Source organism: Lynx rufus, unplaced genomic scaffold (genome assembly GCF_022079265.1).
Source record: "Lynx rufus isolate CCGP_SWC_20201006 ecotype Redwood Valley unplaced genomic scaffold, mLynRuf1.p SCAF_19, whole genome shotgun sequence".
Lineage (NCBI taxonomy): Eukaryota > Metazoa > Chordata > Mammalia > Carnivora > Felidae > Lynx > Lynx rufus.
In genome coordinates this window covers 15,935,785-16,007,873 of record NW_025814833.1, presented here as the reverse complement: position 1 = coordinate 16,007,873, position 72,089 = coordinate 15,935,785, and the positions used below count along the sequence as shown (strand labels likewise).

The 72,089-nt window shown below is 38.6% G+C and overlaps 1 pseudogene; it reads left to right on the top strand.

Moving 5' to 3' along the window:
• Positions 1-32,821: 32,821 nt before the first annotated feature.
• LOC124513764 (40S ribosomal protein S24-like) lies at positions 32,822-53,507 on the top strand (annotated as a pseudogene).
• Positions 53,508-72,089: the final 18,582 nt, after the last annotated feature.

Below are 72,089 nucleotides of genomic sequence, written 5' to 3'. Positions count from 1 at the left end.
TCCAGTGACACGCACATTTTAACACATCTCATTCAATCTGCCCAACAACCCCATGAAGGAAGTTTTATTATCACCATTTTACAAATGAGGAAAGCAAAGTTCAATAGGAATAAATAACCTTATTAAGATCACTCAGCCAGTAAATGGCAGCCCCAGAATTCAAAACCAAGTCAATTTGATCCCAGAGCACATACCCCTAGTCACTGTGCTTCCTCATCCAGTATGATGACGATATCTGAGTCTCTTCCGTATTTCATCACAGGGGCCTTTGAACTGGCCCATTCAGTCCCTAAAACTCTGCTCACTTGTTCACCCAGCCAGCCTTCAAGTCAGCTCTGAAAACGATGTATAACAACCTCCTTCCTTTGCTATATTATCCCATAACAAATGGTAAAATCTCAATCTGCAATGTTACACAAGGGGCTACCATAAAGGGTAAATATTTCTTAGGTGCTAATTTCCTATTCCTCTCATCTTTCTTCTTGTGCTCCTTTGCTGTTTAATGTTTTGAAAAATTAATAGTTTAATTTCCAGTGTTGATTTATTAAAACAACTCTGACAGGCACATCTTAACTGAATATCTTTGAGCTCATCATTTCCTGCCAAGCAGGTAATGGTATTGCTGGGGAGAGAAAAGGCCAGGGAGAAGAGAGCAGGGGAGAAGATCTTCCTTCTCTTTGCTCTGGAGGGAAAATTAGGGCCACAGTTTTGAGCCAGAAGTGTTACTGAGAAACAGAGAGCAAAACGTAAATCCTGTCTTTGCTTTTCATTTGACTCAGTGGCTTCTCCGGGTTTAACATCAATCATAGGGAAGCCTGAAATGCCAAGTCAAATGAAGAGAGTTTGATAAAATATGTACATTGTCTATATGTATTATAGATACTGTATGGGCAAATGTCAGCTGAAGATGAATCTTAACATAAATGTGTATAGCTTCTAATTATCAGTGATCGACAGCTATTAATCATAGTCATGACAAAGTTTTAAACAACATCTACAAAAACTATAAATAGACATGTAATATAAAGTTGTTCCTAACTTTTATAAACTCTCTATGACTTGCAATAACCAGATCAAATACAGCACGGATGAGTTACTGTTCCCAATAATGGTGAGCTTTCTCGTGCGAGTGCTCTATACACTGGATTAGCTCCTTCTCTAGGGCAGGGGTCCACATGTTTCCTTCTTAAAAGATCAAATAGTAAATGTTTAGCCTTTGTGGGTCACTCGGTCTCTGTAAACTAGGAAGCTCTGACACTGCATCAGGAAATCAGCCATAAGTCATATATATAAAGGAATAAGGTTGTGTTCCACGAAAACTGTATTTACGGACACATAAAGGAATAACCATGGTTGTGTCCCATGAAGACTGTATTTATGGACACTGCAATCTCTATTTTATATAATTTTCACGTGACAAAATATTATGCCTTTATTGCTTTTCCATCATTTAAAAAGGTAAAAACTATTCTTAGCTCACAGACTGTACAAAAATAGGCAGCAGACTGGACTTGGACTTTTGGCCATAGTTTCCAACTCCTAAACTGGGTATGGACCAAGCAAATCCCAAAAATAGACAGTATATATTTTAACTTTGCTATTTATCCTGTAGAGTCAGAAACAGATAACGATGGGACTTAGTGGGATACACTAATTATCAGGGTCACCTCATGTGTTATGTCTCATGATCCTGTAAGGCTCAGGTTTGCGGAAGCACAAACCCCTCCATAACTGCTCTAAATCTGAGTAGGTCCTAACTAGGACAGTCACTGATGAAAGGGGGGAAAAAACTTGCAACTGGCAGGAGATCCAAGTTAACAGATATCTTTTGGCTCCAGAGAAACACCATGAATAAATGTTTTTCAATCATTTCCTTTTTGTTTGATATATAATAGGAAATTGATAGAGAACAATCACCTTCACTTTCCTATTTCGTCGACAGCTGTTCATCTTGGCATCCTTAATTTAGCTTCCTAAAACATGGGCCTCATCCTTCTAGGACTAGTCACTCAATAGCTGGTCTACTCACTTCCTGTAATTGCTTAGCCATGAACATCAAAAAATAACACATCTCTCTCTCACTCATTCAATCAGTCACCCTGGAATTCTGGCTCACATTACTAAGATAGCAGTGGTATCCATACAACGATAATGATTTCCAAACAAAAGAATCCAATTTTCATTGCGGTCCTTCTAACATAGATTGAAGTTCCACGAGAGTACAAATCATATGTGCTTTGCCTATCACAGAGTCATAGCACAGTGCCTGGAATACTGGAAGTTCTCAATAAATCAGGTATTATCATATAGTGGTGAAGTGTGTGCACGTCCGAGTTAAACATGGATCTGAATCCCGGCTAAACTTGACCTCGCAAGTCACAGAGGCTCACTGAACCTGTTTTGTCATCCATAAAATGAGGATAATAACACTGAATTGAAACAGGTGTTATCTACAAAATAACAACATGGACCCTGGCAAATGGAAAACATTAAATACCAGCTGTGATTCCTCTTCCTCTTGCTCCTCTTCTGCTTGTTCTTCCTCATCACCATTATCAGTAATGTTTATCCTCTAATTGGTGTGTTCCAGCTTATTCCCTGAGTCTCAAGAACTTTGTTTCACTGTGGACTAGGGGATGTACTGATATGGAGACCCAGCCCTTCAGGCTGCCAAGGTTTTTCAATGGAGACTATCTTGAATGTTGTTTCCGGATAGGTTCAGCTAGAGAGTCAATAGTCAATCCTGGTTTGACCAGAACTGAGGGGGTTCCCAGGCCTTTCAGTGTTAAAACTAGAAAAGACAACCTGGGATGAATCTGTCATCATACCCTTAATTTCCCATTCCTTGTCATCTTAACATTAAGGTGCCACCCATAAAAAAAAAAATCTATTTGCATATAGGGGTGGGTGTATCAGAGACAAGGGAAGATGAGACTCAATGTCTCTGGCCAGGGGCCAGAACAGAATGCCAGACAAGAGTACCGGTTTTTCCTCCTGTGTCAAACTTGAAGCTTTTAGCACTTCATACAATGGTTAATCAACTGGCTCCCTCAAAGATGCTAATTGAAATTATTCACAGCTAAGGGAAGTTTGAAAACTCCTTTCATTATATAAACAAAGCCTGAGAAGGTAGTTCTCTCTATTTTATTACGAGCTCTTGTGCCACAGATCAAGGAACACCCAGGCCTTTTGCAGCTGGCACTCTATTCCTATGAAAATCCACATGTAAGCCTCAGGGCTGGCTGCCAGGGGGCCAGAATCCCTTCCTTAACAAGTCTCCCTCCATATAGCTGGAGAAACTGCCCAGGACTGCATTTCTGCTGCATACAGTGCCTCATGACTTGCTTTGGGATAGGGATGGCCTCAGAGAATGCTCTTTCAGTCTCTCTCTTTCAGTCTCTCACTGAAAGAGGGATTATCTCTTTTCCTTTTCCCCAGCAGAAATCCTCCAGAATTAACTGGAGACTGTAGGCTCCACCTGTCAGGAGGAGTGTGAAAACCTGTTGCAACCAAAATAACCCGGCACCTCAGGCACTAGTTTATAATAACAACATATTACATAATATATCATTAATATATGATAAAATACATTAACAAGTGCTGATATTGACTCAACGTTTACAATATTCCAGTAACATTGCTAATGATATTTCATTTAATCTTTTCAAGAAACCTGTGAAGTAAAGGGTATTATTATCCATGATTTACTGGGAAGAAAAGTCAGATTCTAAGAAGTAATCTGTCCAAAAATCACACATCTACTAAGAGACTGAGCCTAAATCCCTCCTCCAAATTTTACACCTATAGAACCTAGAAGGATAAACAAAAACAATGACGAATGCTCCCTTTTTTTCATTGAAGAAAATGAAATTGGAGAGAGATAGTTGCAAGATGATGGAGGGTGGGGAACATAATGTAATCACAAAAAGCCTTCAGAATGTGTTTTTTCACGTACCACTTAAAGGTCAAGAATGACATCTAGGCAATCAGTAGCCTACAAGACATTCCTTGAGACAGAAGTTTAACTAACAAGGTTATATTTTCAGTGGCAATTCAAATAATTTTGAAGAAGAATCAAAGATATGCCAGGATTGGAATGGATTCTGTAAATTTTTTTTAAGTTTTTTTTTTTTTTTTTTTGAGACGGAGAGAGAGGCAGAGAGAGAGAGAGAAAGAGAGAGAATCCCAAGCAGGCTCCGTGCTGCCAGCACAGAGACCAACATGGGGCTCTATCTCATGAACTGTGAGATCATGACCTAAGCAGAAATCAAGAGTTGATGCTTAATGGAATTGAGCCACCCAGATGCCCTGATTCTGTAAATCTTCTAATCCAACCTCGTAGTTTATGTTTGAATCTCTGTATGACATGAATTGTCATTTAGTCTAAATTTGAACAACTCTATAGGGAATATTAGAATATAGGGAGAGGGAATGCACTATCACATAAGATCATTTTTTATTATGTCTATAAGACAAATTATCTTTACACTTAAAGAAAATCTATGAGAGTTTTCAACCACTGAGCTGGATTTAACTGCTTCAGGACACACAGACCCACTCAAACTTCTCTACTATGCCCCTCCTTGCTCATATAAATTATATGACATTTACTATGTACCAAGAACTGTTTTAATTGCTTTGAATATTAAATTAATTCCCATAGCAAGCCTGTGAGGTAGATGCTGATTATTATGCCCAATTTTACAAATTAGGGAATTGAAGCAAAAAGAACTTGTAAAAGTGAACCAAGGAAACCTCATTGAAAATGGAATCCGGAGGACAAAAGGGAGAGCTCTCCTGCCCTACCGCTCCCTGTAGCCCTTTGCTGACCCAACAGGGAAAGATGTCCTTGCATTCTCAACAGGTAGGAGGCTACTTTACTATTCCAGCAGAAGGAAGTAAGATACTCTCCTCACCCTGAAAAGTCCAGAGAGAAAAGTCTCTCTCCAGGAGAGACTGCCACAACTTAGCCAACGAAAATGCATTGTACTTGGAACTCCCAGATTACTGCAGTGGCACTATTATAAACAAACAAACAAAGCCCCTCCCACCTCCCCCCTTCCCCCAGTTAAGATGGGTCCTCTCCTCTCCTTTGTTCTTTGGACTGGCCCATGGCTTCTGTGATAGCTTACTCTTCCTGAATTGCAATCCCTCTGCTGTCACGATATAAATCCATTTTACAGGTAAAAGTAACTAGCTATTTCACTTTTAAGGTGAACAGAGTTAAGTGGCTTGCTCAAGGTCATGCAGTTAATAAATTTAGAGCTGATTCGAGTCTGTACTCTTAACTATAGTGTTTTATGGACCCTCAAATCTTTTCTTTTCTAGAAGTAACATTCCTACTTCTTATAAATATTTTTACATGGAATACTTTTGATTCCTCTCACTGTATTGGCTTTCTTTCTTTGAACACATTTTCTGAACCAACAGCCCTGTTTATTCAGAACTAATTACTGCACTCTAGATGGAGTCACAGGAGAAAGGAGATGTCATCTCCATGGTGAATATCCTCCCTTTACCTTTTCCAATCTATCCCCTACCTGCTGTGTAACCTACAAGGTTGACCTCCATATACTATATTAACTGCACTTCTGTGCCCTATGGCTTCTAGTTGGTTTCGGCTTGTGGAAATCACTGGAAAGATAAAGGAGGAGTAACTTGAGGGAGAGAAGGGTATTTTATTCCCCTAGTACTCACCCCTGTTGGGTCACAGGCTGGCTGTAGTTGTGTTTCTCTAATCAAGGCCACTGTCCCCATCAGTAGATCCTCTGTCTAAGCTAACTTTGTGATGTTCCAGGAACAGCTCTCTACCCTTTGCTCCTTCAGGTCTAGGAAAGTTATTGGTTCTGAAGGGGAACAGAATGTACCACCTCAAAATGCACCTCCTTAGCATAAAGGTTATTTTAGGCTGATTATTTTTAAGAAACGGCAGACATAGGAAAAGCTCTGAAAACTGAATAGAACTTACCTTTTGGTATAAGAGACATTTACATTTATAGGTAAAATCTCAATTTTTAAGTGTCTACTTCTATGTAGCAGGAAGAGGGAGATGATTCTCAAACTCTAGAATCTCTTACCCAAGGAAAAGTCAAGGACTTAAATGTGCATAACAATCTTACCCTTGTTTACTGGGCTTATCCTGATAAACTCCCATGACATGCCTTTCACCTCTTCAAACTGCCAACATCTTCTTTTGTCTTTAAGTTACTCAGTTTTCCTGGGTCTTTCCCATGTACACAAGAGGTATATACTGGAAAGCTGAATAAAGGAAACCTCATTTAAAATGGAGACAGGAGGCAAGAAGGGAGAGTTCTCACACGCTACTATGTGACCAACACTTACCTTGGAGTCCCACCGGGAATAAACCTACTTTACTATTCCAGAAGGAGCAAAGAAGAACTTCTCCTTGCCCAGCAACAAGATTAGCCAATAAGAAAATACCACAATACAGCCAATCATAAAGTGCCACCACCCTGAACTCTCACTTTCCTCCAATGAATTTTCCTTGAAAGCACCCCTCTTGGCTTCCTCCTTTTGTCCATAAAGTAACATTCCTCTCCTTTGATCTCTAAACTTACCTATGGTTTGCCATAGCTTGCAAGTCAAAATTGCGATCCTTCTGTTATTCCAGAATAAATCCATTTTCCTGAGAAAATAACTAGCTGTTTTACTTTTAAGGTTAACAACATATTACAAAATTTGTGCTTGTTTTTCTCAAGTTAATCTTTTTATTGAGGGGTGGGAGGTGGCAGCCAATTACATATTTTTCTGTCCTGCAGTTCCCTACTATTGCTAACCTTGACGTAATCCACTATTTCTTGTTCTTATCTATATCTGTCCCTATGCCTAGGTAAATACCCCTTAATTAAACTGCTCAAATTTGTCTTCAAAGGATATCATCCGTTTCCTGCCAGGTATCTGAATGAATCAACCTCATTCCCTCCACATTTTATGCTTGATTTAATCCAACCTAAATTTGAATTCGCTTGCTGGGGCTATTGTACAGGAGACTGATCCAAGCCTCACATAAGAAATTAAACTATATACCTTGAGGGTTTTCTCCAACCCTGAAAAGCAATAACGCTATGGCTTAAAATCTGTTCTTAAATGTTCAACAGAGAACTCATTAATTCCCTAAGTCTGGTGTACATTGAAACTAAAATGAGTAAGCAGAAATCAATAAAACATAATATAGCTGAACCCTGTTATTACGTGGTTTTGGACATACATAGTTCAAATTAAGCTCTTTGAGATGTCAAAACATTATATATTAAAAGTCCTTTAAGAGAATTTGCCTTATGTTAACAGTAATATTATAAAAGGGTTTCATGAAAACATAAGTAAATCAACCTCCAAAAAAAACAAATGGTAAAAATTTACTTTGAAAACTATTTCTGGCCAGTCTGTATTTGTAGTTACAGGTTCTGAAACACTAGAATCTAATGATCTGTTACCAAAAGTGAAGTGTGGAGATGGTATTGATTTAGCTTTAGTTACTTAGAAACAGTATCGATCCTTAAGAGATACATTTCAACATTCTGCATTCAGGGCATAAAGTAGTTCCATCCAATTGATTAATAGACGCTGTATATCATTTTTGTTTTTAATGAGATCTTTTTCTCCTGGCCAAGAGAGTAGTACTCCAGTGAAAGATTAAAAGTGGATTTTAAAGCTGAAAAGTTAACATAAATGAGTTCCCATTCCATCTTGTAAAAAGGGAGGGAAAGAAACATGGCAAATTCATTTTCAGAAAATGAGTGACTGGTGAAAACTTGATAAGACGGTTTAATGCCCATGGAGAAATAGCTACCTCTGTGTTACCCAGACAATCATACCATTTTCCATGCACATTTTCAAATTCACAGATGAAGTGAGAGATTCAAACTGTGCTTCCCCAAATCTCTTTGAGGATACAACAGAAAACACAGAAAGCATTATGAGAATTTCAAGGTTTCTATATTAGACAAGGCTCAAATGGGGTTTAGGGTCCACTTTTTTCCAGTTAAGTAATTATGGCTACTTTCTAACACTGCTCACTAGCAAAGAGATTCTGGGTCATCAACTGAAACACAAGGAGTGGATATATTCCCCCAAACACTAAGAGAAATCATAGAGCCAGATAAAAAGGACAAAGGGGCACAAAAGATGAAAAAGCACTGACGTGGAAAGGAAATACCTGGTTTTCAAGCCCCAACTCATCATTGGCCTATGGTGTGACCTTGCACAGGTTTGCTTAAACTCTTGGCATTTCATCTATAAAAACAGTGATAAAAATTCCATTTCGCACAAATGTCCTGAGAAGTCAGTGAAATAATGTTTGTGAAAGAGACTAGGAAAATAATCATCACATAGAACTTGTCTCAGTAAATGACAGTTTCATTTCATAAAAAAGATTTGTTTTCACATCACATAATCTAGTTAGAGCAATAAACCACATGTCCTGGAAATAAATGGGGGACATTATGAAGCAATATGGACCGAGGTGTCACATGGAGTAATCTCAGGCCTCAAACTCTGTATTTTGATGAGAACCCACTCCATAGATAAGTCAGAGGCATATTTAATTCCTAAACTATCATCTCTGCATATTCTATGTACCTGTACTCAGAGAAAGACAACCGGTAATTCTATCGGTTTCAGTAAATCACAAAAGTAAATCTGTAAATCCCTGATTCAAGTATCAAGGATGTCTAAATTATCTGCTGCTCTTGGATTGATTATACCAATGGTGTCCTCCTGTGAGTACAGCTAATAAGAAATTTGCTCTTTTGTGTCTTCACTTAGCTCAGCCTGCTAATGAAGAATTTTCAGTGGCTATCCAGTGTATTCAGGTATTTGTTAGCATCCTTCCGATTTATAAAGTGGTTTACAGTTTTCCAAGTGATTTGACATGCATCTGAATTTCCTACTGAGTACTGCAGACAGGACTTACAGATTTGGCTGTTACTAGACTATTTAAATCTACAGAGAAACATTTGCACAAGCTGTCCCCGGTCCACAGAAGCGCATACACAAAATATAGCAAGAGTAAAAATACAGGTTTACTTCCAACACACATGTCTTGGGTCATTCAGAGCAGATAGCACATTCATTGAGCTTAATTCTAAACAGTCTAACTTAAGAATGGCCATAGAGCAGGAACAAAGGAGCATCTAAAATTACAGCAAGCCACAGAAGCATCTCTTGTTCCTGCAGACACCTGCAATTACTAGAAGTGATAACAGTAATTTGAATTCAGGACAAAAAATGCAATAAGCCTACTGTGCACAAGCAAACAAGCAAGTGAAGAATTAGGCTCTCTAAACACTCAAGAGAAGGTCAGGTTGGGGGAGGAGTATGTGTCTCCCCTCCCTACCTAACTGTACTACCGTTAGAAGAAATACACTGAACCAGGGGTGCCTGGGTGGCTCAGTCAGTTAAGCGTCCAACTTTGGCTCAGGTCATAATCTCACTGCTCGTGATTTCGAGCCCTGCATCAGGCTCTGTGCTGACAGCTCGCAGCCCGGAGCCTACAGCCTACTTTGGATTCTGTGTATCCCTTGCTCCCTGCCCCTCCCCCCACCTCTCAAAAATAAATAAACCCTAAAAAAAAGGAATATGCTGAACCAATCTTTATGGTCCTTTTTCTCTTCTACTTTTTGCTGCCAATAGAAAACATTCATATTCACAAACTTTTCTATGGCTTTCATTTCCTTTAAAATGTCTACATTTTATTCATATAGCTACCAAATTCCAAGGGATCAGAGATAGGACCATGCTTCCTTTGGATACAGTCAGCTCTGAACAGAACCTGGACAAAGGTAATGTGTATCTTCATGGTCTCCGTCAGCAATTGTCTCAGGAGCTCACAGTTTTCCTGCATCCACAGTAACCCAGATCTACTACTAGAGCATGGAAAACCCTTCCCTGTCCTTACCAAAACATCACTCAGGCTCCTACTTATCACTTTCCAAAGTCATAACCAAAAAACCTAAGTCATTTGTGCCAAATGATTGTCATAAGAGAGTGAATGTGACACATACCCTGTGGGTACAGGTATTTTTCACAAGGGTTTATTTCCGGTACAAATTGCACCTTGAGCACAACAAAAGACCTCTAATAATAAGGAATTAAGCTGCTTGTAGCAGGTCAGTGGGAAGAAGACTTTGGATCACATCTTCAATTCTGAACTCCCTGCCACTTGCCCTTTGTGTTATGGCCCTGACATTTTAGCACTGGCTTTCCCCTAAAAACTTTGGTTTTGCCCATTCCTCTGATACTAGCTGTTCCCAGGTGCCTTCTCCAGCATTGGCCCCTCAAAATTCACACTTCAACCCCAACACCTGGTCGTGTTGCCCTACCCTACCCACCACAAGGTGGAAATCAGACAGAAACAAAAAAATGAAGATAGAAGAAACAGTTCTCTTTCTGAGAAAAACAGTTTAGAGGGACGAAATAGAGGCATTCTCATTTAAAGACTTCATGTGAGCAGTTCCATTGGAACTAGCAATTTCAGAAGGCTTTATGTAGGAAGAAACATTTACTGTATCTTTAACGGCAATGGGGAGTTTGTGAATCAGGGAAGAGAAGGATATTTCAGACAATGAATATGAAAAAGCCTGGTGTGTTGAGGAAAAAGCAAGACATTTGATGATACTGGGAGATGCCTGACACTTAGTAAGAACTCAATAAATTTTTGTGTATTATTGTGGTAAAATATACATAACATAAATTTTATCATTTTAACCACGGTGAAGTGGAAAGTTAAGCAGCATGAAGGACATTCCCATTATTGTGCAATGACCAACATCAACAGATTCTTGTGAAAGAATGAATGAATATAATGAAACTCTACAGGACTTTGTAAGCCATGTTAAGGAGTATGACCTATATTCTATATGCAATCGGAAAACATTGATGGGGTTCAGGGCAAGCAGCCCCAGAATATGCTACTTTGGCATGTGAGTTATTTCAAGATAAAGACAATCCAAGACTCAAGCAGAGCTTTTTCCCTTCCCTTTAACAGCCTAAAAAAAGTTAGAGAGTGCTGTTACCAAAAACTAATTTTTTCTTTTTATTTCATCAGAAGGACTTTTCCAAAAGAAATGGCAAAACTTGGTTTACCAAACATTTGATCTTCCCATCTTCTCCTATGTTGTCTTCCTCCTCTCTCCCTCCCCTCCTTCAACCCTTGAAACCTAACCTCCTATCTCCTACCCCTTAAACCTCAGGACTTCATATGTGCCTCAACAGCCTGTCAGTGGGTTTCATATCTTTGAGGCCCACATACATACAAAACTAATTTTGTTTTTCTCTTAATCTGTCCTGTTACTTTGATTATTACACACCAGCCAAAGAACCAAAAGGGGTAGCAGGAAACATTAGCATCTCCAACAATATTTAAAGATCATGGGCCTAAAAGAAAAAGAAGGAATCAAAAGTTATTTGGGAGATAAAATTTATAATAATTCTCAACCTGATTATACATTAAGATATTTAAAAATCACAATCTTTGTTGTCTTATTTTTTTTAATTGCCACAGCCACCCCAACCTTTAGCAATCAATACCTCCAGCAGTCAGCATCCATCAACATCAAGGAAAGACCCTCTACTAGCAAAAAGATTACAATTCACTGAAAGCTCAGATGGTGGTTAATTTTTAGCAATTAGGCCTTTTTTAGTTGAGGTATGTACTTTTTTTTTTACATATAATGCTACTGCACACATAATAGACAACAATATAATATAACATAAAACTACCTTTTATATGCACTAGGAAACCAAAAAGTTCACTTGACTCACTTTCTTGGGAAATTCACCTTATTGCCGTGGTATGGAACCAATCCTACAAAATCTCGGAGGTATGCCCATATTATTAAACGCCAAGACTGAATGCTCATCTGATTTCTTCAGTGGTATGCAGTGATGGTATATTTACTAGAACTTTCTGCCTTCAAAGAGCAGTTCACAATTCTCTGGGGGTTCAATCTCAAATTGCTTCACAAGAGATTTAACAGCAAGGCTTCAGACAAACTTGCTGCTTGAAGCCTACTTCAATATGTGTATGCTGTAATCAATCAAATTGACTGACAAAGGTATTTGTAATCAGTTTACCTATAAAAACTTCAATAGTTCTTCGGTCTTGGATATTCCTGTTGTACTTCTGACTTGCTTCAAAAAAAAAAGGGCAGAATGTTTATTAATTAAGTAATTTCCCTTTCCAAGCACAAAACTTACAACTTTGATTTTGCCACAGGAGAGTTAGAGTCTCCTCTTAATAAGTAAATGTGAGGTCCATGGAAATTGATCAATGTGATATTAACAAAATGACTTCCAGAGAAAGACAAATATCATATGACTTCACTCATATGAGGACTTTAAGACACAGAACAGAGAAACACAAGGGAAGGGAAGCAAAAATAATATAAAAACCGGGGGACAAAACATAAGAGACTCTTAAATATGGAGAACAAACAGAGGGTTGCTGGAGGGGTTGTGGGAAGGGAATGGGCTAAATGGGTAAGGGGCATTAAGGAATCTACTCCTGAAATCATTGTAGCACTATATGCTAACTAAATTGAATGTAAATTAAAAAAATAAAAATAAGTGACTTCTACAAGTCTGAAATGAGTATACACTATGAGCTAAACTTCAAGCCAGATTTCAGAGCGCTGGTTCTCAACTGTGACTGCACATTGGAATCACCAGGAAAGTTTTATACATGACTAATCCCTGCATCCCACCCTTAGAAATTCTGAAACAATGTGTTAGGTGAGGGCACAGAGATTTTTATAACCCCCCAAGACCATTCTAACATAGCCAAGGTTTAAACCACTTTATAATAGAATTTTTAAAAATGATACATAGGTATGAGGTGCCTGGGTGGTTCAGTCAGTTGAGCGTCCAACTTCGGCTCAGGTCACGATCTCGTGGTTTGTGAGTTTGAGCCCTGCATAGGGCTCTGTGCTGACAGCTCAGAGCCTGGAGCCTGCTTCAGATTCTGTGTCTCCCTCTCTCTCTGCCCCTCCTCTGCTCATTCTCTCTCTCTCTCTCTCTCTCTCTCTCTCTCTGTCTCAAAAATAAATGTTCAAAAAAAATTTTTTTAATGATACATAGGTAACTGTGGAGAGCAATACAAAGTCGTTTATAAAAAAAATCTATTTGAAGATGAAAAGATACCAAAATCTAGAGTCCTGAAAAGCATTACTTAGATTTTTAAATAGGGCAGACAAATGATGGAAGCAGTTTTAGGAAAGGTAGTCTAATACTGCTACTCAAGATGAACTGAAAAGGAGAATGAATCAAAGTATAGAGAAAAGTGGGGAAACTACTAAAGGGGAAAAAAGCTAAATCATTATCCCATTATTTATACAATTACACAATGAATTTGAATCCTCTTGGGCATAGTATTGGAAACTGTAGCATATTCCCAATCTATGTTTCTAATCTTATCTCTTACCCTACCTCCTTAGGCAAGCTAGAGTCTACCCCAGTATTCCTCAAAAGGGAGCTGGAATGCTAATAGGTATTCTGTATAGAAAAAGGTCCCATGATCAAAAAAGTTCAGGAAAGCTGATTTTTAAAAAGTTTAATAAGGCTTTTTTTTTAACAGCAAGATTCCTCAGAAACTTTAACAACTCCTTCTTTTAGAGAACCAATGCTTTATAATACAAATTTTCTTTTTTTTTAATGTTTATTTATGAGAGAAAGAGACAGAAAGAGAGAGAGCATAAGCCAGGGAGAGGTAGAAAGAGAGGGAGACAGAGAATCTCAATGCAGGGCTTGAACTCATGAACCTTGAGATCATGACCTGAGCCTGAAATCAAGAGTCAGATGCTTAACTGACTGAGCCACCCAGGTGCCCCAGTACATCCAGATTTTCTGACTGGACCACATTTCTAGGATGTTTCTTTCCTCAGTATTACTCTCCAATTCTACTTTGTTTATAAATAAAAGCTAAAGAATAACAACCTTATGGTCCATGCTGCTTCATTTTCTTTTATTTCAATGGGCAACATAAACCTTCAGAGACCATGTGAAATAATAAGGGAGACCTGTATGCTCTTAAGATATTATGTATTTTCTGTTCTAATACCTATTAATGTATCATGAAATAGCAATGAAAACCATCTCCATATGACTCCTCCTAAAACACACACATCTCATTATCTGGTTTTCAAAGGACAAATTAAATCAGGCATTACTCGGAAACTGAAGTAAAACAGTGCCATGGAAATATACGTAATACTTTAAAACCAGACCCTATCTTGTCTTGTTTGAAGAGGTTACAACTGCCCAACAGTTAAAGGGATATATCCATTTGTAGCTCTAAATATTCCATGAGAAGCTAGGTCCTGTCAGCAATCTGGTTCTAAAACATGATTTTCAGAATTCTGTCATTTGCCTAGAAACTCTCTTTCTAATGGAGTTGGCACTCAAAGTTTTGCCCCAGGGACGATTTTGTTTTTTAAATGTTGAGGCAGAAATCACCAAATTGAGCCACATAACTGATGTCTCCCCTGGCAGCAGCTTCAGAGAGGTAAGGTAAGGTGAGTGTTGTCAAAGGCAAGATCTGATCTGCACTCTCTTGTAAGAGGCACAACGGGACAATATACTGCCTCTCCTTAAGTGAGTGAGTTCAAATGGAAAGATTTGCTAGAGACTCCAGGGGCTTGCTTGTGTTGGGATTCCTCAGAATATTCATGTGTATTACAAGACCAGCTACTCTTTTATCATTTCTGCCTAGAATCACCCATTCCTACGTAGATTTGTCTATCGATCTACACATAATCGTTAGGTGCCTAGTAAGTGCCAAGCACTAGGCATAGGAACCAGAAGACAGGGTTTTAGCCATGGTTCTGCCTCTATTTAGCTGTTTAACTTCAAACAAGCGCCTTTCCCATCTGAGGCCTCAGTTTCTCTGGCTCTCAAAGCAATTATCACTCCTACCCGATTTGTGACATGGGAGTGTTATAGGGAACAAGGGAGTTAATAGAGATGAAGGCCTTTTGGAAATGTACTACAAACTTTTGTGCACCAAGTTCAAATTAATCCTACCCATAGACTGTAAGTTGCAAGGATCAGCAACCCACTAAGAGTAGATTTATTTTTTTAAAAAGAATAGGAGATTTATTTTATGACTGTAGGAAATTCTCATAAAATCCTATTGCAAGAAGTATTAGACCTGATACGAACCAGAATGTCAAAAGACAGCCAGCTACTGTCTCCCTTTCTGTCCTCTCTGTACCAGGTCGTCTCTCATCTCCATTTCTCTGTATGTCTAACTTATTAGATTCCTGCTAACCAATTTCTCCATGTTCATGACTCAACACACTGACTTACTCTTTGTAATCCCAAATCCACAGTTGCTGGAGAATCTGATGTTCATCCAAAAATTGTCAGTCACAGCAAGGAGGTTTGGATTGGGTGAGAGTAAGGCAGAGTGTTCCTTCTCAGTAATCAAGTTCACTGAGATGATAATGGGGATGGTGAAGAAAATGGTTGGCACTTTAATGCAGAAGTGTGATGAGCATAAAATTACATAAATAACCTATCACCTCATTAGAGTCTCATTAAAAAGAGAATTACTCTTCCCAAAATCTCAAATGAGGTTGTCTACTTGTAATAAGCAGAGAGAAGACTCTGCATCTTAGGCAGAGGACAGGCATGGTCCCTTACCTGTATAGAACTAGTGCTCAAGGGAAGAGGTTAAACATTATCAATGCCTTGTATTTCCTTCATTTTCAAAATTCATGGTGGAAGAGGGAGAAAAAGAGCCTGTATGATCCATTTACCTTACCTGTTTCCATTTGCTAATGAAAAACCAATAAAGTTACTGATAGGGTAGAAAATGTTTTCTCTCCCATTTGAGAATCTTCTGACAGGTCTAAGAATTAAATTGACAGGAGATAAATTAACAGGAGAAAATAAAAATAAATTACATATGTACAGTGAATCCACCTAAACATGAGAGATTTTAAAGACAGGCAGAATGAGGTATATGTCATCCTAAACTAAGGAAACAGGGTAGGGGTCTGGGACTTCAAAGGGAAAGTAAAAGTAATTAATAGGAAGATGAAAAAGAGTAAATGTTTGGTAAACATATATTTGTTGGGCCACAGAGATACAGGGAGACATAGAGAGGAATTTTAGCCAACAGACTTATCTAAGGCTAAGTTACTCCCCATCTACTACCCCAAATTCATATTCATATCATCATGTAGTTATTTATGGTGATAGTGCTCTTTCTAGAGCTAGTCCTCCATGAAAATTCTTTTAAGCAGATAGGAGGAAGGTCAAAATTTCTTTCAGAGTCCTTTTGCCTTTGATTGTTTGCAGCTAGAAATAATCTGCATGCAAATCTTGGGGTGATTAGTTCTGAACCCCTACATTACTAACGATGATGCTTTCAGATGTTTGTAAAAATTAACTTAATTGGGAATTTATGCTTTTTAAACTCAGTGTGTTAAATGAATAAAACATTTTGACTTGATTCTTAATGTGACATGTTTAAGTCTTAAATGTTTATCTGTGAATAAGTAAGTGAGTAAATTTGCCAAAGAACCAGTCAGTTTGAAAATGGGTCAGCCTGCTCAGGCTGAGCTTTGCTAAGCACATATTACCACCTCCTTTCCTAGATCAACCAAGACAATCACCAGTTTCACCCCCTTGGTCAAAATCGGTATGATATGAGTGAATCTAAGATCCCAGTAAATCTTTCCAGCAGAGAGATTTGATGGTTCTACTAAACACAGGAATTTAGAGTGATATGTCTTCATAATTCAAAATCAATCATCTTATTGTATAGGTAATGGGTGGAAAGGTAAAAAGTGCACCCCAACCTTATAAATGATGTGCAACGGGCAAAGGGTGTGACTTCTCGGTCACTGATTAGCCTTGAGCAAGCTGCAGAAGGGCCACAGAGCAGCTCCGCAGTTTATATGGTGAGAAGACTCCTCACTTAGGTGAGCCCAACTTCTCTGTAATCAGAAAGTTTATCTATCCACTCCATGAACATGAAATTCAATAGATAAGGTATGGGACAAATTCTGAGAACAGACAAGAAATAGCCACATAGCTATAAGGTGGCATTTGAGTCATATTTTCATTTACTATGTATCTATTCACTGAATTGAGATTACCCAAGTTTTAAAAGATCAGCCCATGTGAAAAGATTACACAGGAGTCCAAGAGAGAAACAGCTTAATAATCTATTCCTATTTTCTTCTTTCCCCTATCTCACTTGCCAGGACACCCACGAAATATGAATCTCCCAAGAGATCAAGACTATAACAAAACGAGCCCTTCTTTTGAAAACTTCCCCCATTTACCTACCAATTTCCCTTTCTTTCATGTCATAGCTCCTTTCAAATCATAGAGGAATGAGTTGGGTGCCCTTGTTATGATGAAATAGAGTGCTTTCTCCCATGTGAAACACAGTTGTACATTCAAAAGACACTTATCGAACAGAGTGTATGTCATGCACTATAAGCTAGACATGGAAATCAGACTTTTTTTCCAGAAAAAAACCCTCACAGGTTGTGTATTTACATCCAGCATACAAGAGAAGAAACCCAAGATTCTTGGGAAGACAAATCCAGCCTCAGATAAGGATTCCAGTCTACTGTATGAATTGGGGGTGGGGGAAGATGGTGAGGAAAGCAATGACTCATGAAATGCAATTTTTTTAAAAAATGTGTTACTTTAGAGAGAGAGAGAATATGTGCAAGCAGGGGAGAGGAGCAGAGTGAGAGAGAAAGAGAATCTCAAGCAGACTCCACGCTCAGTGTGTAGGGCTCCATCCCATGACAGTGGGATCATGACTGAGCCAAGATCAAGAGTCAGACAATGAATTGAGCCACCCGAGAGCCCCGAAATGAATTCTAAAGGCAAAAAACATTAGCTAGACCAACAATAACCATTGTCACATACAAACATGTTTACATACCTGCAGAAAATGCTATGTAGGAAAGTAATTCTCAACTTGTTTGTATGTTTCAGAATGACCTAAGAATTTTATTAGCATGTAGATTCTCAGGTCCCAACCTGCTAAGTCGCTAACTTAGAAAATCTTTGGTAGGTCTAGGTAATGCATATATTTTTGTCACCACCCTCCCAAGCACTATGAATGGCTCTGATGCCTTCTGTTAAGCTACAGCTGCCAGTGACCCATTGTTAAAAACACATAATATAAACATATTGACCCATGAGCTCCTAGTGGCTCCATTAACAGAGGTAGACTTATTAAGTAAGTTAACTCCTGTGTAGAATTTCACTTAGGATGGAGGGAAGAAGATGACTGGACCTTGAGGTAATACTGCGGTAGAAGAAGAGCAACAGGGGGACCTTAGTCAATCCAGGGGTAGCCTGAGGCAATTGTGTACAGGATGAGGGCATTTATGATGATGCCAGATAAAAAAAAAGAGAGACATGAGAGCAAGTGGTAGATAGTAGAAATTCAGTTTGACTTCCTTTGCATCCAGCATGCCCCATAAGAGAAAAAATAAGTGTCCCAGGAATATGACCAGTCAACAAATCATCCTTGCCACCATCTCTGCTGCTATCTCTCTTGGTCACCTGCTAAGTACTGAGGGTAGCAATGTCACTAGACAAAAGATATGGAAGACAATCATGGCACCATCAGAATCATTTCCATGAATTTTCCCAGCAAAATGGTGCCACAGAAAGAGCCACTGACCAGGTCAGTGGACCTATGTTCTAGAACAAGCTCACCACTAATTTTACTTCACCTTTTTGAGGCTCATTTGTAGCTCCTTCAGCTAGAATCCATTTACTCAGTCTTAACAGGCAGGGCAACTGAGGAAGCCAAGGGCTGAAGCAAGGAAGAAGACGGCTAAGGAGACGGGAGCCAAATCATTTAAGAACAGAAGAGCTCTCTTTGCCACTCAGCCAGAGGACTGACTTCCGTTTCAAAATTAAAAATGGAAAAGAAAAAAAGGAAAAAAAGACACACAGGCAGATTATTTACTGCTGCATGTAACACAAGAAGTGCAGCCAAATTCATCAACGTCCGGCATTCAGAGAGAAGTACACAAAAACCATATCGCCAATAAAGCTTTGTACAGAAGCCTGCAAAAGCAAAAATGCAAACTAAAGAAAAACCAGAGAGGCAGAGCTGCCCCTGAGGGGGAAGTTCCAGGCCCAGATCTGTGCCCAAATGGAAGGAAAAGGTGCAGATTCTGGCCATATGGAGAGTCGCACTCTGGGCAAAAGCCTGAAATTGCTAATTAAATAATGTGTGTCCTTCAGCAACCCAGTTGCTCCTATTACTGAATCGCTGTAGTTCCTCCGGGCTGCTATGCCCTGCCCAAGTATTCATTGTCCTCCCACTCCCAGTCCCATTGCTTCCCAAGAAGCCCTCTGGCTTCAACACCTGCTCTTTCGTAGGTGACTGCAGATCAGAATCAGATGAACAGGGGCTCCTGGGTGGCTCAGTTGGTTAAGCATTGGACTTCTGCTCAGATCACGATCTCACTGTTCATGGGTTCAAGCCCTATGTCAGGCTCTGTGCTGACAGCTTGGAGCCTGGAGCCTGCCTGAGATTCTGTATCTCCCTCTCTCTCTATCTCTTTCTCTCTCTCTCTCTCAAAAATAAATAAAGACATTTTTAAATTTTTTTACAAAGAATCAGATAAATAGACATCTCTAACCAGTGAAAATGCACATGTTTTGAAAACACCTTCAAAAAATAATTCTAACAGGCAGAAATGTCATGCTCTGCAAGCATTTGGTAGAGGACAGGGTTGATGCAAGGCATGACTGCAAAGTAGAGGAAAGTTCTACTGTCTCAGTCTCCCCCTTCTGTACTTTCATCCTTGCCCACTCTCTACAATTAATCTTGCCTCTCAACAAGGAACCAATCTCTTCATTCTCTCCCCTCCTTTCATCAAAACTTGCTCCCATGAAAGAAACTGCATTGTCATTAATACCTCCATTAGGGTAGGAAACCATTTTCTTTTTGCAATGGGGAGTGAATTTAAAGCCCTCTTTCTCCTTGAGAAACTACAGAATTTGTCATCTCCTATTGAAGAAATTTCTGGATTTAGTGAGCAATTGGGGAAGGACGGGGGCATAATTTGAAACCTCCTCAGGAAGCCTGAGGTCAGAGACTCAATCTCAAACTAGGACTAATTCCGAGTACAGACCTGGAATGTCAAATTCATCTTGGTATTACTCATGGATGTTGGATTCAATAACATCACTAAACTCTAAATCACTTATCAAATTTTTTATTTCCATGTAATTTCTAAGCACAAATAGAACTGGTCTATGAAATAACGACCCTTAAAGCTGCTACTTACATGCAAAGCACTATGAAAGTGGTAGAACAGAGGAAATGTTTTTCCAGAGTGATCCTTGATTATATCAAGGCCTTCTCAAAAAAGAATTTCATGATATCCTTATGGACAATATGAAGAAATGCAGAATGTCTAGATAATAAAGTGGCATACAACCTTAACTGATTGATGCTGAATACTGTTTCAATGTCAACCTGGGAGGAGGTCTATAATAACATATAAGGCCCTTGTCCTTTACCTAATCCTGTACAACATGGTAATCAGTAACTTGAATGAAGATATAGACAGCCTGTTGGTCAAAATTCCAAGTGACAGTTACTTTGAAAGAATACCAAATACACGGGTTGACAAAATCAAAATATAAGAAGTTGTACGAGAATAGAAATAAAGTAGCACACCTGTATTCCTACAACCAAATGTATAGGCACAAAACAGATGCGACACTAAAAATGTCTTACAATTTTCTATTAGCAACAAATTCAATTGAGTCAATAATATGCTGTGGCTCCTCAAAACTGCCAATATCACCACTTAAGAGAAATGTAACTATCAATCATTACAAAGCCAATAAATAGGGTGCATTAGGCAACGGATCCAAAAAATAGAGTGGTTCTTCTTCATAAGATTCTGTGTTTAATTATGATTATTCTCATCTAGAGGCAGTATTGCAAGAGAATTCTACAGTGTGCAAGAGATTTTGATAAGTATGCAGAATTTTCTTGTCTAAAATGTAAATAGCAGGGTGCCTGGGTGGCTCAGTCGATTAGGCATCTGGCTTCGGCTCAGGTCAGGATCTCGCGGTCCGTGAGTTCAACCCCCGCATCAGGCTCTGTGCTGACAGCTCAGAGCCTGGAGCCTGTTTCAGATTCTGTGTCTCCCTCTCTCTTTGACCCTCCCTCGTTCATGCTCTGTCTCTCCCTGTCTCAAAAATAAATAAACATTACAAAAAATTAAAAAAAAATAAAGCCACTTTAACAAAAAAATAAATAAAAATAAAATGTAAATAGCATAAATCTACAATGAAAACCATTTATTAAACTAACAACAGAAACTAGGATTGGGAAGAATCAAGGAACCATGTCACAAGAAGCACAGTTGAAATGACTTAGAATATCTAACCTACAGGAAAAAAGGGGGCTCAGTAATAATAACTCTTTTGTATATGAAATTGTGGGTAACTTAATTGTGTAAGGCCTCATAACTAACTAAGAGAGAGACTTGCCAGGAACTCAATAGCTGGAAGCAGATTATTTGAGTGGTGGGTGGGAGGGAACGTAGCATTTGGAACATGCCAATTAGGGCTGTGAGGTCTTACTGCCAGCTTGTATTGTGTAACAAAATAGCAGGGCTATCATAAAGATTAAAGAAAATAATGAAAATGATGGCTCCATTCCATGTCTATATCATGATAGTTCAATAAATACTAGCTGCCAGTATTTTGAAGCAGCTGGTTTAGAGTCTAGATTCAGATTTTAACTGTTATCCAAGAAGCAGTGTGCAAGGTGGTTTAGCAATGTGGATTCTGAAACCAGACAGCCTGTGCTTAAACAGTGGTTTTATTATATTCTAGCTATGATCCCCGACAAGTCATAGGACAAGTCTGTGCTTTGATTTCTACACCTTTCAAGCAGTAATAATAATAGTACTTCCATCGAGCTGTTGTGATGAGTAAATAATTATGTAAATCATACTTCTCCAAGCGCATGTCACACAAGGAACATTACATAAGTACTTCCAGCAATTTTCACTGTGACTGACCTTTGTAACCTTGAACAAGTTACTTAGAATGGCTTCAAGTTCATTGTCTATATAGAAGGATTTTTGTGAGGATTTTTGTGAGGATTAAGGAAAGTACTACATATAAAGCTTCTAGTATTACACCTGCTGGGCATAAAACAAGTATGTGAAATCTTAACTATCATCATTATCAGTGATAAAAGGCACCAGGTGCACCAAGCTAATCAATCCTTCTACCGTTCTAATAAGCAGATAGTTAACATATGATATCACTTTTCCTGATATTATTTGTAAACAAGAAGAATCTCTGGGGGTGCCTGGGTGGCTCAGTGGGTTAGACATCCGACTTCAGCTTAGGTCATGATCTCACTGTTAGTGGGTTCGAGCCCCCCGTCAGGCTCTGTGCTGACAGCGCAGAGCCTAGAACCTGCTTCAGATTCTGTGTCTCCCTCTCTCTCTGCCCCTCCCCTGCTCGTGCTCTAAATAAACATTAAAAAAAAAAAAAAGAATCTCTGGAAGTAAGGCTCAGGCCTCACTAGTTATCAAAATTTTCCAAACTGATTCTAATATGCAGCCAAGCTTGAAGACCACTGTGTCAGGCACTGTCTTTCCCCAACCTCCATCAAATCACACAGAGAGGCAAGGCAAGAGAGATGACCAGCTCATCTTGTTCCAGAAGGAGAACGCTGGGGAACATAGGAAAAATGAAAACACCTGAACAACAAGCTTTTCAAGATGAATCTCTTTTCCTCTGATCTGAGAATCATTCCAGTCGAATTTTCAGAAATTTGGTAGACAGTACAGTCAAAGCAGCAGTCATGAACATAAGACAACTTTAGAAGTTCATGTCTGTGTTTAATTTTAAGCTGCATGAATTTTGCCTTCTACTTCATGTTGTACCTGTATTTCGACTTTAAGTTGCATTGGCCACAGAGTGAAACTGCCTTTCCAAGAAGAGGCATCATGTGCATCCCACAGAGCCTCAACAGTTTGGCGAGATACCACCTATTTGAGGCAGGCAGCTTTCCAAGATACGCCCCCACGGTCACTGCTTCCTGGTATTACTGCCCTTTTAAAATTCTCCTCCCCGAGGAACCACCTTTTAATGAACAGACAAGACTATGGTTGTGATCTTTGCCAGCCATGTTAGGAGCTGCCCTACGGAGAAGCGATGAGTCAAGGAACTAAGAGACACCTCCAGCCAATAGTCAGCAAGGAACTGAGGCCTGCTAACAGTCCTGTGATCTTGGCAGCAGATCTTCCCCCACACAGAGCCTGAGTAAAGGATCTAGTTAAGCTTTGAGCGGATTCTTGACCCACAGAAATAGTGACAAAATAAATGTGTGTTGTTTTAAGCCCCTAAGTTTTGGGATAATTTGTTAACAACAATAGATGACTAAGACAAAATTATACTTGCACCATATTTATATCTCAATTTAAGGCTGTTGTTGCTACTCTCACTAGAGCTACTACTAATTGCTATCATTTAAGGAGCCATTCAATTTTTAATGCATTTTGCTAAGCACTTAACACACAAGGTCTTCAAAAAAATGTTTTTTAATGTTTATTTATTTTTGAAAGAGAGAGAGAGCGTGAGTGGAGGTGGGACAGAGAGAGAGGGAGACACAGAATCCTAAGCAGGCTCTAGGCTCTGAGCTGTCAGCACAGAGCCCAATACGGGGCTCAAACTCATGAACTGTGAGATCATGACCTGAGCCAAAGTCAGATGCTTAACCAACTGAGCCAAGGCACCCCACACATGAGGTCTTTTTAAATCTTTCTGGAAATCATATAAGGTAGGTACTGTTACTATCACATACATTCCAACATTTCACAGCTCAAGAAACATAGGCACTAAAACTGAAAGCTTAGTAACTCGCACAAAATCCAAGAGCTAGGTAGTAGCAGAAGCATTATTTTGACTCAAGCAGTCTGGATCCAAAGCTTCTTATATGCATTGAGATAGACTAAGGTTTGAGTTTCAATCTAGTTCTGCCATTTACTCTTTCTGTGTCCTTGGGGAACTCCTCTCAATGCACTGAACCTCAGTTTCCTTACCTGTCCAACAGGGACACTTACATTGCCAAACTCACAGAGTTCTTACAAGGATCAAACAAAATTTGGTATCTAAAGCATCTGTGACTAAACCTCATTTGGTAATCTGTTGCCATTATTAAAGGCCCTGTACTAGTATATGTGGAGCCTGGGACAAGAGCACAAATTGAGACCCACATAGCAGATGTCTATATATTTTAAAAATAGAAATCACAATTTTAAAATAGTTAAATAAAATACGTTCTCTCCTCCTATCTTGAAAAATAGAATTTGTAACAACATTGTAGGGCAGGTTCAAATTTAGAATTCTCAGACTCCCTGGAGCTCTGCACCAGAATATAGGAGTATAGAGACCATTGGAGCCAAGTCCATGGCCTCCTGGCTCCTCTTGCCACTCCAGGATCTGTCCTACAGAATGAAGGGCCTCACTCACAAGCATGAAGACATCCCAGCCCACAAATCCACACTCTCATTATATTAGGGTTGCCATATGCAGCTATTAGAAATCCAGGCAGCATTTTATCCAGCAACACTAGACGATTCCCTTCCACACAGTTTCCCTCAAGCCAAGGGAAGCACACAGAGGTGGCACTAAGTCCTCTTATCATGGAAAAGAGTGGCCAAAGGAGGGCCAGTGTAGGGCACTTTAGAGCACAGAGTTCAGGGCAGTAGCACATCTTGACCAGGAATAAGACTGGACAGACCCCAAGTAATCAAATAAGCTTTACTTCTGGGTCAGCTTTCTAATCTCCATTTATGTCTTCTGCACTGCTTTAGCTCGCACAAGTGCACTCAGACAGCTTCTAACTTCCCAGTTCCCTACTTCCCAGTCTTAAGATTTAAGCCTTGCCCAGAAACACTAACATAAAGCCTGTCCGTAGAGTTATATTTATTTGTATAATCTATATAAGTCATAGCTGAAATCTTTCCTCCTCTCCCCACTCCCACTCACGAGTCCTCACCCTCTGAATTATTGCCCAACATTTCTAGACAGCAGTGAAGGGAGGGGAAAAACCAGACGTGTGTTTCTGTGTGCATCCAAAAAATAAAAAAAAAAGACTAGTAGTCCAGGTAAAGTCCTAAAACAAAATGATGGAATGGGCAAAGGCAGCCAAGCCATCATTAAATGCACCACATTAAGAAATGGGATTAATTTGGTTGAATAATCATCTTGTAAAGGCCTATGCATCAAAGACTCACCAAATGTAATAAAGCAAGGCACAAATAGAATGGACAACATTTTCACCCTATTGCTTTAAGTGTTATATTTATAATCTGTTCATCTATAGAAATGATTCTAAAGTTAAGGGAAGCCACACACCACATTTTCATATTCATAGCAAACCCAGAGATAAAGAAAAGTCAAGTCAAGGACATCGATCCTGGCACTGAAATTACATCCATCTCTCAGGAAGATGACACACAAGCCAGTCAAACAGACAGACTTGGTCAAAATGTGTCTCAAAGAGGTTGATGGAGGTTTGACATCATAGCATAGTTCTGGAAGACAGGAGTAATTTCCCAGGAAGACAGAAAATGACTTGAGGGTTTAGGGTGATTGTAACCTCAGGAGGCAGTAACAGTGGAATGTATCTGCCAAAAATGCTAATGCCATCTTAGGCTGTTTAATAAATATGAATAAAATAAAGTTTTATTCTTTATGAGGCTCTTATATGCCAAGTACTGAGCTAAGTGCTTTTTATATGCATTATCTTGTTTAATCCACCCAACAGCCAAGAAAATACTATTATTACTCCCGCTTGACATAATTGGTTAATGGAAGACCAGAGAGGTTAAATACCTGGTTCAATATAACATAGTAAGAAATAAACGTACCATTTGAACCTAGATATCTCAACCATTGATGAGAGCACTCCTGATTCGGAACCCACACACCTAGAGGGAAGGTGGTGGCATGGCCAGGGGAAGAAAAGTAAGGCTGTGAGGGAACTCCAAACAATGCCCAGTGTAGTAAAAGTTCAAGAAGCTAAACATGTTCCACACTAAAAGATAAATAAAATAAAATAAAATAAAATAAAATAAAATAAAATAAAATAAAATAAAATAAAATAAAATAAAATAAAATAAAAAGATTCAGGTAGATATAACATCCATGAACTAAGAGATTGTGTGTCTCCCATATATCCCCAATTTGTACCACAATGCCTAAAATATAGGTTATCAATAAATATTTATTAAATAAGTGGATGAGTGAATTAATGTAAGGAAAGATAAATGAATGACTTTAGTGCTGCCTTAAGAAGTATAAAGGCTAATCATGTAGAAGAGATTGTACTCTAATATTCTATTTGGCTATAGAGGCAGAAGTTCTAGGGTGGTAGATACTAGCAATAAATAAGGAAGAGATTTATAAAAAATATGGTCCAGCAGGGCATAGCTGTCTTGAAAAGTCACAAACATCTTCCTAGAGGAACTATTTTCTATTATTGATGATCAACAGATAAGACAGTGGTGTGTTTTTGTTTGCCTTTTGTTTGCCTTCTTCTGTAGAAGAACAGAAAGGTTTGCTGACTTACTAAAGGTAATCAAGTTGACCATTTAGATTCAGGCCACCATTCTTACCTTTTGAGTTTAAACTACAACTTTGACTTTAAATTTGAAAAAGTGGGTTTTTATATATGCAAAGTATATTTATATAGATTGAGTTTCTGAATGTGATTTGAATTTTACTATTCCAACTCTATCTTTAAGCCTCACTAACAAGGCCCTAGAATTGCTGACTAATAAACTGCTAAATAATACATATGAAAAACCAACAGATCAATGCTATTTGAGGAAGTTTGCTCACCCTAGTCAGTTGCTTGGAACTCAACACTCATGACCAGATTAAATTGACCACTGTCCAATTCACAAGAGTGTGTTTTACCAAAATGGAGAGATGTGGATAAGACTAAGAATTCTAATAGTTAAATTATACATAATGCTGTGGGACTATGGTCAGACATAGACAGTTGATCCTTAATATTCAAAACTTCCTGATTTCCACAAATGCATACTCCCTAAAATCTATTTGTAACCCCCAGATCAAAACTCATAGTGCTTTCATGGTAATTCACAGACACCTACATGTGCATAGCAGAGAAAAATTTGAGTCAGCCCATGAACGTTCCCAGTTGAAATGGAACAAGTAAATACTCTCCTTCTAACTTTCAGTTCTCCTACTATAAAACAACAACAACAACAACTGATCTTTCAGTCTTTTTAGTGCCACTGTTTTAACTTTTTGTGGGGTTTTTTTTTGGTAATTTCACTATTTTAAATGGTCTTCCAACATAGTGCTGAAGTGCTATCTGATGTTTCTAAGTACAAGAGGCAGTGATGTGCCTTACAGAGAAAATATGTGTGTTAGATAAGCTTCATTCAGGCTGAGTTATACATGGTGCTGTTAGCTATGAGTTTGATATTAATGAATAAGCAATATATATTAAATAAGGTGTCTTTAAACAAAAAACACATATAATGCAAGTTTATATCCTGATTGGTTAACAAATCAGCTCACAGAAACCTAATCTAACCAAATTTAGTGTTCTGAACACTGAAGTTAGGTATTAGAACATAACTATCAGAAATAACAAGACTCAACTGCATATTCTTCTAGAATCTCTTACTCCTATCTGACATGAAATGGGTTTGTGCTCAACACCTACCATCTCATCCTGGAGATGACTGCACATGCTTCCTGGAGATCATGTGCACACCTGGACAAGCATCTGGGCACGAAAGACCAGGAACAGAGCCAGTGAAACAGAGACTCCAAGATCTCAAGCTCAGTGTCAAGATGTAGTATCTATAATTCTGAAAAGCTCCTGAAACTAGGAGACCAGGATATCCAAGCCCTTCCTTAGGCTTATCAGTCCCAGCCAAAAAGCTACCAATCGAGGTAAGGATGACCTACTTATGGCCTAGTTAAGATATATTTTCTTCTTAACAAATAAATGTTAAAATTTTTTTTAAAGACATATTTTCTTCTTCCTGCCAAGGCTCATGCTGGAGAGTAGACTTCCTACTAAAAACCAAAACTTTTCAAAGATTTCTACTGTTATTGAGAAATAAGACATCCTGGTCAAGGACTGTGCAATGGGAAACAAGGTACAGACAATGTAGGATTTGGCCATATTCAGTTTGCCAGGGCACATCATGGAATCACACTCTCAGCTTGACCAGACCAAGTGAGCTGAACGAGTGAGACAGGAGAGACACGCTGGGTCTCAGAAGCTTCCCTCCCCAACACAAAAACCAGTCAGATCTAGGGGCTACAGAAGTGCTCCCCACTGATAAAGTCAGTAAAATATCCATCACATCCATGAAGAAAGAACTCTCTCCACCACAGCTGGGAAAGAGAAGTCGACTCTACCTGGCAAAATGTCCAACTAAGAGCAATTAGCCCACCGAGCGCCCAGAAGGTTCGGATCACAGTATTTGCCACAAACACATGCCGCCCACTACCAAGAGAAGTTTCTAAAGAAATGAAGTGCTGTTTTTTTTTTTTCCCCCGCCGGGAAAAAGAGCACTTGACAAAAGGTACTAAAATACTCAGAATAAAATCTCAAGTTGAAGCTGTCAAAGACATCAGGATAAAGCACTGCAAATACATGCAGGAAATGTGCGGTTTTTCATCAAGCCAGACCACACTGCCACCTACTGAACAAGAATGCCCTTTTCCTTGGCCTTGTCTATCCTGAATGCTTTCTGAATATTCATTCTGGAAAATGTGGCCATTCTTCCCCCACTTATCGGGGCAGTTTAGCAACAGGGCAGACAGCCCCCTCTGTGAGCCAGCAGCACTATCTTCTCCGGCGCCCACCCACAACAAGGAAACTTGAAGTAATTGGATGGCAATGCGGCACCATTAGACACTGACTCATTTGTTCCATGACAGAAGTTGGGGGAGGCAGAGTCCAAATGAATGTGAGGAGATGCACACCACACAGAAAACAACTGAATCACAAGGCAACCATGGGGAAGAAACTGCTGACAAGCGTTTGAAACAAGGCACCCATAACCGTGAATCACGCAGCCTAACAGCTGGGTACCAAATGATTTGTAAATCTAGAAGATTCAGAAATAACTCTGCAGGGACAATCCACATGAGATCCAATTCCTGGCCCACATCCCTTGGACTGAGGCCACTGAAAAGCACCAGTGGGGCTGGGATTAATTGCTTCCCACACCATTTATTGCCATCAAGGACCCAGAGTTAGTACCCCAGTTTCAAGCCTGAAATCCCAAATTACAGGAGGAGAGTCTAGGAGGAAACTGGATGCCCAGGCTGAGAGGTCACTATCGCCACTTGCCATATAAGTCTATACTACATTAGTAAAGATCATTTCTCAAAACAGAAACTAGAGGCAAGGTGAATGAAAAATGAGAAAGAAATAAAAAGGCAAGAATAACTGTGATAACTCCTTTTACTGAATGTATATTGTGTGCCTGATACTTCTCCAGGCATTTTAACATGTCACTCTTTCTAATTCTCTCAACAGTACAACTGCTTTTACTGAAGAGGAAACTGAGATTCAAAACACTAAAGTACTTGCCCAAGATCATACAGATAATGAGACACAGAATCTGGACTGTAACAAATTATTATTAGAAACTAAGGAAGAAAAGGAAAGAAATAACTTAGTTAGACTGCTCCTTATTGTCAGATAAACAAGAAGTATCTTCCATACCAAATTTAGACAGAGAGGAATAGCCACTTGAAATATGATCAATTTTGTGAGGAGTGGAATTGATATTGATGTGTCCAGAAAAGACAAAGCCACACCCATGAGAAGTCATTTTCCTATATTCCTGTCTAACTGAATGACCCCCATCGTCAGAGAGACAGTGAGCCTTTAGAATCATGAGAATCTGTGCATCAGGAGAGGGGTTAAGGCCTTATACACCAAGATGAAAAATCCACAAGTCACTGACTACCGGCCAAATGAATCTATGATGTACCTTTAACTTCTCACTAGAAACAATACTTCTGGAAATGGAGACACCAAGTTCAAATAGATGCCAAGAACCATCCTATGAAGAGCCGACTTCTCACAAACATTCCCTAGTGCCAAGGACCAGCAAAGCATTTGAATTATGTCCAAGTACACATCAACCTAAGATGCTATAGCCAGAAAGGAACTGAGACATCACCTAGTCTGATACTCTCATTTGACAAACGAAGGACAGGGGAGAAAATGAAATTCCCCATCCAACTTCCTCCCTCCATCATTCATTCAAGAGTTTCAAAGTTCTGTTTTACTAGTGCAGTAGCATTGAACGGGATCAAATTTTACAACCCGAAGTTGTGCCTCTGTGGCATATTATTTTAAGCTGTTTATTTCTACAAAATAGCAGACACAGATGAAGCTCTGAAAAACTGAATAGAAGTTACCCTTTACTGAGGTACATTTACATTTATAAGAAAAATCTTCATCTATAAGAATGTTTACTTCCCTGTACCAGAATAAAAGGGATAATTCAATCTCTAGAAACTCATCAATGGAAAAGGAAAGGATTTAAACCTCCATAACAACCATATCCTCTTTTACTGTGCTTTGCCTGATAGACTCCCATAACTGGTTCCACTGGCCATCTACCCCCCAACATTCCCCATCATCCTTAGTTGAAAATGATATTGAAGGTGATGGATTCAACCATTTCAGAGAGTTACTAAGTTTTTCTGGATCTCTCCCAGGTATACAGAAGGTATACATGTTATTAAGCATTTATTGGTTTTTCTTGTAGTTATCTGTCTTATATCAATTTGATTATCAGATGAGCCAAATAACCTCAAAGAGAAGAAGGGAAATGTTTCCACCCATACATCATGTTCTGTGAAACATCAACAAAGTGGGAGACAATCTTTGCCCTGCAAGAGTTTCTGATAGAGATCTACTTGTAGGTCCTTTAAAATGGATCCTTATAAAACATCACAGTATTTTGTGGATCTTCCCATGATACCAATTATACATATAGTGTTCACTGATCATGAGAAAAAATGGACCAAAAGCTGGTATGTGAATGCAGTCATGCTCTTAAATACTTTTGTATTTAAAGTCTGTACATTATTCTGAAAAATGGTATGAATTTCTGAGAAATCATTTGTTCAATGACCAGATAGTTCTTCTTAAGTGCACTCAGGCAATACTTATACTGCAAGTCACAGGCAGGAAAACCCTGAAGACACTGGAGCCCTATCCAACTTTATATTCTGGCAGAATTGGAGGTGACCTACATACTATGTTTTAATAGGTTGTAGGAATAGTTACCCACCCCAATATATTCCTTTCCCCACTCACTGAGATCTTTCTCTTCCCTCAGCCACACTCCACCCTTTTAACTTTCTAAAATTCCAACAAACAAAGCAGATACTGTTTCATAAGCAATACTGCCCTAATGCAACCCTCTCCAATAAGTAAACAATCACATACACTTTTACATGATAAATTCCTTATACCGACCTACTGGAGGTTTAATAAAAGGTATTATGGAAGGTGGATGAATACAAGGTTACTTCTAGTTGGGAATACCTAAAAAGGACTCTGGGCAGGTTGTGCGAGCACTTCGGTAGGGATAAGGACATAGAAATTGATAAACAAGCACAAAATACTAGACTCAAGAGAATGGTAAGGAACAACCCAAGTGTCCATTGATAGATGACTGGTTAAAGAAGATGTGATAGATACACACACACACACACACACACACACACACACACACACAAGAATATTACTCAGCCAAAAAAAGGTTGAGCTATTGCCATTTGTGACAATGGATGGATGTAGGGTGTATTATGTGGAGTGAAATAAGTCAGACAGAGAAAGACAAATATCCTATGATTAAACCTATATGTGGATACTGAAACAAACAAACAAAAAAAACAAATGAATAAATGACCAAAAAGTAGAAACAGACCCATAAAATACAAACAGCATACTGTGGGTTGCCAGAGGGGAGGAAGGTTGGGAGGATGGGCAAAATGGGTGAAGGGGAGTTATAGATACAACCTTCTGGTTATGGAATGAATAAGTCACAGGGATGAAAGGTACAGCACAGGGAACATAGTCAATGGTACTGTAATAGTGTTGTATGGTGACAGGTGATAGCTATATTTATGGTGAGAACAGTGTAACATATAGACTTGTTGAATCATTATGATGTACACCTGAAACTAACATAACATTCTGTTTCAACCATAACTCAATAAAAAGATTTCAATAAAAAATATTTTTAAATGAAAAATTCCCTAAAAGCAAAACAAATGGACAAAACAAAACAAAAACAAACTCATAAATACACAGAACAAACTGGTGGTTACCAGAGGACAGGGCCTTGGGGGAATGGGCCAAACAGGTGAAGGGGGTTAAGAGGTACAAACATCCAGTTATAAAACAAGTCACAGGGATGAAAATTACACCACAGGAAATATAGTCAATAATATTGTAATAACTATGTATGGTGCCAGATGGTAACTAGACTTATTGTGGTGAGCATTTCATAATATATATAAATGTTGAATCATTAAGTTGTACAACTGAAATGAATACAATATTGTATGTCAACTATACATCAATAAAAAAAATGTTCCCTTGAATTATCTCATTCTACAGAATATCACAAGAATACATCACAGAATGCTAAATCTTATGGAACACAAACTAATTCACAGAGCAGTTAAGAAAGTGAACAAGATCTCTTCTCATGCTAGACCATTTTGAGAAGGCATCATGGAGAAGTGGGGTAGAAACTGGACCTTAAAGTACAGGCAGGATTTGAAGGTAAGGAAACAGTGTCCCAGAACTAGAGGAAATCATTGAGGAAGTGAATATTGGGAAAGAAGTGGAAAACAATGATCAAGTCAAGTCAGCCTAGATTAAGCAGGGGGTAGCTATCAAGAGTCATGAGAAATAAAATTGGAAGGCTGTGGGGATATATTTTGTATAGACGTTGTTTGTGTGACTTATCATACATATCTGCCCAAAACCACACATACACATGGAGGGGGCTTAGTTGGGTTATATTCTGTACCTAGCCTTGGGATTAGAACTGGCCCTTCTGTTCCTGCCTCACCTCCTTGAGCCAGACCAGGCTGGCCCCCTGGAATGGATCAGGGAAGAAAGAGGAATAAGCAGATGCCCAGGCTCCTGAGACTGTGAGCTACAATAAGAGAAACAGAAAAACCAGCTCGCTCGGGACTGCACATTGGCAAACTTAATGACTAACCAGAGATCACACACAGGTAGTGCATATATTGCCCTGGAGGCAATAGCTAGTTGGAAGTCTCACCTGAGGGAAGGACATTCAGCCCAGGACTCTGAATGGGGACTCCAACCGGGCTGGTCACTGTGAGGCTTCCCCAGCCAGAAGGGTGGGTGTTGTAAGTACCCAATTTGATGTATTAAGCCTTCTTTGTTCTTCTGTATACTTCCCTCCCTATTTGTTTACTATAATTGTTTAATTCCTTATATTCCCTTTCCCTTGTAATTAAAAAGTTTTCCTCCACTAAACTGAATGGATCTATGGTGAAATACTATTATTCAGAACAGGATACAAGGTCATGGGAAGCCTTAGAACCAGATAAAGGTCCTCATTTAGTTTTTGTAGTCACTGGGAATCTCCATATGTTGAAAAGGTGAGTGGAACAGTGAAAAGGGTATACTGGTCTGGCACTGATATGCAGGGTATTTGTTATTGGTGCATGGCCTTCAAAGTTAAAATGCCGATTTTTTTCATCTTATTACGTGTGAGGCCATGGACAAGATATGTAACCTCTCTGAGACGCAGGATTCTTAATCTCTAAAATGTGCATAGTAATATATACTCCATCAGGTTGTTAGGAGAATCAAATGAGATAATCTACATGAAGTGCATTAGTATACTGCCTATCACACACTATACAATAAACAGTGGCAATTTCTGCTAATAACCATCATTACCTTTCCCAACAACAAATGGACTATGGAAAGTAATTAGGAAGCTGAGACAGTAATCTAGAAGTAAACTATTATTTAAACCTAGATAAAGTCCGAAATCAGGTCATTTGCTAAGGTCACAAAAGCAGTAACTTCAAATACATTCCAAGGAGAGACTCAACAGGATTTGGGGACAGATAACACATGAAAGTTGAAGAAAAAAGGAATGAGAAAGAAGATTCCAAGGCCTAGGAGCTGTGGGATGACAGAACCACATACAACCAATAAAAATGGAGAAGGAAAGAAGAAAGAGAAGGTTGTTTGGGTGATAGAAAACATAATGAATTTCTTTAGTAAAATATTAATTTTGAGGTGATTGAAATATACCCAAGTGATTATCTCCCCCTCCATTTTGACAACACTGTACTAATGTCCATAAGACAGGACTGGAAAGGTAGAATTGGAAAGTAACTACAATGAGATTGTATTTGAAGCCAGACAGGAGATAAACTTGCCAGGAGAATGAATATTCAAGAAGGAGAATAAGAGGCAAAGACCAAAGTAGCGAGAAACAACCAAAATTATGGAATAAGGTAGAAGGAAAGTGTAGGAAGTGTCAAACAGGTGGGGAGAGAGAATAAGTAGTTACACTACTGTGCAAGGAAAAGAATTCAAATGAATCACAGAAGTGATTCCAAGCTAACACTGGAAGTGTCTTAAAAAAAGATATGCTTATCGGTCTGTAATAATTTATGGTTCACTGGCAATTCAAAATGGAAGTATCACTTAATACATTCATTTATTCAAAAAGCATCTACCAGGGTTCTACAAGGGATGACATTAAGTGATTCAGGAAACAAAATAAAGTACACAAAGTCTGTCCCCACGGTGGGGGTTAAGAGATACATTAATACCTGTATTTACAAATATTTAAATCATAACACCAGAGTTAATTAGTCATTTGAGACAATAGTTGTCACAAGGTAATATGTAACTATGTGTCAGCTAACTGCTAACAGTTCAGACAAGAAAATAATTGGATCTAGAGTGATCAAGAAAGGCTTCCTGGACGAGGTGAACTTTGGGATTTTTTTAACCACGATTTATAAACAAAAATTGAAACAAAACTCTGATACTTTAAACCATTAATCTTTGCTATAAAATTTATCTAGAAGGGTCTGTCCTGAATATTGATCACCTGTGAGTCTACAGAACGAGAAGCCTCTCCAAATTGATGTTCCTACAACTTTCTCAATATGGTAGGGATCTTCCTGAGCAGTTTAGGAACTCTAATTAGAATCTTACAACTGTTATGAATGCAATGTCCCAAGTCCTAGAAAACACACTAGGAAGAAAATCTTCATAAATAGAAGATGGGCCTTGCCTTTTTCCACCTATTTCCTGAGTTTCATGTTTTTATATACAAGGCAAAGCTAGAAATCATTAAATGTCAAAGGGCGACCAGGGAAATAAAATCATCAGGTAATGACCTGCTGTGGTTGAGGAGCCTTGCATTCAGGGAATGGAAATACATATTGCAAAAAATTAAACACTAATGTAATTTTTTAAATCCTGATCCTCCAGGAGAACTGACAAAGGGAGTGAAGAGGCAGAAAGAAAAGGTCTGGGTTCATTTGGCCTGCAGGAATATCAGCTTTGAATATGCTTTCCTGGTAAAGTCCGATATTACGATGCAGGAAATGGTTTTTAAATTATACATATGTCTCATTCTATACAGCACAGAGCTGCTGACTATGTCTGAAGTAGAAAGGAAAAGTGGCCATGTCCCCAAGAAGGCACTGCCCTTTGAGGAGAATAGGAGGGTTATTGTCCTTTTGCATTTCCCAAAGACAAGCCGGTGAAATTTCCCACAGCAATAACAGGACCACTTTGCAGAAAAAGGAACAGCAGGAAAGTCTGTGCTAACTAGAAGCACTTCACATTAAGGAAACATGATGTGTGATTTCTTTTTCTTTACAAGAGATTAATTGGAGCATTTATTAGATTTGTAAAAGCACTCATTGTTGCAAATGAATAACAAAAAATAATAATAATGGTAAGAAGAAATTTCTTAAAAGCAAAAGACAAAAATGTTCCATGGCAACTAGCCACGTGGAATTCACTTGGGGCAATTACACAAAGTGAAATCTGCAGGTGTAGACAAAAAGGGATAGTGATAGGCTTTATATTTTTCAGTAAATATCACAAACTGTGAAGTAGATGAAGAAGGCTATTCCTTAGGCAAACCAGCAGGGCTCCACAGTCTGGAAAGAAGCTATGCTAACAGCAAAAAGTCAGGTGGACTAAGGGAAAGGAAAGGTCATGGCAAAGACAGAATAAAGGGAAAAATCAGAGCCAAGACCAAATTGGTGAAGGGCGTCAAGAGAGCTAAATTCATAGATAGGTGGAATTTCCTAAGTATTATTACGAAGCCCCCATTCCTCCTTCTTGCTTCCCTTTGGAGGATTCCAGAGCAGGCATTTTGTGACATCTAAGACAACATGTACAAAAAAAAAATATATGGTAAGTTAAAAGGGATATATGTACTCAGGAAATATTTCTGATTTTTAACACTGGTCTTGCAGAACCAATGTCCTGATCTTTACATGCAAACTGAGATCAATGGTGGGGATTTCAAACCAGATAATAATGGCCAAAAGCAGAAAGGCTAAATTAGAATAATACAAATCTCTCACACCAGAGACAAAGAACTGAGTGTTTGTGGGGAGCAGTGGGAGGGTCTGCAGTCCCAGATTATAAATCTCTGTCGCTGAATCACCCAACTGGTGAGTTTTAGCTTCTTTGCCCAAAGTCTCTTTTAATATCCAGACTATTACAATCTTGTAGAATTCCTTGAGAAGGTTAGAAAAAGCTTTAATATTTGAAAACTTGCTTCTGCTGGAATTTATACATTTTATAGTTGCCTGCCTATCAATATCTGAGCTTCCACACAGGAGTTTAGGGTAGGTCAACTTCTTTATTCACAGAACAAGCCAGTTTGAACTAGCATCTACTATGTTCACAGTACTGTGAAAGAATATAAAGGAAATTGGGGCGCCTGGGTGGCGCAGTCGGTTAAGCGTCCGACTTCAGCCAGGTCACGATCTCGCGGTCCGTGAGTTCGAGCCCCGCGTCAGGCTCTGGGCTGATGGCTCGGAGCCTGGAGCCTGTTTCCGATTCTGTGTCTCCCTCTCTCTCTGCCCCTCCCCCGTTCATGCTCTGTCTCTCTCTGTCCCAAAAATAAATAAACGTTGAAAAAAAAAATTAAAAAAAAAAAAAGAATATAAAGGAAATTAAAAACAGAAACAGAATGGTAATAGGAATCATAATATAATGTGTTATTCAGTAAAAAACCACTTCCCATCTGGGGCGCCTGGGTGGCGCAGTCGGTTAGGCGTCCGACTTCAGCCAGGTCACGATCTCGCGGTCCGTGAGTTCGAGCCCCGCGTCGGGCTCTGGGCTGATGGCTCGGAGCCTGGGGCCTGCTTCCGATTCTGTGTCTCCCCCTCTCTCTGCCCCTCCCCCGTTCATGCTCTGTCTCTCTCTGTCTTAAAAATAAATAAACGTTGGAAAAAAAAATTTAAAAAAAAAAACCACTTCCCATCTGAATTTGACCACCCAAAGCCTTTTATTTTTTTAATGTTTATTTATTTTGAGACAGAGAGAGAGAGAGAGAGAGCGCGCGCGAGCTGGGGAGGGACAGAGAGAAAGGGAGAGAGAGAATCCCAAGCAGGTTCCCTTGGGAAGTAGGAAGCTTAATGGACTGAGCCACCCAGGTGCCCCAAGGGCAACATTTCTGAAAAAGTGTTGTATGTAATATTAATTGATGTTTCATGAAAAAGTTTTGTGGTCAATTAAGTTGGCTTAAAGAAGGTTAAAGATAACCAAATGAGCCACCCAGGCGCCCCACCCAAAGCCTTTTCATCCTTCAAGGCCATTGTAGGCTCTGACACACAGCCTGAAAAGTTCCCCAATCCCCACTGTAACAATGGATATAAATGCAAATGATATAATTAGAGGAGGAATCATTTTCAACTGGGGTGATGACAGAATGCTACAGAGATGGCAAGCAGGAGGAATCATCCCATGGAGCATAAAATCTTCTGGGAAAAGAGGTACGTGGGTAGTTTTAAAAACAGAAATTCTAAACTGGTAATTTCTTTGATTTGTTTTTAGTCACACTAATTTACTTGGAAATTTAAAACAACAGTAAAGACATGACATTTTCATGTTTATCAAAGAGGAGCATCGGTTAGAAAATAAAAATCTTTCCCTGGATCGAAGAGATCATATACACTACATTTTCTGAACAAACTAGAATCCTGTTTTCTTACAACTGTTAAGTCGTGTGCCATTTTTGACTAATACCATTTAGAGGAGAAAATATAGGAGGTTGGAGATAACCACATCCTGCCATCAAATAATGACAAGGGGCATCACTAGCACGAGAGGAAGACTTCAGAAAGAATGCTTATATTGACTTTACCTTGGAATTTAACTCTATAAATGAGATCTCAGAGGTGAATTAACAATCATCCAGGCACCAGAAAGACTATCCACAGCAAAACTGATAAATGATTCCTCTGTTGTAAAACAGAGGCCTCAAAAAAGCATGAGCAATTTAGTTAAACTTGTCAAAATGTTTAGTTTTTCCCTCTTCCAGGCATGTAGTTGTACATCCTGCCTTCCTTGTGGCTCCCGGTGATTCCAAATGACCACTTCTGTGCAAAGAGTTGTGAATGGACGTGATACATGCCAATTTTGAACCAGACAACTGTCATTGTAAGAACCTTCAGAAGTCTCTTCGTTGTTCCCTATATTTGCACCTCCATCACCCAAAGTCACAGAGTGAGGGTGATGGCAACACAGAGCAGAAACCCCAAAGGCCTGAAATGGATGTGTAGCATGGGAATCCAGGAAATAAAGCTTTCATGTTTGAAACCACTAAGATTTCAGAGTCCTTTGTTCCTGCAGCATAACCTAGCTTATCCTGACTAATACACCTTGGTTTACTATAATCAACATAGTTTATGTCCCTTAAATTGTTCTGATGCACATTTCAAAGTTTAGAATTTAATTGATACTAGCAATTAACATTCTTCCAACAATAAAATAATAGAGAAGAACAAACTTGTATTTAATTATTGAGACTAGGAAGAGAGAAAAAGAACATGCAAAAAAAATTATATGTATCAGTAAATACAGTAGTTCCAACATAAGAAGAGACAAATTTTGAAACACTTTCAGGTGGCAGAACAGACTCTTACCATCCATTCCTATAAGGGAAATCCATTAGATACAAAGGGAAATGTCTTGAGAAACTAAAATAGTAGACCACACACAAGATGGCACACTAAAAATAGACCATCCTTAAGACAGTAATGGGAATTCCTCAGAGGGGAAAATGAGAGGTAAAGAGAATTCAATAAACACACACACATGAGTCATTCTAAAGCTAACACAGTAACACTTCTTATGTGAAAAGCACTTTATATTACATGAAGCTCTTTCATGTGTATTTCCTCATTTGAGGCTCACAATTACCCAATGAGATGAGCAGGGCAGAGATTATCATCTACATTTCATGGATGAAAATGAATAGGCCCAGGTACATTGTGAATTGTTCAAGATCAAATAGCTAACACACAACAAAGGTGGGTTTAGAACCTATGTGTCTTAACTCCCAGTCTATCCCTTTTGGATATCACATGTATTGCTAATAAAACCCATGCAGTCACTTACTTTATAAAAATCACTCTGCCAGAATCAAAATCATAATGTCAGCTTCCTAAAATCACTTGCGATCTAAGTGTAAGATTTGATTAATTACTATCTGAGAAATAGGTATAATAGCCATTCTGTTCAAAGATGAGACACTTACACCTAAGATTCTGTACACTATGCATTAAACATGCCATCCTGTTCATTCATTTCTCAGCTGATGATGGTTCTGGATGTAAATCAGCACCATGCTTTTTCAGATCCAACAGATGTTTCTGGGTTTTTATTTTTATACTTTTTTTCTCACTTGAGATATTACATAGTGTGAGCAGGCACAGCATGTATGGACAGAGAGCTTAAGCAGGGTATGAAGATTATTACCAAGAGTCCTACAAAATGGGGCTCTCTATAGTATGGGGATATAATTCTTCATTTTCCTTTACACATATACTCTTTGAAGGTGTTTTATCCCACTATTGCCACCTAGATACTAAAAATATTAGACATATAGATGGGTCTTCTTTCCTACACCACGGGTCAGGTACTACCTATAGAGTTCCATATTTTTAGCACTCAGTGAAAGTCTTTACCATAGTGATTGCTATAGAAACTGATTGCATAAATTTAAAAAAATTTTTTTAACGTTTATTTATTTTTGAGACAGGGAGAGACAGCATGAACAGGGGAGGGTCAGAGAGAGAGGGAGACACAGAATCTGAAACAGGCTCCAGGCTCTGAGCTGTCAGCACAGAGCCTGACGCGGGGCTCAAACTCACGGACCGTGAGATCATGACCTGAGCTGAAGTCGGATGCTTAACCGACTGAGCCACCCAGGCGCCCCTGATTGCATAAATTTAAATAGACTCCACAATAGTCCTCACATTGAGGAAGCACTGCCAACATTGCCAACCATTAGGTACTCAAAAATCAGACACAGAGTAGGATAAAACAAGTCACACTGCATGCAGATGCATAAAGAAAATGCAGCTTATTAATTTATTCCATAATTGATCTGATAGTGTGCATAAACTCTCACAAAGTTGATCATTTGATAGAAGAGAAAAATTATCTAGTTTATTCATTTTAGTCTAATCTAATAATTTAAACTCTTAATTCAGTCTTTAAAATGTGCTCTCCATCCTACTGCTCATCCCCAAGATGGCACCTGGGCTTTATGATCGGTTTAATCTGACACCTCAGAAGATTAAGTATAAAAAAAAAAACTATTTGCTAGTATGCTTATATTCCAAACTGAGGCTTGTGAATAACCAATGCAAAAATTTCAAAGAATATCCACCTCTGGCATTACTGAGTTGATGCTGACGATGGACTGGAAAATGGAAAGTAATGATCTCTTTCAGAAAGATCGTTGATTTCTAGTAACATTTCTCTTCCTTCTCCCCATAAGAGAAGGGAGTTGGTGTTTTCCTCTTAGCTCAACTCAAGTGAGAGGGTCCTCAAGGAGAACATTCAGAGAGCTTACTTTGCATCCCCTGCAAATTAGGGGTCACAAGAAGCTAGTGTCTACTTGGAAATCTAAAGGGCAACAGGTTGCAGCTGGCTAGCTGCTCTAAGAATAGAGTGAAGAGAAGATGGCACACTAACACTAGCCTACAGTCTAACAATCTGTCCACATTAACTTTGCATTGTATTGCTTTTAGACATGAAGCTCTTTCCTGTTGCTCCTGTAACAATTACCATAAACTGAGGGCCCTAAACCAAAGTCAGAAGTCTAAAATTAGTTTTACAGGGCTAAAAAAGGTGTTTGCAAAACTGGTTCCTTTGGAAGGCTTAAAGGGAGAATCCATTCTTGTCTATTCGTACTTCTAGAGAGGATGAACATTCCTTGGCTATGGCCACAGCACCTGAATCTCTACTTCCACTGTTACATTGCCTTCTCTGCCCTTTGACCTCTAGCCTCCCTATTATAAGAACCCTTGTAATGATACAGAGAACTCCCTGATAACCCAGGATAATCTCCTCATCTCAAAATCCCTAATCACATCTGCAAAGTCTCTTTTATCAAGTAAGGTACCATATTCACAGGTTCCAGAAGACTGGGACACTAAAATCTTTGGGAAACTATTATTCAACCTACCATAGATCAGAAGTGAGCTTCCTTAAATACTCCATCACAAAAGGGCAATGGGACCTCAGCACAAGTGAATGAAGGGGTTTTTTGTTTTGTTTTATTTGGTTTGGGTTTTTTGTTTTTGTTTTTTAAATCAGAATTAGGAGTTGGTTGAGTGGGAGGGACTTCTTTAATAGCAATCCAGAAGACAAACATTAACTTTGTTAAGGAATCTAGAAGTAGAGATCACCAAATAACTCAAAACAGAATACAGTAACAGAAAAACAAATCAGGAGTAAGGTTTAAACACCTGCCGAATAGGTACATTAAAGTCAAACCACAGAAAGGCCTTTCAGATAAGTCTTTTCTCATTCCTTATGTATCATCCTTCCACCCACCACTTCCCAAAGAGTTCAAAAATGTGGCTCAGAAATTGGGAGAAGGAGGAGCACAACGAGGAGATGTGAAGGTGAAAATATGTTCCTTGTCTACTACAGTTAAGTCTGAAACTGACCATGCTCAGAGATGGAATGAGTTTTAACTTCAAAATGAAGTTCACAATATTGACTAGTACATAGGACTTGGCATTTTAATTACTGAAATGAGACTATTCTTGTGGCCAAATGTGACCAGGGGATTTTTAATTATCCCAGAACTATAGAAGCTTCCAGTACATCACTCAGTGGCAAAGAAAGAACAAACCATGATGCAGGTTTGAGTATGCAGAGAGGGAGATGGAAAGAATACAACTGCTTTATGAACTCAATTCACTGACTTCCACTTTTCCCATGTAACCATTACATAAGCTTATAGCAGGAGAAAATGAGAGGGAAACTCACAATCACTCACAGCTACTTATAACTCTCCTCTGACTTCCTCATTCCTTGGGTCTGTGTGGCAATGGGCCTGCCCACCTGGTGACGGTTCACTCTGTTAGCATTTGCTGGTGAATTCTAAGCTGTTTTCTTTTAGTATAGTCAAGGCCCAATGGTCCTCACTCCTGGTTAGGCTCCACCATAGCACTTGTTAGCACAACGTTTGGCTTAACATTTGGTCCTCAATCCAGACCGGCCACCCCACAATGCTCGTCTAGGTAGCTACTTAACTACCGACATTAAACCCACTCTGGCCAACTTCCCAGCCAGACTCTCAGCTAACTTCCATATACTCCTCCTCCCAGTGGGTTATAAAGGAACTTCTGGTTCCAACTCCACAAAGGAACAGAGAACAACCCTGGAGCAAGGCTAGCTACAAAATCTAGAAGACTGAGTGCAAAATGTAAATGTGGGAACACTTTATTCAAAAATTAAGAATTTCAAGGTGATGAGCAGTCCATTAAGGCAAGTACAGGGCCACCCTAAACAATGGGCCCTTTGTCACTGCCCAGGGGCACTCAATTATTTCTGTCTAACCACACTATACCGCCAGTTTTACATTAGTGTGTCCTTTCCCAAACAAAGAAGTGAAAGGCAATGTAATATCAGGGAAGAACAGGGAGAAGGGAGTTAAAGATATCAGCTAAATGTTCTTAAACTATTATCCTGAGCTTTATATAGCTTTAATAGCTCTTTATAGCTTTTGGGTTTGCAACATGCTTTTATATCTATTACTTCATTTGTTCTTTGTGGCATCTTTGGACAGTGGAAAGCAGGAGTCTCATTTTACATTTGAGGAATTGAAGGCTACAGAAGGTAAAGGATTCATCCCACGAATATACAGTCAAGAAGTCAGAATGAGGGGCACCTGGGTGGCTCAATTGGTTAAGCATCATACTCTTAATTTCAGCTCAGGTCATGATTTTGCAGTTTGTGGGTCTGAGCCCTGTGTCAGTCTCTGTGCACAGCATGGACCCTGCTCAGGATTCTCTCTCTCCCTGCCCCTCCCCCACTCGTATTCACGCTCTTTCTTTCTCTCAAAAAAAAAATAAATAAATAAACTTAAAAAAAAAAAACAATTATACAGAGGCCCACACTGGCCTGTCTCCAAATGTACTAAATTACATACTTTACATTACTTAATCAAAAGAGTCATAAGATTCTTGTTATAAGAAGTAGAAACTAGGCCTGTGTTTCCAAAAGGTCCAAAGTGGATGTCCATGTGATTTGCTAAACTTACTTCCTCTCTCATCACTACTCCTCTGTTTTGCAAGGCCAGTCTCCACCACACCACCAGCCTCCCCCCACCCCACTCCCCCCAACACACAGTGTCACAGAGCAAGTTAGAGACTTAGTCAGCCACAGTTCAACTGCCACTCAGTGTGGATATCAGACATCAGATTAAAAGAGACTAGGGGAACCCCGATTGAATATTGGATGGGGGGAGAAGGAGGTACAGAAAGATATTACTTGTTAATAAATACCCTTTCCACTGAAGAACTGATAACTGAAAATCTCCTGTGAGAGGCTTTCTTTTGGGCTTTGTCAGCTTTTTCACATGCAAATGACTTAGGAGAGGGGCAGGTTAAGTCGTTAAGTTATTCACACTCTACTATGAATTCCTACTTTGGATTCCTTACTAAAAACAAGTTTTGTGAGGATACAGAAAGCATGTGGGGTCTCCAAAGAAGCTAAGGAGATGGACCATCCAGTGAGAAAAATCTCAGAGACCAGAGGACCTACTATATCTACTCCCCAAATATGCTTATTTCTCACATAAATACTGTTGGACCTTTGAAAAACAGGGGCCTTAGCAGCTCTAGCCCCTAAGTAGTCAAAATTCCATATAAAACTTCTGACTCCTCAAAAGCATAACTACTAACAGCCTATTGTTGAACAGAAGTCTTACTAACAACAGTTAATACATATATGTAGGTTATAGGAATGATATACTGTACTCTTAAAGTAAGCCAGAGAAAAAATATTAAAATCATAAAGAAAATACATTTACAATACTGTAAAAAAATCCACATCTAAGTGGACCCACACAGTTCAAACTCATATTGTTCAAAGGTCAACTGTACATCCCAAGTGACAGGAATACAGATATTTAAGAAACTAACCATTCCTGCTGGGAGAATGCGGCTTACCACGCTTTTTCCTCACAATTAATTAATTCCCTTCTGCCTAATTGAAAAGGAATGCTTGTAACCCTGATACCCCTAAATTATTACGGTAATTTTAAGGGCTCTTTCTAGAAGTTCCATTTAGATGTACTCACATTTCTTAAAGGGCCTAAAGCTCTGGAAAGGATCCCACTTCTATGGAGATGGAAAAAAAAATCAATACGGGTTTACAAAATATAAAGTCAAAATTGCACATAAAAGACTCTCTCCAGAACCAAGTTCTTTAGGATAAATGTATACTTAACAAGAAGAGCATTCAGATATCTCTGAGGTAACAGTTGTAGTTTGCTCAGATGCTTAGAAAATTAAAACGGTATGGGCGAAGAACGCCAACTTTCTGATTTACAATGCAGTATCACTGAATTAATAAAACCCTGATATCCCTAGCATTCCAGAAGACTCAACAAAAACGTGATATACAACTAAAACAGGTGAGGAATTTTTTTAAAAGGCTGTAACATTTTAAGCACTCTTCCCTAGAATAACTGTCAGAGTACAAAGCATGTCAGTACAGAACTCATTGAAAAAGATGCTAAAAGGCTCTTTCTCTGCTGTCTGGCAGCCATATTTGACTAACTACCACTCTAGCCCCCAGTTTTTTTTTAAACAACTACTACCTACACAATTCTTTTCCCCAGAAACAATTACCCTTTCTCCTCTCCTGGCACTAATCTCAAGTGTCTGCAGTACATAGTTCAGGGATAAAAGCAATCCAACTCTGCAGGTAAATTCACTATCTCACCAGAAAGAGGCACCTAGGGACAAGCAGATAAGAGAAGTCAGTGTCCTTATCTACAGCAGGAAGTCTTGTAAAGCCACAGATTTCAGAAAACTGCCTGAGCCACACAGTTCCATCCTTTGAGGCCACAGCCCAAGAGCACCTAGTACAAAAATAGACACATTCAGCCATCCCCACCGTTATAGGCCAGACACCCCCAAAGAATGACTGACTCATAATTACCAGTGGAACTTTAAAAACGCAATTTGAGAGCGAAGAGTTAAGATGGTTGCCTGGGAAGTTGAGGTCATTAGTAGTAAGAACCCCTTTTTCTACTATATTCTTTATTCCCCCACTAGGAACATCACCTCCCTGAGAACACAAAGTAAATTTTATTCATTGCACAGGATCTGACACCCAATAGGTAATCAGGAAATCAACTAATGATTATAAAGTCCAGTCTCCGTACCTCTGTGTCTTAGAGTTGACAGCTTCCCACAGCCCCCTTTCATCCAGTGGAAGAAAGAGATGTTTACAGTTTCAAGGTAACTTCAGAGTACTTTCGTTACACGTTCACCTTTGCTTCCACAAATGAACAAAAAATTCTGAGACTGAAGTGGGAACCATGTTTGGATGCTCTCTCCCTCAAAGCACCCTGTCATGGCATCAAGACCTCAGAGGAGGGGCGCCTGGGTGGCTCAGTCGGTTAAGCATCCAACTTCCCCGCAGGTCGTGATCACATGGCTAGTGAGTTCAAGCCCCACGTCAGGCTCTGTGCTGACAGTTCAGAGCCTGGAGCCTGCTTCTGGTTCTGTGTCTCCCCTTTTCTCAACCTCTCTGCTGCTTGCACTCTCTCTCTCTCAAAAATAAACCTTAAAAATGATTAAAAGAAAAAAAGACCTCAGAGGAAAATATGTGCCCAGAGGTCTACAAAGATGCAAAATCCTAGAGGCTCTAAAACTCAGCAAAAATCCATGGAAGCCACAGTGGACCTTACCTTCAAGAGATGATGCAGGCTTGGATGAGGAGTGGGTCAGTGTATGTATGAGGAGTACATCAGTACCAACAAAAGATCAACGTCCTTCCTGCATGTCCTGTTTGGCGCTAGACTCTCAGGACCATAACACAATGTAGGAGGGTAAAGTGATAGGAAAAAGACCAATAATAATTTAGACTGAATTTCCAACCAGCCTGACAAACTGGATGATCAGAATAGATTAAATTTGACTTACAGGAAACACATAAAATATATCTTGTACAACTGAGTTTATGAAATTAAGTTCATGGTCACTATACTACCTTGCCTCCTTTCCTCACACCCACCAGAGATACAGAGCCACAGAGAGTCTCAAAGATACAGGCTCTAGACCCTGAGGAGTTGACCAAGATGCCTCATGCACCTCTGGCAAATTCACAAGAAAAAATACTGAGCTCCAAAAAGCAGTCACTTCAGGCAGGTGAAATCAGCATGCTGAATAGGCAGGTACAATGTGGGCCCTTAATCTTTACCAGTGTGGCTTATGCTTTAGGGTTATACTCACAGTCGTCTCACTCAGGTACTAATGCAAGGGGTAGTGAGTACGCAGGATTCACCAACTGAGTATTAGAAGAAAACAGCTAGATTAACTGAGATACTCCTGAGGTAGAGCTGATTGTAAAACACCCAACTGGGGGACTATGCAGACTTTATACAATCACCTGTATGTTTGCTGCACTCCTGGGTCTGCTACAGAAATCACAGGCAATCAAATTAACACATGTTTTACAATGTGCACCAATGAATTCCCAAGCTTCCAGCACAGCCTGATTAGTATTAACAACAAATCAAGGGAAAGAAGGATTAAGGGATAAACTATTCAGTCACCATGGTATGAATTAAATAGGTTCAGTGGTGACTAAACCCTAGCTTATGTGGTTCCATACAAGCAATACCCTTCTCCCTCCCTCTGGTGATCTCCATCTACCAAACCCTAGCTCCAGCCCTCAACTTCTATGTGAATTCTCAACTACTATGTGGAGGTTATCCACCCAATCAAAGCCTAGCATAAAAACAATATTCTACAGAAGTGCCTGGCTGGCTCAGTCAGTAGAGCATGTGATTCTTGATCTCAGGGTTCTAAGTTTGAGCCCCATGTAATAACAACAACAACAACAACAACAACAAAAGGAATATACTACAAATCACTAACTACTTCAAGCCATGGAAAGTAGGACTTACTAACTGAAAATAAAGCTCCTTAGTCAGAAGGACAGGAGCCTATGTTTCTTTTGTATCATATTAATTAGTGGCTATTAAAACTGAATTTCATGCATAAGCAAAATTTCCACAAAAAGACTCTGAAGATCTGATAAAAGTTTCTAAGTTTTTTTTTTTAGTTTGGCCAAGAAGACATTTTAAAAACAAATAGCAGATCTCTACTTCATATAAAGGTAAACTAGGTATTAAGGACAATCTTTCCCCCAAAACAACCAGGAAACCTGGCATAAATATTTGAACAGTCATCTCTAAGTTGGAGAATTAACAAGGTGGTTAAAACTTGTAGAATAAAGATATAAAAGGAGAAGAAAAACAAGACAGGTGACCTGGACCTTTCATTCTGGAACACACAGCTTAGAAGCTGAAAACTAAATAATACACTTGAAAATCTGAAGAGGTTGTGGGACAAAAACTAAAGTCCAGAGACTACTGTGGAGGAGGGAGTGCATGCTGATAAAAGCTTTAGGTTGAGGCCACAAAGGTTTAAATCCTAGGAATAAGGGATGAATTTATAAATAGACCAAATCACTCAGAATGTATGCCTACTAGTCACTGAAATTGGATTAAGATGATCCAGGACTGTGAGTTCCGATAGCCATCTGTTAGCTAAAAAGAGTGGGGTGGGAGGAGGGGTGCCTAAGGAAGATACTGTCATTTCAGGGCTCAAATGCTTTCTATAGTTTTTTAATGTCTATTTTTAATTAATTTTTTAAATGTTTATTTATTTCTAAAAGAGAGAGAGAGAGAGACAGAATGTGAGTGGGGGAGGGGCAGAGAGCAAGGGAGACACAGAATCTGAAGCAGGCTCCAGGCTCTGAACTGTCAGCATAGAGCCTGACACAGGGCTCCAACCTACAAGCCATGAGATCATGACCTGAGCTGAAGTCGGACGCTTAACCAACTGAGCCACCCAGGCACTCCTTCTACAGTTTTTTATGTACAATATCCATCACTAAATCAAAGAACAGTACACAGATGAGGAAAAAATATAAAAAAATGATAGAGAAAATAAAAAGAAATATCAGAAAATAAAATTAATGGAGGTATCAGACACAGATCTTTTTAATAAGCATGGTGAATATATTCAATGAAATAAAAGAAAAATGCCAAGAATGTGTGGAGAAAACTAGAAAGCATAAAAAATAAAATTTCTAAAACTAAAAATACAGCAACCATAATTATAAATTCATATGATGAATTTAATAGTAAATGACAATATATCTGAAAAGAAATTCAGTAAACTATAAAATAGGTCATTAAAAAATAGGCAAAAAGAACCATGAAGAGACAAAAGAGTGGGAAAAAAATAAAGTAAGTCTCAAGAGGGGAAGAGAAAATAAAGAATAGAGGAGATATGATTGAACACATTCTGAAACTAGAGAAAGACATCAAATAAATGATTCAAAATGCCCTATGAATTTGAAACAGGAAATATAATAATTAAAACCACTCATAGTAAAACTGATGAAAAAAATCTTAAAGGAAATCAGAATACTAAAAACTATGAAATTGTATATATTAAAATGGTTTAAAAAGTTTTATCTCAAGAAATAAAAAAAGAAGAAGAATAGATGATGTCCAGCATGTTAATAATCATATTTGCTGCTTACGTCAACAAAGACAACAAAATCTAGAGAAAAGCAAACAGTAATCTCAAAATGCCAAAAGAAAATAATTATAAACCCAAACCAAAATTGGTTTTTCACCACCCAGACTTACACTGAGGGAAATACTAAAAGGATGCTCTTCAGGAAGAAGGAAAATAATCCCAGATACAAACACAGAAATAAAGGAAGAAAGGAGGAGATGGGAAAGCAGAAATTTGGGGGTAAATCCAGAGGACTATTGACTGTAAACAACAACAATGATAATAATATCTGATTGAGTTTAAAATATTTCTGAATTTAGGAGCACCTGGGTGGCTCAGTCAGTTAAGCATCCGATTTTGGCTCAGGCCATGATCTCACAGTTTGTGAGTTCAAGCCCCACATGGGGCTCTGTGTTGACAGCTCAGAGCCTGGAGCCTGCTTCAGATTCTATGACTCCCTCTCTCTCTGCCCCTCCCATGCTCATGCTCTGTCTCTGTCTCTCAAAAATAAATAAACATTAAAATTAAAAATATATATATTTCTGAATTTGAAACACACAATTCAAACAGCACACAAGTTGGAAAATAATAAATGGAGTTATTGTATTTGAAGGTCAGAAGAAACCATGGATAGATGTTGTAATATCTAGGGTAGCCATTAACAAAATAATTAAAAAGTATATAGTGAGCATGCAAAAGAAAATGGAAAAAATAAAAAATACAAAATGGATAGTAAATCCAAAAGAAGGCAAGATAAGAAAGAAGACAAGAACTTAAAATGGATGGAAGACATTGGATGGATTGAGGAATATAGATTTAAATGAAAATATATGTACTGATTATAGAGAATCTAAACAAACAAGATATTCCAGCTCAACAATTGTCAAACTAAATACAAATATATATGCTTCTTAAAGGAAACACATCTTAAATAGAAGAAAACAGGGGCGCCTGGGTGGCGCAGTCGGTTAAGCATCCGACTTCAGCCAGGTCACAATCTCACGGTCCATGAGTTCGAGCCCCGCATCAGGCTCTGGGCTGATGGCTCAGAGCCTGGAGCCTGTTTCCGATTCTGTGTCTCCCTCTCTCTCTGCCCCTTCCCCGTTCATGCTCTGTCTCTCTCTGTCCCAAAAATAAATAAACGTTGAAAAAAAAATTAAAAAAAAAAAAGAAGAAAACAGAAAGTTGAAAGTAAAAAGATGAAAAAGATATGCCATGCACACTTAAAACAAAAGGAAGCTGACACAGCTAGTCTACTATAATACTATGTAAAACTCAGGGGAGTAAACTTAAAGGAAAGAACTAACGCCAAAGACAGAGAGGGATGCTTCATTACAATAAAGGAGTCAATCCATTAAGAAGATAACACAGTTCTAAACTCATAGGAACCATTAGCATAGCTTCAAAATATGGAAGGAAAATTTCACAGTATTGAAAATGGAAAAAAAGGTGGTCAAAAGGCACAGATTTCCTGTTAGAGAAATAAATAATAGGGATGTAATATATAACAGTATGGCTATAGTTAACACTGCTGAATGGTACATTAAAAGAGTAAACATGAAAAGTTCCAGGTCACAAAAAATATTTCTTTTCCTTTTCTTTTTGTGTATCTACATGAGATAATGGATGTGAACTAAACTTGTGGATTTCACAATATATGTAAGACAAGTCATTATGCTGTACACTGTAAGCTCATACAAATGCTGTATTCTATTATATACCAATAAAACTGGGGGAAAAATATAAAACCACACACACACACACACACACACACACACACACAGAATGAAAATGGACAAATTCACATCCATAGTGGGAAATTTTTAACACAATTATCTCGCTTACTGATAAATAAGAAAACAAATAAAATAGAGACATTATAAATAAAATTGTTAACAAATTACACCTAATTAGTACATATAAACAGCACAACGAACTAAAGAGTTATGTGGAATTTTACAAAATTATACCAAAAATGATCATAAAGCTTTAAATTACATAGAACATGCTCTCTGCCCACAGTGGAATTAATCTAGAAAACAACAAAATGTAACTTTAAAAACCTTTACATGTATTGAAACTAAGCTATACAGTTCAAAATAACCATGGGGCAAAAAAGAAATCTCAGTGAAATCTTTAATATTTTGAACTACATAATAATGAAAATAAGCTATATTAAAAGTTGAGGTTTAGAGAAAAATTTATAATCTTAAATGCATAACTTAGGGAAAAAAAGGCTGAAAAATCAATGATGGAGGTAAAGAGCTAACAAACAATGGCCCACAGGCCAGTCACCTGTTTTTGTTAACATTCTTAGGAAAATACAGTCAAGCTCACTTGTTTAAGTATTGCCTATGGGTGCCTTTGAAATACAATAGAAGAGATGAGTAATTGTGAAAAAGACTGTATTGGTCACAAGCCTAAAATATCGACTATTTGGAGCTTTAAAAAAAGGTGATCTGATCTAGTCATTTCTCTCAAGAAGTTTTAAAAAAAGTCACGAAAATATTAAACAAAAAGAAAATTTAGTTAAAATTGAAAGGAAGCAAAATACATGAATCTGAAATATGCCACTTTAGCATGTGGATTATTTGGGGCTGAGAGCAATCAAGACCACGTACACTCAAAAACTTTTACCTCTCCCTTAACGACCTAAAAGAATTTAGATACGGTCTTTGCCCCCCAGAAAGAGAGCTATTACCAGAGATAACTTTGATATGAATGTCTATCTGTATGTCAAGACAAACATCTAATCACTAAACATATGCTCTTTTTATGCTCCTGTGAATTGCCCTCCTACTCTTTGGAGCAAAGAGCCCCTTTCCCATTGCTTAACTCAGGATGGCATATAAGGCTGTAACTGATTGTCATGAGACATCATATTTTTATGAAGCTCCCATACATACAAAACTAAATTTGTATTTCTCACATTAAACCTGTCTTACATCAATTTAATTATTACACAAGCCAAATAATCTAGAAGTATAGAGGAAAAATTGTTCCTAACCTGCAAAATAGACAGATTTTTACCTAACTTTAAACTATAAAAGGAAGGGTGCCTGGGTGGCTCAGTCGATTAAACATCTGACTCTTGACTTTGGATGAGGTCATGATCTCATGGTCATGGAATCCAGACCCCCACCCCACCCTGGGCATTCAGCCTCCTTAAGATTCTCTCTCTCTCCCTCTGCCTCTCACCCCCCCCCCATGCTCTCTTTCTCAAAATAAAAAAGATTCAAAAAATCTATTAAAGGAATTGAATTTGTAATTATGTTCCCACCAAGAAACCTCCAGGCTCAGGAACCTTTCCTGGAGAACTTTACCAAACATTTAAGGATTCATAAATATATCATATCAGCAATCTTTAACTCTTACACAGCTTACATTTATAAAGAGGGAGCTCTTGGGGCGCCTGGGTGGCGCAGTCGGTTAAGCGTCCGACTTCAGCCAGGTCACGATCTCGCGGTCTGTGAGTTCGAGCCCCGCGTCAGGCTCTGGGCTGATGGCTCGCAGCCTGGAGCCTGTTTCCGATTCTGTGTCTCCCTCTCTCTCTGCCCCTCCCCCGTTCATGCTCTGTCTCTCTCTGTCCCAAAAATAAATTAAAAAAAAAATAATAAAAAAAATAAAAAATAAAAAAAATAAAAAGAGGGAGCTCTTTTCCTCCCTCACTGCTTGAAGCTTGGCCACCATCACGAATAACACACTAACTATCCAGATCAGAAAGTTCAAGACCAACCGACTACATCACCAGAAACAGATGGTCATTGATGTTCTTCACCTCAGAAAGGCAACAGTACCTAAAACAGAATATTCAGGAAAAAACTAACCAAAATGTAGAAGACCACACCAGATATCATCTTTGTATTTGAATCAGAACCCATTTTGGTGGTGGGAAGACAACTGGCTTTGCCATGATTTATGATTCCATGGATGATGCAAAGAAAAATGAACCCAAACATAGACTTTCAAGACATGGCCTGTATGAAAAGAAAAAGAGCTCAAGAAAACAGAGAAAGGAACACAAGAGCAGAATAAAGAAAGTCAGGGGGACTGTGAAAGCCCATGTTGGTGCCAATAAAAAGTAAGCTGGAGATTGGACAACAGGAAGAGTAAAGATTCTGTAGTGACTTTTTCTGCAGAGACTGTGCAGATTTTTCATCAGAGGATTAATAACTAAGAAGTTAAAAAATAATAACAATAAAAAGAGAGAAAAGCTCAATTACCTAATGAAATCACCATACTTTCAGCACCAATACCTGACCAAAACCAAAAATTATGAAAGATGATTATATGCCAATATCATTCAAGAACATAAGTGCAAAACTTTAAACAAAAAGTTACAAACTGAATCCTATATCGTGTAAAATGGACCATGGCAAGTTTATTCCAAGTATAGAAGATCTTTTTTAAGATTGATTTTAGAACTTTACTTACCACATTAACAGAAGAAAGGTTAAAAAAATAACAACCAACCATTTTAGGAAACGTAAAGAAAGCATTTGATAATATCCAGCACATAATTTTGATAAAAACCTCTTGGCAAATTAGGAACAGAAGTAAATATATGATATGATTCGATAAATAGCATCCAAAAGAAAATCATATGTAATGGTGAAATAATGGCCATTTGGTCCCTAAACTAAAAATCAGATAAAGATTTCACTCTCATTTCTATTTCATCATTGCCCTAGAGGTCCTAATGAATGCAATGAGATGGGAGTTAAAATATTATCAATTAAATTATTAATTTAATAGGTCCGTAAACAACAATCAATTGTATTTTATTCTAGGAGAAAGCAAATTGGGAAAGAAAACTTATATTGTTTATAAATAACATCAGCATAATAATATTGAAGAACAAATTTGAGAAAAGTTGTGTAAAGTCTCTATACTGAAAATTAAAATATATTGATGGCAAAAATTAAAGAAAACATAAGGAGATTGAGAGATCTATTATGTTCATGGACTGTGAAACTTCAAAATATCAATTCTACAGATCCATAGGCAGAAGACTTACATCATCTACTCTGTTTAGGGGCACCTGGGTGGCTCAGTCAGTTATGCAACTCCTGGTTTTAGCTCAGGTCATAATCTCACAATTCATGGGTTTGAGCTGGCAGCATGGAGCCTGCTTGAGATATTCATTCTCTCTCTCTCTCTCTCTCTCTCTCTCTCTCTCTCTCTCTCTGTCCCACCCTTGCTCATGCTGTCTCTGTCTCTCTCAAAATAAATTTTAAAAACTTAAAAAAATTTAATTAAAAAACAGTAAGGACTTACTGTATTTAAAGATACAATTCTTAAGTCATGTGGTTATCGGAACAATAGACAAATCAATAGATAGAATAAAAAGTCCAGAAACAGACCCATACAATATATGGTAAATTGATTTTCAAAAAGGCACCAAAACAATTCAATTAGGGAAAAGAAAGGCTTTTCAACATCTAAGAATTACAGGACAATTGTGTTTTTAATATGAACCCTTCATCCAATAGTACTGGAACAACTGGATATTCATAGCCAACATCCCCACAAAAAGAATCTAGACGCAAACATTACACCCTTCACAAAATTTAATTCAAACTGCATCACAGAACTAAATGCAAAATAAAAAATTATAAAATGTGTACATCATAGGAGAAATCTAGACGACTTTGACTGTGGTGATAGATATTGAATAACACCGAAGGCACAATCCATGAAAGAAAGAAGGGAGAAGCTAGACTTCAGCAACATTAAAAACTTCTGCTCTGTGAAAGTCAATGTCAAGTGAATGAGAAAACAAGCCATAGACTAGGAGAAAATATTTGCAAAATACATATCTGACAATGAACTGTTATCCAGAATATTCCAGAAACTCCTAAAACTCAACAATGAGAAAACAATCTGATTAAAAAACTAGCCAGGGGCGCCTGGGTGGCTTGGTCGGTTAAGTGGCCGACTTCGGCTCAGGTCATGATCTCGCGGTCCGTGAGTTCGAGCCCCGCGTCAGGCTCTGTGCTGACAGCTCAGAGCCTGGAGCCTGTTTCAGATTCTGTGTCTCCCTCTCTCTGACCCTCCCCCGTTCATGCTCTGTCTCTCTCTGTCTCAAAAATAAATAAACGTTAAAAAAAAAAAACTAGCCAAACACTGTGCAGACATTCCACCAAAGAAAATATACAGTTGGCAAACAAGAACACGAACAGATGCTCAACATGATATGCCATCAGGGAATTACAGATTAAAACACTGAGATTCCACTACACACCTATTAGAATGGCCAATGTCTGGAACGTTGACAACACCAAATGTTGGCAAAGATGAAGAGCAACATTAATTCTCATTCACTATTGATAGCAATGCAAAATGGAATGCCCACATAGTAACATACTTTGCAGTCCTACAAAACTAAACATACTCTTACCATATGATCCATCAAATGCATTCCTTGATGTTTGCCCAAAAGAGTAGAAAAATTAGGTCCACACAAAACATTACATACAGATGTTTATAGCAGCTTTATCGGTAATTGACAAAATGTAGAAGCAACTAAGATGTCCTTCAGTAGGTGAACAAATAAATGTGGTGCATCCGGACAATGGAATATTATTTGACACTAAAAATAAATTAGTTATCATGCTATGAAAAAACATGGAGGAACCTTAAATGCATATTACTAAGTGAAAGAAGCTTATCTGAAAAGGCTACATACACTGTGATTTCAACTATATATGACATCCTAAAAAAGACAAAACTTTGAACACTTTCTACTGAAAGATCAGTGGTTTCCAGTTAAGGAAAGAGGGAAGGATGATTATACAGAGGATTTTTGGCAAAGTAAAACCATTCAGCATATGAAAATGGTGGATTTGGGGGCACCTGGGTGGTTCAGTCGGTTAAGCGTCCGACTCTGGATCTCAGGTCAGGTTGTGATCTCATGGTTTGTGAGCTCAAGCCCCGCATTGGGCTCTGCACTGACAGTGCAGAGCCTGCTTGGGATTCTCTCTCTCCCTGTCTCTATCCCTCCTCAACTGTACTTTAAAAAATAAATAAACTGAACTTTAAAAAATAAATAAAATGGTGGATTTGTGTCATTATAAATCTGTCAAAACTCATAAAATATACAACACCAAGAATGAAACCTAATGTAAACTATGTACCTTGGGTAATAATGATTTATCAATGTAAGTTCATCAATTGTAACAAATGTGCCACCCTGGTGTAGTCTGTTTCTGATAATGGAGGAGTTGGTGATATGAGGGGGCAGGGGTTCTTTCCACCCAATTTTGCTATGAATCTAAACCTGCTTGAGAAAAATAAAATCTATTAAATTGTGGGGGAGAAAGAAGCTTGCTCTCTACCTGACACTGGACACAGAATTTGGAGTGTTATAGTAGTGGAGCAGGCAGTGGTCAGGTGAACAGGTAGTACTTCCTGCTCAATTTTGCTGTAAATCTAAAACTTCTCTTAGAAAAAAAACTACTAAACAAAACAAACAAAGAAAAAAAAAAGATGGGTCATAGGTGGAGATCAAGGGTGCATTTTACAGAGATGAGCACTGAATAATGTAGAGAAGTGTTGAATCATATCGTACACCTGAAACTAATGTTAACACTGTATTTTAATTATAACTGCATAAACATTTTTTAGAAATTATTAATATTGAAAGAAAATAAACATTGATTTCTACATCCCAATATACACAAAAATTTAATTGATGGATAATAGATCTAAGCATGAAAGCTAAAACTGTAAAGCTTTTAGAAATATGCACAGGTAAATGTCTTCATTACCTTTGGTGAACACATTTTCATAGGTGGAACACAGAAATACTAAACATAAAAGAAATTGATGGAGGCGCCTGGGTGGCTCAGTCGGTTGAGCATCTGACTCGATTTCAGCTCAGGTCATGATTTCATGGTTCATAGGATCAAGACCCACATTGGGCTCCACACTGGGTGTGGAGCATGCTTAAAATTCTCTCTCTCCCCACCTCTGCCCCTCACCCCTGCTCGTGCTCTTTCTCTCTCTCTCAAAAAAAATAAAAACCCACAAAGAAATATTGAAGAATTATTCTTTATCAAAATTAACTTCTCTGTGAAAATATGCCATTAAATGAATAAAGAGAAAAGCCACAGAATGGGAAAATGTTTTCAAATATATATATCCAAAAGACTTGCATCCAGAACTTAGAACTTATACCTACAATTAAAAAATAAAATAAAATAAATGATCACTAAAAATTAGCCAAAGAGAAAGACAGTTCAAAAACGAAGGTATATGAATAGCCAGTGAGCACATGAAGAGGTGCTCAACACCATTAATCATCAGAGAAATACAAATTAAAATCAAAATGAGAGAATACTTCATAGCCATAAAAATGATTAAAGCAAAAAGACTAACACTAGATATGGGTGAGGTTGTTGAGATTCTTAAGGAAAAGACATGAACTTGACTCACCATTTTATCCCATGTAATGACTATTATACTTCTGAATAGGATGGTATTAAACAAATATTCAATGAATACATGGACTGATGAGTAGGAGGGAAAAAAGATGACAGGAGACAGCAGGAGATGAGGGGAAAATAATTAGAATCAGGTAGTTTTTTATTTGAGTAAAATCATCCAGCCTTTAAACTGCATTATTTTAAAAGCAAATTTGAAAAATCACATGAATATCAAATCAATCCCTCTGTAATAAAATCCAAATTTTTTCAAAAATTAATTACAACACAAAAAAGCAAGAGGTCCTTTTTTATAACCAACTTAGCAGGATCTGAAACACACAAAAAAATTACATATTCCATAAGGAACCAAGACCAACAAAAAGACTGAATTGTCAATTCTGACCCGCTCTAAAAATGTATTAGTATACCTCACTGTTTCAATAAGTTCTTCTTAGGAAATTCTCTGTTTGTTAAACACATTCAGACATCACTATTAATAATCAAGGCCCAAGTGTATTCAATTCTGTGTTTACCCAATGCTCCTTAAATGAGCCCTATTATACATTTAGGTTCCAAATCACACAGGATTCAGTTTAGTTCTAAAAACCATTTGAGTTACAAATTTGTATTTTCTAGGCAACTCAGACTATCTAAATATAAAATGATACATTCATAACAGAAAAGTATGCTGGTCATCTCACTAAACCTGGTCTATGTTGAATGAGACCAGGTATGTTGCCTTGCACTCCCGTTCACCTTTCAGCAAATTGCCATGTTCCTTTAAATTCTCAGCACTGTATCCATTCCTGTTCTACCTATAGGTGAAATCTGGAAGTAATCTTGTTACCATGGGTAACAAGTCTCACATAGCAGCCACGGACACCCGTATATCCTGTATATCCATTATATTCTTCTAAATGATTGACATCATGTAAGGTTAACATGTTAACATAAGAGCCTAAAAACCTATCATACCAGAAAGGCTTACCCTCCAAAAATTCTGGGAAGTCAGAGAAACAGATCATCACATTGGATTCATACTGATTAAAAATTCCCCATGTACCCTATCATCAGAATGTTGCCTTGATTCTCAGGGATCCCCATGGATGGTCACTAGATTACCACTTTTAGCACTTTGTGCCCAAGACCTTTGTTCTTACTTTTTCCCAATAAAAATGTTTCCATCTATCAAATCTTTATTGTTTCTTCTCTGCTAGATTACATGCTGTATAACATGATCAAGAAATTGATGAAGCAGAAGAACTGTTAACCAGGTTGCCTTTCCCCTTACAGGAAATATTTGCAACTGTCACAAGGGGCCTCTAGAAACAACCAGAACACACAACAGACTGAAGGTACTAGTCACTACACAAATCCGGGGTCCAGTATTGGCCTCCAAAATGCCAGTTAGTCCACCCCTCAACTCACCTCCACTTAGAATTCCTACACCACAGTGTAAGAGGCCCCTTTGAGATAAGTCAACATTGTCTGCTTGCCTTCAACATTTTGAGGAGGAAGGAACCATACCGCCCTGACATTTTTCGCAAAGAAAGAAGTCAGCATTCAGAACTATGTGAGAAGCCTCTGTATTTCACACCGTGACCATGCATTAAAGAGCTAACTCATCAGGCCTAGGTTATCCAAATGCTGCATAATCCAAAAGTCTTCAGGATGACCCTTGATAGCCTTCTGGGAGATTACCTCCAAACACTTGGAACATACTTTCTGAGAGAGTATCTTTGTAAAGCTAGGTCCTTGTTCCACACCAGACACAATATGCTAACACTGTGATTTATCTTGAACACTTCTTTTTGTTATCTGGGGCCCTAGGCAACACCGTATCAGTTAGATCTGAGGGGAGGAGGGTGGTGCTGGAGACCCAGCTAAGGTCAGTAACGTGGAACTCAATGCTTATGTGACTGACTCCTAATAAAATCCTGGCCACCAAGGTTCCAAGAATCTTTCCTATTTGACAACACTTTTCAAATGTCATCACACATTGTTGAAGAAAGAATTAAATGCTGTCTGTGGGACTCCACTGGGAGAGGATGACTGGAAGCCTGTGCCCAGTTTTTCCTGGATACTACCCTAAGCATCTTTTTTCTTTGCTAGTTTTGTTTTTTTTTCTTTTATTTATTTTGAGAGAGAGAGAGAGAGAGAGAGAGAGCAAGTGGGGGGGGGGGCAAAGAGAGAGAGAGACAGAGAATCCCAAGCAGGCTCCACACTGTCAGCGCAGAGCCAGACACAGTGCTCGAACTCATGAAACCACAACATCATGACCTGAGCTGAAACTAAGAGTCAGACACTTAAGTGACTGAGCCACCCAGGGGTCCCTCCTTTGCTAATTTTTATCTGTATCCCTTCACTGTAATGAACCATAATGATAATTACAGCTTTTCTAAGTTCTGTGAGTCTTCCAGCAAATCATCCAATGTAAGGGTGATCTTGGGGACCCCCAAGACAATATGTTTGCTTGTTTTCACATAACAGATAAAATAGTCTTTTGTTGAGAAATTGTATGCAAGCTTTCTCACACTTACTTGTGCTTTCTCTCTATATATATATACTGCTCTCCAGATATGAAATTAATTTACCGCTATAAGCAACCATTTTGACAAACTGCAAGAAAAGACAAGTGTGAAAATGAGAGTTATTTATATTCAGACAAATGGCAGACAAGTCTACACAACAGCCCAAAGGCAAAATATCGGTAGCTCTGGGAGGGAGACAAATTAGCCTGGCATTTTTAATTAAAATCGGGATGCTTCCTGGAATGCATAGATTATTTTCAACTTCTCTCTCACCAAAGACAAGAACCACACATTTTTAAATATGTTTCTAAAATAAAAAATGAATACATTAAATTTAAGCATATATTAAAGTGTATTGGTTTACCTTTATTTGGTTTTCCCTGACATCCATGATGTAATTTGAATTTCCAGAACTAAAATATCTACTCATAAAATGAAAATTTGAAGGCACGAAGGTAAATTCTGAACTGAGTTTTGACTTCCTGGCATTTTTTTTTAACACTCACAGCCTATTTTCATCATTCAAAACTATTACAAAATGTTCTGGTCTATACAAAGGGGAATAGAGAGAAGATAGAATAAAATCCAAGACGTGAGAAGAGAAAGTAGAAGCAAACCCAATGCTATATCCTGAAACTCCTACCCTTCCTATAGCTCATGGGTCTAAGAATACCCTGCCAGCCATGGTAAAGTAACACAGAAGCAGTCTTATCCTTTGGTGCCCTTTCCACACTCTTCCTCTTGAGCTGCCTTAACTTTTCTCCTTTCTGGGCAGAGCACTACTCAGGATGATCTCCTGACTCCTGACCACGATGATACCACAGGAGCCCAATTTCTTTCCTCTTGTTTCTTGTCTTTTCAAGACTCTGCAATGGGTAGATGCTAGCTCCCAAACCAGGCGGTCTAACTTTACACTTCAGGTCACATTTATACTCTATTTACTCCAGAGTGATTTTCCCACAAGTAGAGTGTAATGAAAGTAGACAAGAAAACTCTTGATCTAAAGCTCCAACCATAGATAAAGTCAACTATGAAACAGGCTTGTTACCCCATTCCAATAACTATTGTGTTATAACCTTAGGTGAAAATTGTCTTGCTGATCCTGGCTATAAATGTATCCCAATCTAGAAAACTTGGTATCTCTTCTCTCCCTTAAGGATACTTAGTTCTCGTTTAGTCATCCTAGGTAAAATATTCAACTCAAATTGGATTAAAGAATTCAATCTCCAATCTAAGTGACTTTTGCAAAGTAGCAAAAGTTACAACACATTTTTTTCTCATATATTCTACTTGGGATAGTTATCATTCCATAGGCTGTGGCCAGTGAACACTCCATCAATGGAGACCAGCAGAGGAACCATTATTTCTACTTGATGTTCTTCTGTACTACTTTCTGAGCCATTTCCACTGAAGCTGTGTAAACTTCCATTCAACATTCAAGTAACAAATTATCATTCAACCACTCTATACTGGCACCATATTATTTGCCACATTGCATTTCTTATTCAAACTCAGGTGTTTTTGGATGATGGTAGTTCATTGTACCTCCCTTCTCACATAACACTGTTTCATTTCCACAGTGACCTTTAATACCCTATAACCAGGAAGACATTCTAATGGGTCATTTTTATACCATTGAAGTGGAAGGTGAGAAACACCTCTAGAGAGATACTTTTGATATATTTTCTAATACACTTGAATTCATAATCTATAAGCAATCAACTAGTCTGAATAATAGTCACAAAAGCTAAACCTAAGGCCACAATTTTGTCTCATATCACCTATTCAAATAAATATGGTAATAATCATCCTTGAGACTGAAGTATTCTTCGAAAATACTCTACCAAGAATGAGACATGAAGAGCATTTCTGCAGGTGACAGTACATAGGTGATTCACAACAATCACTAAACATGTGTACACTTCCTCTATTTTTGGTATTGATTTCATTGACTCCTGAAGCACTCCTTAGATTAAAAGCAGCCTCTCGGCTGCCTCTAGATATCCAGAATGAAGACTTCATATAGCAATCTTAGGCTAAAAGAAGAAAATAATTGATATTTATAATCCTGAGTTTAAGTAATCATGATGAAGTTAAATAATAATGAGCATACTACACTTAAGAATAAGGAAAAGTGGGAAAGAAAGAAACTATTTTAGAATGATACCCCTATAAAATGGAAGTATAGTCATAGAAAAAGGCTTGGAATGATGTTCATGCGGATGATACAATGGCAATTTCTGGTCAACGGAGTTATGAGTGATTTTTAGAAAAATGTTGCTTGGGGTGCCTGGGTGGCTCAGTCAGTTAAACATCTGACTTCGGCTCAGGTCATGATCTCACAGTTCGTGAGTTCAAGCCCTGCGTCAGGCTCTGCGCTGACAGCTCAGAGCCAGGAGCCTGCTTCAGATTCTGTGTCTCCCTCTGTCTCTGCCCCTTCCCCTCTTGTGGTCTGTTTCTCTCTCTCTCTCTCTCTCAAAAATAACTAAACATTAAAAAAAAATTTTAAAGAAAGAAAAATATTGTTTGACTATATTTTCTAATTTTCTATAATATATTTTAAAATTACTGAGCTATTTTCAATAAAAACAATTAAAATCTATATGAATACTGAGAGGGGGGCACCTGGGTGTCTCAGTCAGTTGAACGCCCAACTCTTGATTTACGCTCAGGTCATGATACCAGGGTCATGGAATCGAGCCCCATGTTGGGCTCCATGCTGAATGTGGAGCATGCTTAGGATTCATATTCTCTCTCTCTCTCTCTCTCTCTCTCTCTCTAAAATATAAAAAAAATGAATACTGAGAGGAACTTATGGAAGTGGCGTTTAGGATCATAGACATTTATAAGTAACATCTTATTAAGATAGTGTAAGCATCTAGTACAGTGCCTAACTCCTAGAAAGTGAGTAATAAATGCTCATAGAATCAGAGGAAAATATGACTTCCTTTCTACACAAGAAATGATCTTAGCATTTCAGCTACATTTAGTTTACAGCTGCAATATCAGTATTTTTTATTAGTAAGCTTGCAATTGGCTTGTACTATGGATATTACCTGATAAACTTTGTTTCTTCCAAATTTATCCCATTTGTCAACTTTGGAAACTGTTCTGGGCCGCAATGGAAAAATCCTCTATTTGATTACATTAGTTTTGGTTTAGCAACATGGTCAGAAGCTCAACCCATGAGTGTTAGTCTAAATCACTCAAATCTGACCCCAAATTCTCAAACCTTCCCATAAAAAATGTTAAGGCTCAGAATATAACTGAAATAACCTCTGTGAAACCACTAGAAATTCTCTAATGCATGTTTTTCTGTAAATTCCAGCATTACCAACACTCAATCACGAGGTAATAAAAGGTTTGATCTCAACAACAGGGTGAGTTTTCTTTGCAGCCCTGCATTTTGAAAATACATCCAGATGAAAGTGTGTCTTTTGCAAAGCTGCCTAATTTTGATAAAAAGCTATTTCTCTGGGCCACATTATCTTATTAATATGCTGACAGAATCCATAAAGGAAATAATAATAATGTGAAGCACAAATCCAAAGAGAGAAAGCAATTGAGAGTTTGGGTACTGATGGGCATTCTTTTAGCTTGAAATGTAAAAATGTATTTTAAAAACAGTTTGTGACAGCTCCTATTGGTTAATTCATCAGCTTGAACCACGTTATTTTTAAATAAGGAAAATCAGATTCTAGTCAGGATTTATCTTTGTTGATAACTGACGCCTTGAAGAGGGTCCAGTGGGTGTCCTCTTCCCCATGAAAGTGAGCCAAGCTTGAACCTCAACTATTGCCATGACTGTCATTAAGAAATCCTTGAACAAATATGGTAGGATGGGCTTAGGGGATAAAGAGGCATCTGCGGGGCGCCTGGGTGGCTCAGTCAGTTGGGTGTCTGGGGTCATGATCTCACCGTCTGTGAGTTCGAGCCCCACATTGAACTGCCCCACATCAGCTGTGCTGACAGCTCGGAGCCTGGAGCCTGGTTCGGATTCTGTGTCTCCTTCTCTCTCTGCCCCTCCCCCCACTAGCACTCTGTCTCTCTCTCTCTCAAAAATAAAATAAAAACAAAATTTTCAAAAAAGAGGCATCTGAGAGAAACCTCATCCTACAGAAAGAGACACATAGATGGAAGAAGACAAAAAAAAAAAAAAAAACCGTACAACAAAGCCTGAGTGACTTGAGTGGCATGGTTATTCCACATTTAACACAGGACTATCACTCAAATCTGTCCTTGGCCTAGACCCACGGATACATATGCGTTCCAAGAAGAGAGAGAAAATTGGGTGTAAAAGTTGCAAAATGCTGTTTCCACAAAAAGCTCTAACACATTGGGAGATGGGCACACAGCTCTGGAAGTCCTCTAACTCTACGGGACAGAGTGAAAGAGGGGTGTCTTTGCCACAAAGAACTGCTTACCTGTGCCAACATCAGTGCTTTGAATGACCAGAGGGGGCATCCAGACTAGCAGCAAGAGTGTCCAAGGGGAGAGTGTAGGCACCCAGCAGGAGACAGACATTTCCCCCGCGTGGTAATGCAGCAGCAATGGAGTGCGGCTAGAAAGTGTGCAGAGTACCAGTACCCAGTACCACTGCATCTCCACACACACACTACACACTACACTGCACACTACAGCACCTAACACAGTAACAGCAGTGCCCAGGGGAAACCAGAGGCAGGTAGAAGGCAGTACAGAAGGAGAAGTGCCCAGCAGAGGCACACAACACAAACTGTGTGGGTCTGCAAGTTGTATCTGGACATGTAGAAATGACAGACAGAGATAAGAAAGAGCAAGATGGGGTTATAAGCTTTGCAAGGAGCTGGAGGTCTTGTAGGAGTCAAGAAACAAGAGTCCATGAAATTTGAGTTGGTACTATTAATGTTTCTCAGTTTCCTCACCCTTATAATGGAGCTAATCATGGTCATACATCAAAGGGACGTGTGAATGAAGTGAGATGATACATCTAAAGCATTTAGAATAGTATCCAGCACAGATACTATTGATGCTGTTACTGTTGCTATAAAATCGTGTAACTGTATATTTGTTTTTGTTACATATGTGTGTGTGTATTTTTAATCAAAGGCTAGACTTTAGTTTGAAAATATCAACAATTTGTTCTCATAGGTACTACCCAGTGTAGATTTCTAGGGGCTTAGATATACTCTGCAATTCCAATTCATCTTCAACAATCCCACAGAAATCTACAGCTATGCAAATATGAATAGAACACTGATACAGGGTTATTTAAATTGCATCCACAGATAATTCACTTGCATTTCAGAAGATTGTTCCTTCTAACAAGTAAATTTCACTATAGGCATCATGACTTTCTCTAAAACTCGATGTCAATGGGTTGCAAGATTAGCTTCACCAGCTATTCTATTCACTGTTTAGCACTATGCTTATAATGTGTGTCACTGCCATCAGATATACTTTGGTGACTGGTTTGTGTTGACTTGATGAATAATCTCACCCTAAGCATGGAAAACTTATTCAAAGTTCATTTAGTATACGTATTCTCTATCGTTTTTCTTCTTCAAAATATCACTTCACTAAAGTAACAAGACATATATTCAAAAGAAAGGTACTATCTTAGAGCAAGACTTAAATAAAAACATTTTAGTTCCTAAACTCTCAATTGTTGGGGCACCTGGGGGCTTGGTCAATTGAGCATCTGACTCTTGATTTTGGCTCAGGTGATGATCTCAAAGTTCATGAGTCTGAGCCTCACACTGGGTGTGGAGCCTGCTTGGGATTCTCTCTCTTCCTCTCTCTCTGCTCCTCCCCTGTGTTTGATAGATAGATACATAGATACATAGATAGATACATAGATACTAGATAGACAGACAGATAGGTTTTGAATTCTCAATTGTTAACAGTCATTCCAGACACCTTAGGAAAGAAAAGTGAAAAAAAATGATCCTCTGGAAACCCTGAACCTCTTTCTTACAATCACCAACTGGTGGGAGCTCATGAGTATATATAAGGTTTACTGCAGTAATTTGGAGCTATAGGACTACCCTGTCAAAGAACCTTCTTCACTCTCATATTTTCTCATATGCAACATTGACTTCTAGCTTCCCATTATAATATCTTCAAAAAGACTGTAGCTGTTTTCACCTATGTCCTAGGCTTCCAATATGTGTCTTCTCTCATAGCAAACAGAGCAGAGCAACAGAAAGAGAAGGAAGGGCAGAACAGGATCCAGTCTACACCTTCCATTAGGTTCCTCATTTGTAATAGCAGATGGATGAAGTTGCCATTCACTGAAATAGGTAACCCTGGAAAACCATCATTCAGGAAAACAACAACAACAACAAAACTACCTATTTAGGCAAAGTTCTAAGCTTTCCTTTTGTCTTTCAGCACTCCTCATCACCAAGTACCCAAGTAATTTATATAGTCATCTGTCTATACGGGCCAAGACCCTTCTCCTAGGATACCATTCCAGACTATTCCTGACTCCCTTTCTTTCCCACCAAGCCAACAAGGAGACCCTCCCACTTCTGTGTCCTACTTGCTCAGAAATTTTCTCATGATAGTTTATTTCAGAAATAAATCCAAAGATATTAATGGAGGAAAACGGCTTTGGATGTTCTTACCTCCATCTAACCACAATTGGGCTATAATATAAACTTCCAAAGAATTCAAAAAATGGCAATTTGAGGTCCTATAGCAAGGTCAGGAAGGGATACATTTTTGTGCAGGTAGACATTTCGTGCCCATCAAATTAAAATATACAGGGGGTGCCTGGCTGGCTCAGTCAGTAGAGCATGGAACTCAATCTTGGGGTCATGGGTTTGAGACTCACATTGGGTGTGGAGCCCACTTAAAATAAACAAAATTCAAAAATAATTATGATATACAAGCTCCTCATCTCAATTTAATAAAACATCAAAGAAAAGATAAGAAAACCCAGGCATCCTCTTGCATGAAACTTTCTCCAGTTACTATTAGGCAGAAATGACAACTCCCTGCCAGACTCACAAAGAATTTTCTTTAAAAAATTCTTTTTAATCTTTATTTATTTTTGAGGGAGAGAGAGACCAGGGGAGGGGCAGAGAGAGAGAGTGAGACACAGAATCCTAAGCAGGCTCCAGGCTCCGAGCTGTCAGCACAGAGCCTGACACGGGACTTGAACCCACGAGCTGTGAGATCATGACTCGAGCCGAATTTGGACGCTCAACCAACTGAGCCACCCAGGCGCTCCGCATGGAATTTTCTTTTAAATTTTTTTACAGGGAACTTACCATTTTTATATTTTATGCTATTTACCTGTGCATATGTACTCAACTACACTGAAAACTGACTCAACTCACGCTTTCTTCTTCCCTCCCTTGCTCACTCCTTCTGTTCTCTTACCCACTATCACACACACACACACACACACACACACACACACACGCACACGCACACGCACACCCCTCCTGCTTTGCGAACAGTGCATGCTCAGTCAATTCCAAAGGAATAAATGATTTTAAAATAAAGATTTTAAAATTCTATTTCTACATAGAGAAAGGCATTCTCTTCTGCTGTAGGATGAAAAGGCAACATAAGTGGGATGCCTGGCTGGCTCAGTCAGTAGAGCATGTGACTCTTGATCTCAGGGTCCTGAATTCAAACCCCGCGTTAGGCATGGAGCCTGCTTTAAAAAAAAAAGCAACATAAGCAATAAATTTTTATCTCTTTTGATCACAGCCATAATACACATCTTCTAAAGCCTTGCCTAACCCACATTTGCTTTTATTTTTATTTCTTTAGCAATCTAAAGAAACTACCTTAAATGCTTTAACACTATTGACATTTCATTCAATGCCAAGTTCAAGTGTTAAGATTTCACCTTAAGATACCATGAGACAAAAGACAAATATACATCTACAGATTAGTCAGTACGAGAACCTCATTCATTTAGGCCATATAACACAAAATTTGTGATCATCTAGAAAAGAAAGTTTAGTATGCTAAATAATGATGGAGACAAAATTGCAAGGAGCATACTTATACTTCTAACAATTTCAATCATTTTAGAAGTAGTCCATTGTTTGCCAATAACAGATATGAAAATAATACATCATTAGCTACTCAGTAAGACAGCTCCACGAAGGAACCCTATGGAGTTATACTGCTTACTATTTCTAATAATTATTACATCAAAATTATTTTCTTCTTTCTCCCTCCAGTGGAAATCAAGTTTGATGATGGTAGTGTCTTGTCTGTTCTATTCACTGCTATATTCCCAGCACTGTAAGCAATGCCTGGCGTGTACATGTTTAATAGTTGCTAAATAAGTAACGGAATAAATGATATCATTAAGTATACCAATAGTAACAGAATTTCAGTGTTTTCAATATATTCTATTATTCAAAAATTTTAACGAATGCAAGGCCCCAAGGTGTTCCAATCAGTGCCACTTATTATCTTTACCTCCAAAGCTTTGCCATTTTGAAAATCATCAATACAGATTAGCAGAGAAATGTTTTGTCTACTTCAAAGCTGTAAAGGTGGAATCATTTTTAAAATCGTAATATAAATTCAGACACATGCAAAGAATTTAATTTCCTTAGCTTGACGGTTTACGTTTTTCAGCTATTCCCACCAGCTCATTGGCCAAAATAATACATAGTTGATCTATAAAGTAGATATACTACTGCATGCTATGTATTGCGGAAAACGTTTTATGCAATGCAAATTTCTTTTAAGAATGAATTGCTCACAAAGCCTTAAACAACATCTTTCTTCCCCCTCTGCCATCTTGCCTCCTACACCACCCATCGTCTACTCCAAGCATGTCTGAGAATTAGTGTTCAATTTCCATATACTTCTCCTAAGCAAACACACTGAAAAAACTTCTGGTGTTTAAAGAATATCATTTTTAAAGAACAAAACAATTATACCTAATCTCGTCTTCAAACACAAAGAGGTTTCAGTGTTGAAAGCCTATGTTCAATCTCCATTAGCTCATAAACTTTAATGTTCCTATTGTCATTTATTTATTGTGTTCTTTGATCATTTCTGACACCACCATTATCAACTTTCTCTGTATTAATGCTACTTTATAACTTCTAAGTAATATAGCAGAAGCAGAGATAAACCGTCAGCAAGTCAAGTGGCTTGGCTTTCACAAATGTACCTGATCTTAGTACTGGTTTCTGCCTAACCTAATACTTACACCCCATACTAGTTCAGGATACTTGTAAAAGCCATGAAGCAAAATAATTTCAAAATGCTTAAATCGTTGGCCTATGGACCCTCAAGGAACCAGACCTTCATTATTCACAAATGCTCCTGGAAATTCACCCGCTAAGTATAAGTGTTTTGACAGAAACCACATCAAAAATATTAAATACGCTGCAAACATTTGAGGCTCTTCCACACACTTAAAACAGAATCAGTTAAGGTCCCTTGCACACCCCGTAGGGCAATGACATTCAAGAAGATCTTTTTTCTGTAGCAGGGAAATACGCACTTTCCCTCACCCCAACCTGAAAACAAAAATGACATAGCACCTCAGACTGTGAAACATAAGTAGAGTGGCTCTCATTGAAGCAAGTCTGGAAGACCGTGAGACCTATAACCTTGAGAGCTTGGGAGGTCAGGCCACAACCACGAGAAAATCAGCCCTAAAGGCAAGGCAATCAAAGGCCAAGGAATCGGGCAACAAATTAGGGCAACAATGGTTACCACACAGGCAAGGCTAGGCTGTGACGACAGAGATGAAGAATGGGCAAAAAGACAGAAGGTACCATCCAGAGCCCAAGTGAACCTAGAACTGCTAATTGCCTTCTCCAACTGCTATCTCGAAGACCCCCACTACAGTTATGTTGAGCACGACAGTGCTCTAAATGTAGTGGGATGGTCAGGAACGGTGATTACCCACTATGCTCATGAGGCAGCAGCTCTGTGGTACAAATACCCAGTGGTGTGCCACGTGCTTAAATTAACAGGTCCTGGGAGAAAGCAGTCTGCTTTCCTTCATCCCCAAAGCTGGTATTAAGGGGGCTATCAGCAAGCTGATATGAACACTGAATAGTCCTTCCAGGTACAGGAATGTATTGACATATATTCATTCTGTGCAATTGGGTCTGACGAAAGGCTTTTTTAAAAGGATGTCTGATTGCCACGTAGTATTCCATTATGAGTTTATTTTTGTGAATGGTTTATATACACAATGGAATACTGTGTGGCAACGACAAAGAATGAAATCTGGCCTTTTGTAGCAACGTGGATGGAACTGGAGAGTGTTATGCTAAGTGAAATAAGTCACACAGAGAAAGACAGATACCGTATGTTTTCACTCCTATGTGGATCCTGAGAAACTTCACAGAAGACCATGGGGGAGGGGAAGGAAAATAAAAGGTTAGAGAGGGAGGGGGGCAAACCATAAGAGACTCTTAAAAACTGAGAACAAACTGAGGGTTGATGGGGGGTGGGAGGTAGGGGAAAGTGGGTGATGGGCATTGAGGAGGGCACCTGTTGGGATGAGCACTGGATGTTGTATGGAAACCAATTTGACAATAAATTTCATATTAAAAAAAAAAAGGATGTCTGAGGGGCGGCTGAGTGTTCAGTCGGTTAAGCATCTGACTCTTCATTTAGCTCAGCTCATGATCTTATGGTTGTGCTATCGAGCGGGGCCTAACACTGGGCATGGATCCTACTTCGGATTCTCTCTTTCTCCCTCTGCCCTTAATCCCACGCATGTGTGTGTGTGCTTGCATGTGCTCTCTCTCTCTCCCTCAAAAAAAAAGCTAGTAAAATATGGTTTTCATGTCATTGGAGAGTAATATTAAAAATCAATTAAAGGACAAGGGGTAGGAAACCAGCATGTATTACTGTGAGGGTGTGAGTGAGTGTGTGTGTATACATGAATGGGGGGGGGGCGGTCCTTGGCACAAATTGGGATCTGCCTCTTAGAATGTGAGAAAAGACCTTCTGCTCCTGGCTTGTTGTGCAACTTCAAAGAGGTCTTTTCCCCTTTCTGGGCCTCAAACACCATAAATGTAAAATGTAACATGCTGGCTTTATGAGTCAGAAAGGTCTTGGAGGTTCTTGCACCTTTCACATAGTCTCTGGTTCTAGAACTCCCTTTTACAACCTGGATTCCAGCTCTAGGTGTAAAGACCACAGAGGGACTGCAGGTCTTCCTTGCATCATACCTTCATATTGTAAGGATATTTTCATTTTCAATTTGTCCTAACAGTACTTTACATACCCCCCGGTCTTTGCCTGTTTTTCTAACAATGAAGAATAATTTCTTCTCTTCTAAACGAAAGGCCATGCGAAGCTCTGAATCTGTTCCCCCCATCTCTTACTTGTCAGGACCTTTGTAGGGAGACCGAGGGACTACTGTCCAATGTAGTGAAGCACATTATCCAAAACACCCACTGGTTATCCTCACATCAGCTTTGAGGACTCTCAGACAAGGGGCAAGATGACATCATATGAGCAGATAGGAGATAACGTGGGTACAAGAAATGGTGGTGAGGTAAGCAGAGGAGAGGACAAAGTCCTGTACCAAATCACTCCTTATCTCTGGATTCCAGAACTGGATTCCAGAACCAGATTCCAGGCAGTCAGTCCTGAGCAGTGATATACCAAAAGTGGGGGATGCAGTCAGAGAGGTCTGCCCAGTTGAGAGGAATATTTTATCACTGATTTGTTTAGAATTTTGGTGTGTAGTGTTAAAATGCAGGTCGATTTTAGT